Source organism: Muscardinus avellanarius (assembly GCF_963383645.1).
Source record: "Muscardinus avellanarius genome assembly, chromosome: 4".
NCBI classification, from domain to species: domain Eukaryota; kingdom Metazoa; phylum Chordata; class Mammalia; order Rodentia; family Gliridae; genus Muscardinus; species Muscardinus avellanarius.
This window is the reverse complement of record NC_137789.1, coordinates 18,130,295-18,202,383: the sequence shown is the minus strand read 5'-3', so window position 1 is coordinate 18,202,383 and position 72,089 is coordinate 18,130,295. Positions and strand designations below refer to the sequence as shown.

General features: G+C 39.9%; 1 protein-coding gene across 1 annotated transcript; it reads left to right on the top strand.

Moving 5' to 3' along the window:
• Positions 1-13,907: 13,907 nt before the first annotated feature.
• FAM91A1 (family with sequence similarity 91 member A1) lies at positions 13,908-52,034 on the top strand (the record flags this gene model as incomplete). The annotated part of the gene is made up of 24 exons (XM_080693829.1): positions 13,908-13,979; positions 18,656-18,740; positions 20,191-20,342; positions 22,132-22,189; positions 22,887-22,954; positions 23,498-23,611; positions 25,023-25,113; positions 25,508-25,570; positions 27,355-27,461; positions 28,573-28,611; positions 29,063-29,175; positions 29,592-29,707; positions 30,130-30,242; positions 30,707-30,793; positions 33,524-33,656; positions 38,788-38,936; positions 40,636-40,770; positions 40,923-41,036; positions 41,816-41,888; positions 44,181-44,330; positions 46,908-47,012; positions 47,686-47,809; positions 49,936-50,005; positions 51,849-52,034. The coding sequence occupies 24 exons, from the start codon at positions 13,908-13,910 to the stop codon at positions 52,032-52,034; spliced, it is 2,517 nt and encodes an 838-aa protein (XP_080549955.1).
• Positions 52,035-72,089: the final 20,055 nt, after the last annotated feature.

Here is a 72,089-nt window from a genome sequence, read left to right as displayed (position 1 = left end):
ATTAGCGTTGTTCTTTTGGTCTGAGGCATCTTTACTGACCTTTCATCTAGAAGATCTCTCTAATGGTGTGAGAGGGGTGTTGAAGTCTTACAGTATTTTTTTTATTGGCATTAATGTGTGACTTAACGTCACAAAGAGTTTATTAAAGTAGCTGCACCTGTGTTTGTAGCATAAATGTTGATTATCATTATTCTTGTTGGATTGTTCCTTTTTCTAGTTAAAAAATGACCCTCTTTGTCTCTTCTAATAAGCTTGGGCTTGAAGTCTAACTTGTCTGATATCATAGTTGCTACTCCTGCTTGTCTTCGAGTTCTGTTGGCATGGATTACCTTGCTCCAGCCCTTTACCTTGAGTTTGTTACTGTCTTTTTTTGTAAGGTGTTTTTCTTGTAGGCAGCAGATAGATGGATTTTGGTTTTTAATTCATTTTGCCACTTTATATCTTTTTATTGGGGAGTTGAGGCCATTTACATTCAGTGTGATTATTGAGAGATGATTTTTAGTTCCTAACATGTTGAGAATTTACTTCTGTTTGGAATACTGCTTATTCTTCTTTGCTTAGTTGTGAGCTCGATGGACATTCTTGTTTCTCTGGTTCTGGTGTGTGTTACTTATTTCTTCTTTGCAGTTAATTTCTTTGAGTATTTTCTTTAGTGCTGGTTTTGAAGACATAAATTTCTTTAGCTTCTGTTTGTCATGGAAGATTATTTTTCCATCCAGTTTGATAGATAGTTTTGCTGTGTAGGAAATTTTTGGCTGCAAGTTATTTTCTTTCAGAGTTTGGAATATGTTACTACAGGCCCCTCTGGCTTTCATGACTTGGTTTTGGAAGTGTGAAGTGATTCTAATTGGTTTGCCTCTGAATGTGGTTTTTGACCTTGGTCTTTTATTTTTGTTGCCTTTAAGATTCTCTCCTTGGCTTCCACATTGGTCATTTTGACAATTATGTGGCGTGGGAAACCTTTTCTCTGATCTTGTCTAAAGGGGGTTGTATAAGTTTTCTGTACCTGTGTATCGACCTCTTGCTCTACGTTTGGAAAATTTTCTGTCATTACTTCTTTGAAAAGATTTTTGATCCCTTCAGTTTCACCTTTTTTGTCCTCTATGCCAATTATTCTTAGGTTGCTTTTTAAAAATGGGCCCATATTCCTTCAATATCCAGTTTATACTGTCAAATTGTTTTTTGTAAGTTATACACTATGTGTTTGTTTTTGGAGTGATGATCTTTTAGGAGCAAGATTCTATTTTCCATGTGGTCTCATTGATTGATGCCTTCACTTCAATGATTGCATCCTTTATTTTTTTCAGACTCTCTCTAAATTCTTTTTGGAAGTCCTGTATTATTTCTACAGTTACATTCCTGATTTGACTTTCTGGAGATCTCTACAATTCTGTTTTATCAGGTTCTGTTATTGTGGGGTTGTGGGAGTTCATTGCTTATTTGTTATTCCTCCTTCTCATGATTTCAGAAGTTTGTATCTGTTTCTTTTGATAGATTTCTCTCAGTCTCTAGGTGTCAGCTGGTATATCCAAGGGCAAGTTGTATTGTATTCAACAGTGAAGGTTGAGTGAGAAGGGAAGTGAAGGCATACATGGGAGAATAGGGTAAAGCCTCATATAGGATCAAATAGAATGAGAGTATGAGTCTGGTAAGGTAGTATATACTAGAGATTCAAGATAGTAAAAATGTAGTAGTATTCTAATAACTAATGTAGAGTTTCTAGTATAGTGATATGAAGTGGATTTAATACAAGATAAGGGAGAGAGAAAAAGAAGAAACAAGATAGAAAAGGTATAGAGTGAAGAGAGTAGGTATGTTCAAGGTATGAAGCTTGGGATAGGGTTTGGGAAGAGGGTAAAAAAAAAGACATATATACTCTCACACAAAAATGAACAAAAGACCAAAGAACCCCAGCAACAAATTAATGCAACTCTACAAATAAATGACTAGTCAACAGACAGGGCCTCTGCAGTCTCTCTCTATGCAGATACCAAGTGCCACTGGCAGATACCGAGTGCCACTGGCACCTTTCCTACTGTGAGTCTGGTTCTCTGAACCTTTCTCAGTCTATGTAGATGGTCAGTATCAATGGGGCTAGATTTAGTGTTAAGCACAGGTCACCCTCCACACTTCCACAGATTTGGAGTCTTGGTTTCTTTATGCCTCCATTGTTGGCATATGGCTCTGAGACCAAACTCGATGTAGGGGTCTCTGTTTTCCACGTTTAGGACTGGGAAGGTCTAACTTCTTTCCATTCACCATGATTGGGAGGTATGCTGTGATCAAGGATATCCTATTAGTTGGGTCTAGTGTTAAGCATAGGTCTCTCTTTATACTTTCCATTGATCAGAGCCCGAGTCTTTCTGAGCCTCTACTATGTGAGTCCTTGAGGCGCCGGTTTTCAGTGTTTTCCCGCAGGAACCACGACTACACTTATGGTGTTACTGAGCGCCACTCTGGATCTCTGGAGGGTGTGGTAATCTCAGCCACCACTACTCCTTCACTGAGTTGAAGGACAAAAATCTCAGCCCCAAGGAGTTTATTGCAGCTGCGTGAGTCCCTGGGGGTGCAGCGCTGGGAGTTCTCCTGTGGGAACAGTAGTTTTACTTATGATTTTGGTGCATGCTGGTCTGGATCTCTGTGAGCTCAGTTTCCACTGGCAAGATGGTGTTGTCACAGTGCCTTTGGCTGCAAGGTGGGCGGGTTTCTTTTCTGGTGTTGAGCTCTGCTCTGGATCCCTGGAGGGCATGGTGAGCTCAGTTGCTTAAAGTTGTAGCAGGTGTCTGAGCAGGAAGAACTGATGGCTTACAACCAGTTGATCTCTAACTGCTCACTTCAGGTCCTCGTTTTCCTTTTCATCTCTGGAGTCCGGTGCTGTGAGGCAAGATGGCTCTGCTGCAGCTCACACCACCACAAGGTGGGTGAGTTTCTTTTCTGCTCTCTGGTTGTTCTTCTAATCTGTCCCTTGTATTTATCATTTTTATTCCTCTACTGATAGTATTTTCTGGCTTTGTAGAATGCTGTTTTTGAGTCAATGGAGATCGGGTGTCAGTAGAACTGGTAAGTGCTGCTTCCTTCGGTCACCATCTTCTCGGAAGCACACAGAGAATGCAACAATTTAAAGAAGAATCTTGAGTGACAGTTTTAATGATACTCAGAAAACCTATTATTATTAAAATTACTGAGGTTTTGGAAACTGGTCTAGACAAATGAAAAAATCTTTTCATTTACTTTTATGCCAAGTAATTGTAATAAAGATGGTGATGATAATAACACAACTTACATGTCTTGGTGCTGTGGATCAGACTCTACGTACTTTACATGAGTTTATTTAAACATGAACTTTTTCAGACAGTTATTATTATTTCTCCCATTTTACAGATGAGGAACCTGAGGCACAAGGTAGTTATCTAAGGTAGTTAAACAACCAGAAGCCAGTTGGGAAATAATAAAACGATGATTCAAATTCATCTCTTTAAGTTCTACCTGACAGCCATGTGATTAGGGTGCACATGAATTCCTCTACAAGATTGCCCCTGGTATCTTCAGGACTGATTTGGAATTACATCAGAGTAAGGGTGAATACTCTCAGATGATTATGCCACATGCCACATAGACATGCTCTGCTTTCTAGAGCAGGGTTCTCACTCACCGCTATTGACGTTTGGGGCCCGTGTGACGCAATGATGTGACTAATCAGCTCTGGCATGCTTCCTTGGGTATTCTCTCTCAGTATCATGTCATTATTTGTTAATCTCAGGTGTGTCTTCTCATATCAGCAACAAATAAATGGTACCAGCTTGTACCAGCTGCTGGTTTTTATGCAACATGTGGTAAACCTTTAACTTTGTGGCTTACTTATAAACCGAACAACCAGATCCTTATTTTTCTAGAATTCAGTGACCATGCTTGGAACAAGAATATCTGGCACTTACATCTTAGCAAACAAAAACTAAAAGGATCCTCCATTCTTTAAATATTTAAGCCAGTCCACATTTCTTCCTTGACTTGGTGTTTGGCAATATCAAGATTATTTGTTGTGCTGTTTGGTTGTTTTGGTGCTAGAGGTTGAATCAAGGGACATTCTATCTCTGAGCCACATTTCCAGTTCAATTTTATTTTGTACCTTGAAACAGGGTCTACTAAATTGTGAAGGGCCTTGCTAAGTTGCTGGGCTGGCCTTGAACCTATAATCCTATTGTCTGTGCCTTCTAAGTACTGGGATTACAGGTACATAGCACTGCACCTGGCTAAGAATATTTTCTTTCTTGGTGCTATGCAAAAATAGAACAGATTATAAACTATTTGAGTGTTTGTTAGGACTTTGAAGATAAAACTCAAGATTATGATCATGATATATTAACACATAAAGCACTGAAGAGCAGTAAAAAGGCCAAGTTATCTCTTGGAGGGGAGGTGTTTTGGTCCTTATGTCACTGACTCCAGAGGCTAACAGCAATATCACTCTGTTCTTTTTATTTTACTCTACCCTTATTCTTCACATCTTTCCCATATAATTTTCTGTCAGCCAAAATATCTTCTTCAGTATCTCCATATCTATCCTAGTGTTCAAGCTCAACAGGAAAGCTACCTCTTCTAAAACGGCCCCCCAAATCCTTAATGAGAAGGTCCATTTCCTCTCACCAACGTCTTGTACCCATCTCAGTGTTCTCCCATACCTCCCATTGGATTATGTGCCTGGATTCTCAATCCTACTGCATTGTCAATCATTAAGGGTAGAATCATGCCTCATTCAATGTGTTCCCAAATACTTAACATAGCGTGCCTGGTATATAGAAACCATTAGTCCATATTTGTTGAAAGAATGTATCTTTTCATTAAATCAGTCCTTCTCAGATTAGTTTCAGATTTCTAGAATCAGAAGTCGATCAGTTGCTAACACTATTTCTGTTGCTGGGCCTATGGATCAGGGTTGTGGTATGATTTTGGCATGGAGTTTTTCTATCCTCTTTTCCTAGTCATAGGATGACAGATTTTCCTCCATAATTCTCTTTGGCCCCAAGAATAAAAAATGTTTCTTTCATACTTGGGAATGAGGATTTAAATTCAGGCCACTAACCTCTATCTGACAGCCATGTGATTAGGGTGGACACAGATTTCTCTACAATGATTGCCCCTGATATCTTCAGGACTGATTTGAGATTACATCAGTGATGTCTTGGATTAATTACATTGATGAAAATCATAAAGCAGTCTTGATCCCTGACCTCCCTTTAGTCTGGGTCATAATTATGTGCTTTAAGGAATCCCACAGAATTTTGTAGCCTTTAGAATCTTGGCAGTTCCCATCAGAACAGGCTCATTGGGAAGTCACATGTACATCTTAGTTATTCCTTTTTCTGAGTTGTCCAGGGAAACCTGTCCTGTCCCCCTCTTGACAGGCCCTGATGATTCCCCTGGTGGATCCTGATGTGTCAACACTGATGCTGGCTCAGTTGGCAGATAGCAAGAATTGTCACTTTGGTTCTGTCTTACTCTTTATCTCTTGTGTGCAGAAAATAGGTCTTAGTTCAGATTACAGCTGGTGGTTATTTTGGGGTTGCAAATATTCCAATGTGACTATCCAGATAAACAAAGAAAATCTGTTGCTTTATTTCCTAAGGTGGACACAATCATTCTCACACTCTCAACCCACTGGATAGTGTGTGTGTGTGTGTGTGTGTGTGTGTGTGTGTGTGTGTGTAAGAGAGAGAGAATGTGTGTGTGCATTTAAATCTACCACACCCTGAAAAAGACTCTGTATTGGGCCTCTTCCTGTTTAATGCAGTCATCTCACTGGGGCAGTGGTTTCTACTGGGAAAGGTTCTCCCTTAAAGGTTTTATCTTCCCCCTTCTTCACCTCAATATCTGCCTACAGGAGTTAAGAGAATTCTGATAATTCCTTTAAAACCTGGCTCTCAAGACTATCTTGCTCAGGCTCAAAAATTCCATTTGGTATCTGAAAGCTGGACCTTGGCTTTCTTTTTGCCTTCCTTTGCAATAATCATTATCTTTTCAAAGGCAAATAGAAGTCTCTGACTTCTTGATTAATTTTTAATTTTTACCTGGCTTTTGCTCCCTCTGGTCCCCATTTTTACTAGGTACATGATCCAATTGGTTTTACACACACACACACACACACACACACACACACACACACACACACACACGTGTGTGTGTGTATGTCTGTTCCCCCCAAAGGAAGTAAGTGTGTGTGTATATATATATGTGTGTGTGTGTGTGTATGTATATGTGTGTTCTGAATCCAGCTATTTTTTAATTTTGAAATAGGGTCTCACTAGGTTGCAGAGATTCTTGCTATGTTGCTGAGGTTGTCTTCAAACCTGTCATCTTCCTCTCTCAGCCTCCCAAGTACTGGGATTACAGGTATGTGTCATCACACCTGGCTTGTACATAGGTATTTTAAAAAGGAAAGGGAAATGAAACATTGCTGAACACAAACGCTATAGAATTTCTTAAAAGATATAGTCATTAACTATATCTAAAAGAAAGAATTCCACATTACTGTAAACTGAGGAACCAAAGCTCCCCGAGACGTGAGCTAAGAAATCAACCAACTGACATTTTCCCAGAAGCAGCAAGAGTTACAGCCAAGAAAATATCCTATCTCTCACTCACATCTCATTTATAGAGGTTACAAAACTGTTCTACTGTAGGTAAACTTGATCCCCGATCACAGTTTACATTAGTACACAAACTTGTATTTCTTGTTAGACAGTTTGGAAATTACGTGTTGCTAAAGGTGTCAAGTTGGAATGACATAATGTAGAAGGAAATAAAAATCGTTTTATTCCAGCCAACTGCTAAGCCACTTGAACAACATACCCGAATAAGCCACCCGGATCTGAGGTGGAGCCATGCCATGTGCACAACATACGCTCAGATGGTTTCCACATGGCCCAGCAGGGTGAAGTTCTTTTGTCACGTGGCTCTCCTGATCATTATCAAGGGTGGAGAAATGATTTCCTTGGTTTAAAAGTCTGAATAGGTGCTGTTTATTTATTGCATTAAAAAACTTGGTTTGCAGGGAATTCTTTTGATTATGCCAAAAATTATTATATTTGGTAATGGAATTATTGACTCAGTTAGAATTGGACATTAGGAGTTATCTTCGTTCAGTCTCCTCACTTTACAAATTCATTTCAACAGATACTCACTGAGTACCTGACTCCATGATGCCTGATAAGTTATTGTCAACCCTTCTGGCACATTAGAATCGCTCGCAGATACTTATATGAAGTCCCTGGGTCCCAACCCCAGGAGGTTTGATATAATTGAGACTTAGAGTTAAAAAACTCCTCAAGTGATTCTAATGCTGCTAGGACTTTTTCCCCCATCCCAATTAAACAACAACAACTGGTATTATTTTTTTTTCTGTATCTTATCCCTGAAAGGTTATGTACATACTCTAATTTGGTAAAGAAGTGGGAAAAATTAAAGTTACTCTCTTGGCTTCTATCTTAATAGTCTTTAAGTCTTAATATATTTTCCAACTGGTTCAACCTCTTTTTCAAAATAAAATTGAAGCTAAGTGTAGGGGCACATGCAGTACTTGGGAGAATGAGACAGGAGGATCACAGGTTTTCAGCCAGCCTTGGTAACTTAATGAGGCTCTCAGTAACTTAGCAAGACCTTTTTCCAAATGAAAAATAAAATTGAGAAGCCAGGTGTGGTGGCTCACACTTAAAATCCCAGCGCTTGGGAGGCTCAGACAGGAGGATCGCACAGGTTCGAAGCCAGTCTCAGCTACTTAATGTGGCTCTCAGCAACTTAGTGAGACCCTGTTTCCAAATAAAGTATTAAATAGGTCTGAGAGTATAGCCCGGAGGTAGAAAAGTTCCTGAGTTCCACCCCCAGTACTACAAAAAATAATAATAAAATAAAATAATAATAAAATAAAATCCAGCTGGGGGTGTAGTTCTGGGGTAGAATGCTCTTGAGTTTATTTATTTATTTATTTATTTATTTATTTATTTATTTATTTGCGGGTCTGGGGATGGAATCCAGGAGCATTGCACCTTCGAGCTACACCCCCTGCCCTATTTTTTATTCTTTATTTTGAAACCGGGTCTCACTGAGTTGCAGAGGGCCTCACTAAGTAGCTGAGGCTGTCCGCGAACCATGATCCTCCAGGTATCAGCCTCCCAAATGCTGGGATTACAAGCGTGTGCTACCACGCCCGGCTGAATGCTCTTGAGTTTAAATCTTCAGTAACAGGCATGCTTGCATGTGTGTGTGTGTGCATATACATACATACATACACACACACAGTAATAATGAAATAAGTAAAAAATAAATTAAATTGGAATAAAATTGAGTACCAAATCGGGAATACTTTCTCAGTGATTTTACTCCTCATCATGGATACTGTGAAAAATTTCAATTAAGAAAAAATCCAGCTTTGTAGCTACCCAACTTATCCTATTGACTTGTGCTACCAAGAGACACAAATGGTGACTCTGAGGTTGTACAAAGCTCGGCTGGGCCACTGCCCAGAGGTAGTAAGAACAAACATTTTGAAGGAAGAATTGACAGTATTTTGTGCAATTTGCTCCTGGAAGAAAATTAGAGAAAGGGTTTCGAGAACTATAAAGCCTGAGAGAATGGTTTGGATAAAAGTCGATCATCAGAAATAGGAGAAGTGAAGACCTTGCAGATTTTTTAAGATTTATTTTTCTTTTTTATTAGTGCATTGATTTCATACATCGTAATGGGATGCAAAATGGTGGAGACATACATACACACATCACCCAGTTCCCACCCTATTCCCTCCCCCTCCCTCCTTCTCATGTTTGGCTTAGTGATTGACTTTGATATGTTTGTTAATGTACATCATGTGCATTAGAGATTTCCCCTCTTCCCCCCTCCCATTCCCTCAGTTAGGTCGCCTTATTTGCTCATCTATAGAATCTCCTTTGTCTACAGTTCCTCCTATGACCCATTTTCTGTTGTGTAAGATCAGCCCCTGGTGGTCACCTTCCCTACTACAGTTGTCCAGCGTGAAAGGGAACTGGCCTGATATTGGTTGGCATGTTCCTTCCCACATCAGACCATAAATGTCTAAACTCAAACTGAGTCCCCATGCCTGACATATACTCTTTGTATGAGACATGGATAGAATATTAATCTTCCTCTTAAATGGCCGTGCATTCAGTTGTATGTCACCACTTGCAGAAGAAAATCCTGAAACTTTTTAATGTAAGGAATAGTCATAGCCAAGCGTGGTGGTACATACGTGTAATCCCAATACTTGGGAGGCTGAGATAGGAGGATTGCAGGTTAGAGGACAGCCTCATCAGCATCACAAGACCCTGTTTTAAAACAGAAAATAAAAGGGGCAAAGGGTATAGCTCAGAGGTAGAGTGTTCCTGACTTTAATCCCCAGGACCACACAAAAATGTAAAGTTAAATAAGTAAATTAAAAAAGAATAGTTATGTTATAATAGAAATGTTATCTTGCCCCTTCCTACTGCTCCCGCCTCACATATGGACTCTCAGAATTCTAGCCCCAATGTCCGGATGCAAAGTGTTCCAGGTAGAGAAACAGGAATAGACGTCGCAAAGATGGGTATTTATATGCAAGGGGATTAAACAGGAGAGCAGATTGGGGGGGGGGTTGCAAGGGAGTTTGTATTTTGGACGCGTGGGAGGCAAGACAGGAGGGATGACTGAGCTTTCCTGTCTAACTTGTATGTTCTGTATTTTCAACGCAGACCAGGGTACAGAAATATTTCTCCACGCCACAGCAAACAAAGTCGAAGAGTACTGATCCTCACGGTGGGCAGCCTCCATAGCGGGGAGATGGGAGGCAGGCGTGGAGATGAGCCGTGAGCTGTCTCATCGAGGGAGACCCACTGACGGCTGTGAGAGAGGACGATCAGGGCTTTCCAGGTCCAGTGCTGCAGGGCTTTCCAATTTTTCAGGAAAATTCTCAAATCTAGATTTTTAATGAGAAATCCGCTCCCTGTAATGCATTTCCCCCGCACTCATTCAGTATTTGAGTGTCTACTGTGTGTCTGCCTAAGCCTAAGGACAAAAGAGACCAGGGTCCCTGCTTTTGGAGAGCTTCTGGTCTAAAGGGCTAGATAAAATTAAAACTCATTTGCTTATTAAATAGATGAGAACATGTGCTATATCCCTTTTTACAGAGAAAAATAATGCAGAGGAGGGCAAGGCAGAGGGCTGGAGATGGGCTATGATTTTGAATAAGGCAGTCATGGAAGGTTTACCCGAGAAGATGACATGTGTGAGCTCATGTGTCACCACACTAAGTCCATTCATCCAGTGTATCAAATATCGAGCACTTATTATGTATGGTGCGTGGTTCCAGGTTCTGGAGAGATGGATGGATGAATGAGACACAGTCCTTCCTTCCATGGAGACACAGACAACAAGAAACCAAATAGGACGATGCCAGACAGTGATTCCCGGCAATGAAAGGCATAAACTAAATGGGCTCAGTGTAACTATGAAGCCCTTCTAAGAGGGAGGCAGGAGGGTCAGAGTTAGAGAAGGGGAAATGGTAGTAGCAGCAGAGGTCAGAGTGATGGACGTAATAAAAGTCTGTAAGTCAAGACATGCACACAGCTTGTAGGAGCTGAAAAGGGAAATAGCTTCTGAATAATCTCCTCACTTTAAGATTCTTAATTTGATAATATTTGTAAAAACTTCTGCTACGAAGGTAGCATTCGCAGACTGTAGGGATGAGATATATCTTTGGGAGCCATTATTATTCCTTCCGTAGGTCATGACTTTCTGGAGTCCGTGAGTGGGATCCTTGGGGGATGGTTCCCTAGTTTCAGGTTACTTCTGTTCATCACTTCTGTTGTAAAGAGGGGAATTAAATAGTTCTGTAGCCTTACCAAGGTTGGGTTACCCAAGCTAGTTGGTAACCTTAATCTAACCTGATAGAGCCAGATAAGAAGGCATCTTATCACTGTTGTATTTTTTAACACATTGTTTGCCCACAAGGTTAATTTAGATGGCAGCTTCTGGGATGGGGCTTCTAACACTTGTTTCTGACCTCTCTAGAATTTGAAAGGCAAACTTGTAGTGAAGCAGAAATAGCAGCCTGGGCCAGAGACCTACGAGGAAGGACTTTACTGTTTACCAAAAGGTACGAAGATGTGATGATGTGTACCTGGAGTCCAATCAGCACTTTTTTGGAGGGGGCTTTTTAATGTTTGGGGAGCAACCTTGTTCCTGAATTTCTCAGCATAGGGAGTCATTGGGTCTGTGGGTTAACTTATAAACCATCTGAACTCTTCTGTTTCCAGCCTCTCAAAGACTGGTCACGTTGGAGGGAAAGGAGGCAGCTTAGTACTTTAATTAGCATTTTGTATTTTCATAAACCAAACTGTCACCTGTTCCTACTGTGAAGGAATGGTTATTTGTGTTCTTCCTGTCTACATGCCTTTGACCAATTACCATTTCCTTTTTCTGATTTTCTCATCCACTTCCTGAGGTAGTCTTTTCTATTCAGCATCGGTCACATTTTCAAAGGTCTGTCCCTAATTGATTCAGCAGTCATAAGTTCACTGCTATGATCCCCTGCTTACTTGTCAAAATTTAGATGTGTCTATGTTATATTAATATTTGTTGGTAAATAAAAAGGAAAAGTTTCATAGGCATGCTCCCTCTTGACTGCTATAATTAGATAAAATATGGTTTATAGATTATTTATATTTTGGTACTGGGGATGGAACCCAGAGACAGTATGTCTCTGAGCTACACCTCCAGCCCTATTTTATTTTTTATTTTAAAACAGAGTCTCACTAAGTTGCTGAGGATCCCCCTAAATTGCTGAGGCAGGCCTGAAATCTGTGATCCTCCTGTCTCAGCCTCCCAAGTTATGGAATTAATTGACATTACAGGTGTGTTCCACCACACCCAGCCATTTATAGAGAATCTTAAATCAAGTTGTCTTTAATTTTCATTGTTACTTACAATGCATTAGCATAGAGAAATTTAGACTTTGGACAAGTATGGGCTCTTCTACACTTAGAAACATAAAAGTGTTATATTGGGGGAGTTCATGTTATTGACTTCAAGTGAACATTATCTAAACTAGAACCAGAGGCAGAACAGTTCAGTGAAAACTAGGCTTGGGGAATGCAAAGGATGGCTTCATAGTAGGGCATTTGTGTGGTCATTACCTGAGTGATCTTGTGAGCAAGTCAGGTAAGCCTGCCAAGCCTTACTCTGCTTTTCTATTAAATCAGGATAGTATCCGAGGTGTTTATTCACAGGGTTGTGAGGAATGGCTATCTCTTGCAAGGCTTAATAAATAGTAGGCAGACAATCAGTGTTTGCTGAATAAATGTCTCATGATTGGAGTTCAGTTAACTTTTGCTATGCTGATGAGGTTCTGTAAACATAGGGTTCAAAGCTATGACAGCTGGGTGACATGAGACCAATATACCTGTGCAAAGGTAGTGGGTACCACATTTGCTTTAATTAATCAGATCTAATGGGGTATCTCCTATGCCTCAGATTTGGCAGTTGTTGAGGTGTGGGCTAGGCATTTTGTAGAAAAGGACTTATGAATCTGTCAGTGTATAATAAAGCGTTATTTATTTAAAACTATTGTTTGAAACCGACTAGTTCTAAAATACTTAACCTGACAGGTGTGGTGGCGCATGCTTGTAATCTCAGTACTTGGGAGACTGAGACAGGAGGATCACAGGTTCATGGCCAGCCTCAGCGACTATTAATGAGGCTCTTACAACTTAGTGAGAGCCTGTTTCAAATTAAAAAGTAAAAAAATACGGCTGGGGTGTAGCTTGGAGGTAGAATACCTCTGGGTTCAGTCCTTAGTACCACCAAACAAAACACAAAAAAAGACTTGTGGCAGTTGTAGTGATCAAATATTCATGGGATTGCTTAGGCAGAGTGACAAATTCTGGAAGAAACTATCTGTTCCTCCAAATCTTCTCACTAGATCGAAAATGAAGATATGCTGGATTTTACCTCTAAAAGATGACGTTGGAGACATTTGTGTGAAGAAAGCAGCAAACAGCCACAGACTGCGTGCCAAAGGTTGGTGAGAGTCATTGTCTTCTAGATTCTCTGGGGCCGCCCCAACGTGTTAGCACCTGCTATTGAAAATTTCTGCTTCCGGAATCCCTACCCTTAAAGAATTTGAATCTTCCCTGGAGCTCAAGGTTCTCCTTCCACAATTTGCAGCATCCACTTGGAAGGATGAAGGTTCACCAGAGTTTTGATCTACAACCTGCAGCTTCTCCCTCAGTTGGGGAAGGAGATGACTTATGCATTCCCTTTGCTCCTGAGCCTGGGCCCTGGCCCAGAGGCCTCAGCTGGGGATGGGCTTTGAAGCCAGGTAAGGTCCTTTCCCAGGTCGCTCCTTCTCAGGAAACCAACTCCAGTGCCTGTAACTGCCAGCTCTTGGACCATATTCACATTTTGGGGAAAGTGGATCATCCCAAACGGCAAGGCACACCAGGCGATTACCTTCAAGAAGAGTCTCAATGTGGAAGGCTCGGCGCTGAGGGCAGGGGGAGGCTTGGAGAGGGTTTGGGGCAGCGCCTCGTGGCCCCGCCCACCAGACTCTAGGGGGCGTGGCCTGCCCACCGGCGCCCGGCTCCTTAGTCCTAGCGCCAGCGGGCGGAAGTGACGTAAGCCCAGAGCCATTTCCGGTGGCCCGAAACTAGGAAGAAACTTGGAGCTGCCGAGGCGCCCAGCTCCCCATCGCCGCCGCGGCGCCCCGGGCCGGCGCGCGGAGCCGTCGGAGGCCTGGCCATGGGGCAGCCCAGGGCTTCCGCGGCGTGAGCGCGGGGCGGCCGCGGGCTCCGCTGACAGCCGGGGGCGGGCGGCCGGGAGGCGACGCTTCAGCCGCGGTCCCCGCCGCCGGCCCCGGCTCGGGCATCATGAACATAGACGTGGAGTTCCACATCCGGCACAACTACCCCTGGAGCAAGTTGCCGGCCAACGTGCGGCAGGTACGGCCGGCCCGAAGCGGGGACCAGGCCCCGCGGGCTCGGCCCCGCCCCGCCGCCACCTGCCCGGCCCTCCCGCGGGCCCGGCCGGCTGCCCTCTGCGGGCTCCGGCCCCGAGTCCCCAGCCTGGATCCCGGGATCCCGACCCAGCCGGGGCTGACGAGGGGCCGCAGGCTCCAGGCGGGGCCGTCGCCGAGGGGGATGGAATGGTGTCCCCAGCACTCGCCTGGCGCCTTCGCGCGAAGCCCCCAGTGATTCCCAGCTTTTCAACCCGGTCTTTGACCTCCAGAACTTTGGGTGGAGGAGAGAGTTGAAAAACAAGTGAATACGATCCAGGGACAGCAGCTCAGACCTACCTCCATTGTAGTATCGGTGGGAGTAAGAAATTGTCCCCCTGGAGAGTAGCGAGGTGTAGAGAAAGCATTTGAACTGGGTCCTGGAGGAGCAATCAGAGTAAGAAGAAGGAATAGAGATTTTTCCAGACAGAGGGAACGTCATTTTTAGAAGCTCAGACTAGCGAAAGAGTAAGTTTTGAGAATAGTAACTGTCACTGAAGTTTGGAGTTGATTATATGCCCATGTTTTTGAAGGTGGGGTTTGGTGAGTGTGTGGGGTTGGTAACAGATGACACAGACTGGAATACCAGGCAGGGACTGATTTTGAAAGATCTTGCATACTCTGTTTTGTTGGACTGTATCCGAGACAAGATGAGTTTATATGAGATGTGTCAACAAGAGGGTGACATGAGATTTTTAAGGATTAAAATGCTCAGTTTTACTCAGTTGTGTAACAGATGGACATTGAGCACCTGCTAAGTGCTACTGTAGTAGGTAAGGGTAATTTGCAGCAGTCAAGACAAAGACCCAGCTTTCATAGAGCTTACATTTTAGCAAAGGTAGACAGTAAACAAATGAGTAAACACATAACATGGCAAGTGCTGTTGAATCTTATGAAGGCAGTGATAATGTGTTACATATAAGGCACTTTTTCTGGTCACTTTCTCAGACCTTCAGTTCCTCTACTTTGTTGAGAGTGAAATTCATATTTTCCACTGGTGGTGATATTTTTGGAAAGTTTGGCATGGTGGTTTTGATGGTGTAAGGATTATTGTATTTTACTTTGCCTTTCTCCTCCCTTAGATCTAGGAAATGATGGATCCCTAGATCTAGGATCTGATGGATTATGTGGAAAAAAAAAAAAAAGCTTTTACTTTAAGACACCAAAACCCAAGGATAAATTTGGGTGACTTATAATTAATTCTTGGATATCAGTGGCTACCATATCTGAAGACAACTGGAAGAACCAACAATACTTCTTTATTTCCATTTTTTTCTCTACTTTTGTCTTTACCAAAATAAATATAATGAGGTAAATTGATTATGACCAGCAAGCATACTTGATTTTAATTAGTTTGGCAAAGGGTTTTCTAAATATTTACGATCTTTAAAATTATCACAGGACAGTTTTAAAATTAAGTCTACATATGAAATTAAATTCACTTTTTCCTTTTGGGGGATGAGTTCACTTACGACATCAGCTGTTTTAGCTTAGGATAAGCTTGGCCATTTGTGGATGTCACGAAGCCCATCAGTACACATTTGCTTTCATTGACTTACTCTAGCCTTACCTCTGTTTTCCTAGGTCAGTTTCCGTTTAGATTACTATACCAGTTTTTGCCTGGTCCCTTGCCTTCAGAGTAGCTATTTTTCACAGCACATTGGGGAGAGGTTTCTAAATACATCCAGTCCGATCATGACCTGGCTCTGTTGTTATTGCTTCTATTTGGATCTCACTTAGCTCTTTACTCCTCCCTGACCTGGAGCGGTTGCTCCTTGGATGCATTTCCATTGTGTTGTGTTTCTGCCCTGCCACAGCACTCACCACTGTGGATGCAATTTTGTTCACATTAGGCGGAACTTTTGTATCCTGAGTACCAATACAGAGCTGGCTATTAGTAATTATTTGTTGAGTGAAACGATGGTGTCAGTCTGAGGTTTCCCCACCCACCACAGGGGATAAGCTCAGTCATTTTAAAAGTGGGGAATAGTTTGTATGTGGAAAGAGTTTGTCTTTTGGTATTATAGTATACTGAATACTTTGATAGGATTTCCAGTAAATTTTGATGATCTTAATTTGGAAATGAGTCATACTTCCCTGTTCTGAAAGTTGGGGGAAGGAGATTCAGATTTTCAGAAAATGTATTTCAAGCCAGTTCTCTTTATTTAAGATTTTTTTTTAAAAAAATGTGGTATGGGTTATGCTAGACTTTAAAAATACATTAAAAAGTTGTGGCCAGGATCATTTTATTTATGATTGTCCTATAGTTTACCAGTAGCTTGTATTTATTGTTAAAAACAATTGATAGTCTTTTTAGTTTAGGGCAATCTTATAATGAGGTTCTGCATAATCCAGGAAGGGTCAGGTTTTTAAAAATGTGTGTGTGTATTTTTTGGGGGATGTAGGGGAATATACATGGGGGTGTACATTACACATTGATATTGCAGTTTGTAGGAGAAACAGATTTAGAAAGTCTGTGCATTTTGGAAAGTCTGCACAATGGATGCTTTATAGCTAACGCCTTGTTCCTATGTCCTCTTCATCTGCATAGTTCCTTTTCTATGCTGTTCAACTTCATTTGTCAGGCCTTGTCAGGATTTCTGTGGCCAGCATTGTCTAGGAATAAAGTGACACCCCTCCCCATCTGTAGTGGCAACAATGTATTCAAAAGTGAATAATGGGGGATTTGGGGTAGAATGGGAGGGATCTAAAGAATCTCAAACAATGACATTTTATATATTTGAATAAGGAAGAACAAAATTAACTTTTATTCTGGCTTTTAGGTTTTTGTGTACATATCTATATATTGATTCATTGGGACCAGTCAAAATTCTAGTGCAAAAGCTTATTATACGTTTGATAGATTTTATGTTCTCTAATGAGGCTTACAGATAATGGACCCTTATATTTTGTATGAGTGTTTTGATTTATACTTTTTATTCTGGATTTACTCGGAATAGAGTTTGACAGGGAGAAAATGATTGTTAAGTCAGGGAACTTAAAAGACTTAATTTTGAAACAGAAGAACAAAACCTCAAGTTTGGATCTTGATAAGATTTTAGCAAAATTGGGTGCTCCAAGTGTGTGTGTGTGTGTGTGTGTGTGTGTGTGTGTGTGTGTGTGTTACTCGTTTAGAAAGAGACTTAATTGGCAGTAGAGCTGTAGGAAACCTTTAAACATTTGACAGAAAGTCTCTCATCTCTAATCTAGCTGTCTTCACTACTGATCCTGGCTTTGGAACTCTTTAGAGGACGGTGGGGTAGCTTCTCAATAATGAACTCTACTAACCACTCGTAATGTGAAAACACTATAAGCTCATGATTGTGGCAGTAGTGTGGATTCTTTTTAACCTGTGACAAATTCATCTAGGTGCAGGAAGAAAGATACTTAGTTTTCTTACATTATGTCTCACCAGGATGTCCAGTTATAGGTCAGTTTTATAGTCATGAAACTTAGATCTGAGTTCTATCTGTCTCGTTATGAAGATTGCCGTAAGTGAAAGTATAGACAGACGTTTACTTTGGCTTTCAAAAACCTGTAAATAAGAAATGAGATGAACCAAATCCTCCAATCTTTCTGTCATTAAAGATAGCCAGTTTCACTTTATGTTAGAAAGACCATACCTAAAATTTAGAAGAGGGAGAGCAGGCACATATTAAGTTCATGCTCACTCATTGGATAGAATGTTGACTGTAATCAAGGAAACTTAGTCTTTGATTTTATGAGTAGTCCAGCTTTGAATGTATGACGCAAAGTGCATAGCTAGAAAATATTTTACTTATTAAAGTATACAGTTGGCCCTTTGTAGGATTTCCATCTGCAGGTTAAGCCAACTGCTGACCAAAAATACTGCAGAAAAATATGTCTGTGCTGAACATGTACTGACTTTCTTACCACTGTTCCCTAGGTGGTATATTATAAACGATTTACAGAGTATTTGTATTGTATAAACTAATATAAGTACTCTAGAAATGATGTAAAGAACCCAGGAGGATGCAAGATTATAGCAAATACTATGCCTTTTTAGGTAAGGGGCATGAACATGTGTGGATTTTGTTATCTTCAGAGTCTTGGAAGCAGTGCCCCAAAGATACCAAGAGATGACTGTATATTAGAATTCTGATGTCCACATGTTTTCTAATGGTGTTTTAAAGAAGAGACCTTATGTGCATTTGAAATGTACGTTCCCTAGAAATTTTAAATAATTGTGGCCCTCAGTTACAGATGACTTAGTTGACATCCTTAAGTTTAAATAAATACAGGTGCAAGAAGCCATTCATCCATCCATTTAGCATATACACATTGGGTGCATTTAGGAAGGAAGGCTTTGCAGTAGAACTTTGTTAACATGGGGAAATTTTGCTCGAACTCTTATTTAATATTAAATGGTTACTTTTAGCAATTCATTTTTAGAAGGGCACACTGAAAGGAAGCACTTTGAGCTTTTGCTCGAATACTACAGCAAGAAAGTTAATATAATAAAACTTAAGAAAGTACTTTTTATTCAGTTCTGGGAATTAGAGACTAGGATAAAATTAGGGGTCATGGTTTTGAAATTTTGTGGGAAAAAGGATTATTGTTCATTTTGGAAGCTGTTTAATATCTATCTGGAATTTCTTTTAGAGTCTTGGAAATTCACAGAGAGAGTATGAAAAGCAGGTTGTCCTATACAGTATTCGCAATCAGTTACGATACAGAAATAACTTAGGTAAGTAGAGGTGTGTTATGCTGCAGTCATTGTTTTCAGAAGTCTTTCCCACTTTTTTCTACTTCACGGTACCGAGATTTTCTATGTAAAGACTTTAAGAAACTATACTAACCAATTCCACTTAATAACAATTTGTATTAGTGAGTAGATTTTTAAAATTCTGATGGAAATGATCTTTTAGAGTGTTGTTTATACATTCATTATTTTCTGTAGAATCTTAAATGTTTTGCCTGAGAAATGTGCCAGAAAAGAAAGTAGAGTTCTAAATAATTTTCAACTTTGAGCTTTGTTGCTGCAAATTTCTAAGTACTGTCACTTTAATGAAAAACTTTCTATAATAATTGGAACAATTTTAAGCTTGGTTGGTTTCATAATTTTTTACTTCATTTAAAATATATTGACTTTTTCTTTGTCAAATTACTTTGGTTTTTCTCTTTTGCTGCCCTGCTATGTGTTACTCTTATTTTAAGCATAATATGTTAGAGAGTGAGGTTTTTGTGCAGTGCTGGGGGCCAAACCCAGGGCCTTTGTACATGCTAGGCAAGTGCTCTACCACTGAACTGTACCCCCAGGCCTGAGAGAGTTTTTTTGTGTAAACATTTTCTATGGGGAGTTAGAGGGCATTTTATATTAAAAACAAAAATAAAATTAGCACTTGGTTTTTAAAAATATACTTGATTCCATTGAAAACCAGCACGTGGCTTGGATATCTTGCAAAGTAATCTAGTGAGTTGGGTGCTGTGGCATGTGCATGTAATTCCAGTTTCAAGGCTGGATGGCTGGGAGATTGAGGCAGGAAGATTGCAAATTTGAGGCCAGTATGAGCACCATAGTGAGACCATGCCTCAAAGTAAATAAATAAATAAATAAACAAACAAACAAACAAATAAATGACAGAGCCAGGCATGCAGGTGTGGTGGCACAGGCCTATAATCTCAGTACTCGGGAGGCTAACACAGGAGGATTGGCTTCAAGATCAGCCTCAGAAACTTAGTGAGACCCTATTTCAAAACAAAAATATAAAAAAGGGGCTTTGAGTATTAGCTTGGAGGGAGAGAGATTGCAATCCCCAGTACCACAAAGAAAAAAAAAAAAAAAAAGAACAAAAGAAAGAAAAGTAATAGTATAGTAAGGGGTTTGTGACTTCTGGCCTATGTTCTGTGTTTTGGGGCATTGTAGTGGCGTGGGGGGGCTTGCTGGTGTTTCCATACTTGTCTTCTATTTATTTCTCCACGTATCTATCCTATTATACACTTTGCTTTTATACTCTGGTTTGTTTCTTATGATATAATTGTTCTTTGTTCAACTTAGATTTTTTTGGTTCTCTTCTGATGTACACACTTTAAAAAATTAGTATAAGTTTATAAAGTATGTTGCATTACTTTTCAAAGTGAATATGTTACTATATTTAAACCTGAGAACTCTGGAAAATTTTCCTCTTTCCCCGCAGTTAAACATGTCAAGAAAGATGAACGTAAATACTATGAGGAACTACTGAAGTACAGTCGAGATCACCTCATGCTCTACCCTTACCATTTATCAGATATCATGGTGAAGGGTTTGAGGATAACACCGTTTTCATATTATACTGGTATTATGGAGGTGAGTTTACAGTGGGAGTGAACCATTGGGAATAGGGTGAGACTTAGATACCAGGGACATTTTGCAGCTGGTGACCAGCTCTTCAGCTCCTGGCTACAGTGAATATTGTTTCTGAAATTATTGTTTAAGAAGGATGGCTGGTTACAAGTTAACTGAGCCACACTTGTCTAAGTAGTTGTCATTATTGATGTTTTCACATCAGAAAGGTACCTGTTTATATTCTTTGTTCTTGAAGGTATAGTTGACTCTTTGTGATATTTGGGCATTAATCAGTCATTTACATTAGCAGAATCTGTGTAAAACGTACTGCTTTTACTGTATAATTAAGGTTGAAAATGTGGGTGACAGAAGTGAGCATTAAGTTCAGGGAAACTTACTGTATTTACTCTTCACTAACTATAAATAAATAATGATGCAGATCAAATATTATGTAATACATTTGTTAAAAAAGAGAAATGTATTAGTTCTAGCTGTTTATGTAACTATTTTTTTTTACTATTTTTGTTTATGTAATTATCTCTATATAATTATTGACTTGTAATATTCAGCCTTTTTTCAAGACAGTTTGTGTTTGGCTTGTGTTGAATAACTAATACTAGTTATATACCCTGTGTAAGTGAGCTTATATAAAGATTGGCAGTATTGATCTAGTACCCATTTGCTATTTAATTATGTTTGGGTGGTTCTGCTTTGGGATGAAGACCAGGTTAGTACAGTGAATGCCCCTGGGTTCAATCACACACACACACACACACACACACACACACACACACACAAGAATACTTACTGCTGTCTCTCTGACTCCTTTTCTAGTATTGCCTGCAAGGTGTGGGTATAAAATCAATGGAGTTTTTGTCCATTAATCAGCTTTCATTCCACTTACATCCATGTACTTGCTGCTCCCTGGTTTCTGTTTCTATACCTTTGGGTATAGCTCCTGGGTGTAAGTGGATTTCATCCTGCAGTAAGCAGTTGATGTATTTTTTGAGAAACAGACGGGGGTTGGAAAAAGCTGTATACTGAGTTTAACTCTGCCCCTCATCAGGACTCACAGGAATAAAGCCTACTAAGCGTTCGACTCTTAGATTGTAGTGCATGCTTTGGGGTTTTAGCCAGCCTTTCTTTCAGTATGACCAGACTACCTGATAAGAACAACTTAGAGGAGGAAATACTTACTCAGGCTCACTGCTGTAGAGGTTAAGTCCATACTTCCTGGCTCCGAGGCAGAAACCGTGGTGGTGGGGCGCATGGTGGAACAAAAGCCACTCAGTCATAGCGGCCAGAAGCAGGAAGGGTGGTTGAGGCAGGGGGCGAGGACAGACAACAGTATTCAAGGCCATGCCCCAGTGTATCAACTCCAGCCATGTCCTGCCTCTGAATATGGCTGCGTAACACGTGAACGTTGGGGTACCATATCACCTGTGATACATGAATTGAACTGTGGCCTTCTCTCAGGAATGAAGTGTGGAGAGGCTAGAAGCCTGGGCTCGTAGCAGGCCCTCCTCGCTTAGCTTTCCAAGGGCAGAGGCTATAGGGCTCGGATGTGGTAGACATACAGAGAGAACATTGTGAGAAGCCCAGACCCACAGTCTGCTCTAGGTTACTAGGTGGGGATCATCGGGTAAGTACCACGGTGCAGTCTGCGTGCTTGAGGGCTCCAAGCTATGATCTCAGTGCTTCCTGTAATAATAACTGTTACTCTGTGTGGCCATATTGATTTATATTTATACACATGATTTCAACTAAGGAAATTTTGCCTTTAAAATAAAAAATCTTTTCTTTTTAAAAGGACATCATGAACAGTGAGAAAAGTTATGATTCATTGCCCAATTTTACTGCTGCTGATTGTAAGTGTTTAATTATGCTGAAGGAGATAATGTTTAGATTGTATCTTTGTGTGTGCATGCTGGTGTCTGTCAGTACTGTGATATGTTTTTAATCTGGTATATGTGGGAAGTGAGAACATTCCTAATGAGAATTGTATCATCAAGTATAAACCAAGTGTAAGATATAGTGTAAATATCTAAGAGAGGAATGTTTTAAAGTGATAGAATCAGAAAAGTAGGATAATCTGTGTATTTCTAGAGAATGAAGATCTTTCTGATATTTGGGCTGTAAGTATAGCATGCCTAATGAGGGAGAAGAACTTGAGCACAGTAGTTTAGCAGACTGATGTGAACAGTACCTACTAACATAATTTGCTGGCATTTTATTATACTTAGTGAGGTATATATTTGAAATGTGACATAGTTCTGTTTTATCAGAAGCTTTTGCTAAGGATACACTTTGACTTCTTTAAATTAGGGACAGTTCTGCTTTTTAAAGATGTTTTCATTTAGTGTTCAAATTGTCAGCTTGAATTCATCTCTCTCAGTTTAACTTTTTTAATTGCTTGAAGAATTCTTTTTAATTTGATATTGATAGACTCCTTCAGTCAGTAATCAAAGGATAAACATAAGTTGAAGGTTTTTCCTAAAATAACTTAAAAGTACACTGACCTTTCAAGCTGTATTAAATGTTTTTAAAGGAAAGACTTTTTTTCAGGTCTGAGGCTTCTCGGCATAGGAAGAAATCAGTATATTGATCTTATGAATCAGTGTAGATCATCTAAAGTAAGTCATCCCCCTTCATCTTGACCTCTTTCACATAGGTTTTTTTTTTAAGTGGTAGAAATAATGAATTGTTATTTCTTTGACCAAGTACAGTATACTTAGTACAGAAACAATACAAACACAACCCTTCAGTAATCTCTAGCTTATAGCTTACATGATGATTGAATTAAAAAATAATCAGCCTAAAATACTTGTTTTTAAAATTAGATTTGCTCTACTTGTTTTTTTTTTTTTTTTTTTTTGTTTGTTTTTGCTCATTCTAAACCCAGGGTTCACTTATTGGGTGAAATAAATACATATTTTATCTCTTGAGTTTCACTTGAGTTTCTGGATTTTGATTCAGTTTTAATTAGTGATTTAAAGGAATTTATTTTGAAACAATATAAGAATGGCTTTCTCCATTTGATATATCTAGAATAGTTAAGATGTTAAAAGATAAGCATATAAAAAAGTTTATTTTTGTCTGTTAGAAACAACCTTATTATATTACTGGTAAAAGAAGAAAGTGGTAATTTTAGGTTGACTATGTTTGTACCATTGCAGAAATTTTTCAGAAGGAAAACAGCCCGTGATCTTCTCCCAATAAAGCCAGTGGAAATCACCATAGAAGCATGGTGGGTAGTGCAGGCTGGATATATTACAGAAGATGACATCAAGGTAGACGTCTTTAAAAGTTAAACACAGAATTTTTAAAAACTTATTTTACAACTTTTAATTGTTATATAATATTTAATAAATTAATACTATTTGGTTTCTTGCAGAAAGTTAAACTAATTCAAAATGTAAAGTGATGTTAGTAGGTTAGAATACTGATGGAGTTTCCAAGATACTTTTTTTTTTTGCGGGTTTGGGGATGGAACCCAGGGGCATTCAACTTCCGAGCTACATCCTCTGCCCTATTTATTATTTTTTTTAATCTTTATTTTGAAACCGGTCTCACCGAGTTGCAGAGGGTCTCACTAAGTAGTTGAGGCTATCCGTGAACCGTGATCCTCTGGTCTCAGCCTCCCGGATGCTGGGATTACAAGCGTGCGCCACCACGTCCGGCTTCCAAGATACTTTTTGATGGTGAGGGAGACTTGACATAACTCTGAGGATGTTAGAGTTTTTATGTAAAGTGACATGAGATGTCACAGATATAAACCACAATGATATGGCCACCACATTCGAACACTTGCTGTATGCTAGGTATGCCAGGAACTATTGCAAGTGCTTCTTATGTTGTCCCATTTAATTTTCATAACAACCCCAGGGGAAAGTACTGTTTGTACCCCATTTCACAGAGAGGAAAGTGAACACAGAGCAGTTAATTAATGGCTCAAATACTAATGGTAGTAATGATCAAAGAATTCATATAGACATTTGGCTATGGAACCTGTATCTTAATGACTATGTTGAATGACTATTGATTAAGATTATGGGAAATGGTATTCCCAGTGGCCCAGCTACATCTGATAAGAAGCTTTATATATTTTGGAAGGGATATGGATTTAGAGGAACGGGGATGGCGGTGAGGGGCCTAGAGATCAGGCTACCTGATGTGTAGTTGAAGGAATATAAATGAGGATAGGGCTTTTTTAAAAATTTTGGCCTGTAATTTTTCTCTGGAGTGGATATTAAAGTCAGTGAGTAGAAGGCTTTGAACTTCTGTTTCAGGATGAGTACTTATTGAAAGAGATGTCAGACTATCATGAGCTAAAAAGCCTCTTGTCTTGGATAATATTCATGTGGAGTTTGACTCAACTTCTGACTGCAGAGATTCAGAAATCACCCAATGAATTTGACTTGAATTCATAGGCGAGGAGTAAATATTGGTATCTTTTAGTGGGCAGTGATTACTAGCCAGCAGATATTGGCATTTATAGTGACTTTGTTCTCTAAATTCTCTTGGTAGTGTAATTTGGCACCTTAAGTAATGGTCATGTGTAAAATCTGAAGTGATAAGTGAAAAAAAGCATCGATGATTCAGCCCATGGCAGACAATCGGTTTCAACGTAACTCGATTTCAGGAGACTTAGGATTAATGAACTTGAACAGAACTTAATTGAAAATATTTTGCTTTTCTTAGATCTGCACTTTGCCTGAGAAATGCGCTGTTGATAAGATCATCGATTCAGGCCCTCAGCTCTCTGGATCGCTAGATTACAATGTAGTCCATAGTAAGTGGTTAGTAGACACGGTCTTCGTAACATGAGAACTTGTTTCAAGCCATCAGTGTTGAATAGCCGTTACTTACAAACTAGGCACAGAGTGCTATTTCCTAAGACATGTTATTGTTTGAAATGTGACCTTAGTTTGTTGTTGGCTAGTATGACTATAATTAGTAATATACACTAGAAATCCATACAAATGAATGGTAAAAAATTTTGTAGTTCTGAATATATGTAGGAAACCAAGATTAAAAACTTTAATGCCTTTTCTCTTTTATTTTACTTTTTTCTTCACAAAACATTCAGTTGTAAGAATCTTTACAGAAAGGCAGGACTTTTTTTTTTTTTTAACTATTGCTGTTGTATAGTGTTCCATCTAAAACAAGATATTTTGTTTCTGTAGGTTTATATAACAAAGGATTTATTTATCTGGATGTACCAATATCTGATGACAGCTGTATAGCAGGTAAGTCTGGGCTCATGTTTTCCACTGGTGTTTGAATGGCTTCTGTGAGGGAGGCACTATATAGCAACCAAGTAACTTAGACATAGATCACCTAGGATCTTTGGTGTTAAGATTTTTCAGAGAAAAACATTTATTTTTTATTACATTGGAACCCATTGTGGTAGTTTGACCTAGATTCCTTTTCATTTTTCTGGTATTTTGGTATACACACAATATCAAGTACTAGGACTTGAAGATAAAATAATTGCAATCCCAAATTAAATCGATATTTTCATAAATCATGTCACCTTTTGGCCCTTGCTCAGTACATAGCAGTTCTTACATATAATCAGTAATATCTTGGAATTATATGTTCTTCATTTCTCTTAACATACCTTTTTGGTGTTTGTTACTCCAGTCTTTTATTTCTCCTCACTCCTCACCCACCTCTCCAAGTTAAGCCAGTACTTACAGCCTGTGTAATTTCCTCTTCTGCCTAACGAATGCATCAATTTATTAAACCATTTTCCTGTTGCTGGCTAGTTAGGTTATTTCCAGTTCTTTGCCATGATAATAGTGATAAGGTTACTAACATCCTTGAACACACAGTGGCCCTTTTTTTCCCTATGGTTTAGATTTCTTACCAGCTTGTAGAAGCACTAATAACATTCAGGTATATTACATATATACTTTCAGCATGTATTTCGTTATAGTTCTTGTTTGTGATTTTTTGATTGTGCTAAGATATTTAATATTTGTGTAATCATATATAAAGTACAAATACCAGGGAGTGACCATACTATTAACAAATGTATGGTGACGGGGCTTTATAGAAAACTCCCGATGTATAAAATATATAACCTATCCTGAAGTGTGCACTTTAGTTATTCAGTGTCTTAATTGTACTCACTTGAGTTTTGTCTTACTTTTCACTGCCAGGAACAATTAAAATTTTGAGTGCAATTAGTATTAGGGTTAGGGGACACAGGGATCCTAGACATTCCTTTTTGCCAGAATATTTTCACAGGAGCCATACACATCTGAGAAAGGCGAAGAAAAGCATAGTGTATCTAAAGATGTTGTTGTCTGGCAGAGCTCTCTGGCAAATTTCATTTGGAATATTTGTACCAAAGAGATAGAAATGAGAACCTGAGTGAATATTCAGGCGGAGAGTGATGGTTGGGCTGCCTGCTGTGTTGAAGGTCTTGACCTCTGGCCACTGAGGAAGGTAGAAAATGCAAAGTCCCAAAGAGCAAATTACGCTGGTGACTACTGGTAAGGGTGGCAGTCTTTAGATTGAATTTCCCTTCTCATGGTAGAGTGGGGGTCCCAGGGAGAAAGGCAGAGAGCCAGTGCTTTTCATCCACCTGGTTTCTTTCTTGCAGTCATTTGCCTTCCTGCATAGGCCCAGTCACTTCTGCTGCCCATGTGGCCTCAAACACATCAGAAAGCCTTTGCAGATGTCTCTACGAAGCAGCTCCCATATGGCTTTTGACCAAGTTCAGGTCTTCTAGCATTTTCTCTGCCTCAGTTAGCTCGAAGAGTGCTGTAGTGAATTATTCTTTGCAAATTTTGTGGTCTTCCTTTCTAGCTCTCTTTGTGGATATTGTTGTATATGGACTTTGCGAATTTTAGAAAACTATGGAATGGTTTCTGTGAAACATAGAAAGCTATGAAATGGATAAAATAAATCAAAAGCTGTATTTGGTTTTTTAAGTAAGAGGTTTCTCTTTTTGAATATATACTTGAATCATACTTTCTTGTTTTATAAAATATCACTCAGAAGTCTCTTTTGTTTATTTTAGTTCCTCCTCTTGAAGGTTTTGTAATGAATCGAGTACAAGGTGATTATTTTGAAACTCTGCTTTATAAAATATTTGTTTCAATAGATGAGCACACGAATGTTGCAGAGGTAAGTGTGGCAACATCTTATGAAAATATGATCTTATGGCTATAAAATAAGCTTGCATAAAGTAGGTAAATTATTTAATGTTATAGTTAGATGTTTTCAATATTTATTCATAGGGAGATTAGAGATCATTAATATACTTATATGTCAATATTTTTCTTCTTTAGTACTGGGGATGGAACCCAGGGACATTCTACCTTCAAGATACACTGCCTAGCCCTAATTTTTTTATTTTTTATTTTTTATTTATTTTTTGGTGGTACTGGGGGTGGAGCCCAGGGGCTTTCTACCTCTGGGCTATACTCCCAGACCTATTTTATATTTTATTTAGAAACAGGGTCTCACTAAGTTGCTGAGAGCCTCACCAAATAGCTGAGGCTGGCTTCGAACCTGTGCAATCCTCCTGTCGCAGCCTCTCAAGTGCTGGGATTACAGGCGTGCACCACCATGCCTGGATATTTTTTATTTTTGAAACAGGGTCTCATTAAGTTGCAGAGGGCCTCACTTAGTTGCTGAGTCTGTCCTCAAACTGGGATTCTACTGTCTCAGCTGCCCAGTACTGGGGTTACAAACATGCGCCACCACACCGGGTTTTAAATGTCAACATTTTAAGTTAATTCTTACAAACACACACACACACACACACACGTAACTTTTTTGGTCAATTTATAATTAGGTTAAATCACTTTATATGGCTCTTCATAGACTATATTAATATATTTAGGAATTTATTTTAAATGAAACAAAATTAAAAGAGTAAGGAATGTAAGTTGTCAAGGACACTACCTGGATGATGTATACTACTTTAAGCATCTTAGAGACATGGAACGAAGAAAGTTCTGAATTCAGAATTTATTCATTCTTTTAGCTATTGATATTTAAAAATTTGCTGATTCTGATTACATTTGTCTATTATAACTGTAGTGGCTGTTAGTGCTAGGAACGTTATGAATACCAATACTTTGCATGGTGAGGAGGAGGAAGCAGGGTGGGTGGGGCTGGGAGGGAAGCACATGAGCACTGTGTATATGCATGTTTCTATCACACTGAACCTCATTGTGATGTATGCCTACAGTGCACCAATTAAAAAAACATTTTTAATGTTACTTTACAGCTTGCAAATGTCCTTGAGATAGACTTATCCCTGGTTAAGGTATGTTATATTTATACTCCTTTTGAACTAAGTAGATGTTACTTGATATGCTGCTGTTGAAAAACAGATATTGAGATTCTTGTTAGCTGCTTGAGGGATTGTGCCCAGGAAAGAGGTGTTTACAGAGAGAGAAAAGGGTGTGGTGAGGGGCCCCGAGTCAGTCCTCAGCCAGATGGGGTGGCACGCACAGCATGTTCAGCTTGGGATCTTGTAGCCAGCTCAGGTCTCTATGGAGCAGGTCTAGTCAGGGAGGAGAGGAGGTGGGAGCATCTCTCCTGCTTTTGTGGAAGACCCAAGTGGCAGAACAGTTCTGCTGAAAAGCTTTCTCTTGCTTTCAGCACGAGCTGGTTTGAGAATCACTAGAGGCACATTCTCTTGCTATATTCTTGCTCTACAAATATCCTGATTTCTGGTTTGTTTTAAGTGATCATTTGCTTTGTTTTCCTTTTAGAATGCTGTTTCGATGTATTGCCGATTGGGCTTTGCCCATAAGAAGGGACAAGTAATAAATCTGGATCAACTTCATTTGTCGTGGAAGAATGTTCCATCTGTGAACAGATTAAAGTAACTCACTTATTCAGTATGGCATATTAGAGTTTCTTTTTGAAAAAATTTAATTTTACTTAATCTATTCAGTCTGTCAGTTGAGGTAAACCCTATCAGTGATTTTAAATTTTTTTGTGTGTGATGTGTCTTTTTTACAGTATGGTGAAACTAAGGACCCTCAATCTAGAAAAAAAAGAATATGTAATATTTTGCACATAATATTATATATTTAGACTGGATTTAGATTGACTTTTTACAGTCTGATGAAACTAAGGACCCTCAATCTAGAAAAAAAATATATGTATTTTTACATAATATTATATATTTAGACTGTATTTAGATTGACTTTTCATAATTTTAAGTACTGATTTCAGTAGCTATTTTTATTTTTATTTATATGATGTTTAAAAAGTGAATGCGTTCTTCCATAACAGGAGTACTTTAGATCCGCAGAAGATGCTGTTGTCTTGGGATGGCAGTGAAAGTAGAAGTCCTGTACAAGAAGCTTCTTCAGCTACGGACACGGATACAAATAGTCAAGAAGATCCAGGTGGGCAGTGACTCTCTTTACTTTAGGGTCTGTCTGTAGAAGAGCATCTGTCCAAACATACACTTCTGCAGCTATGAGGCTTTCTTGTTAACTTTTCTGTTTTAGATTTTTTTTTATTCAATTTTTTTTTTATTCAATGCTGGCTTTGAACCTGCGCGATCCTCCTGTCTCCACCTGCCAAGTGCTGGGATTACAAGAGTGTGCTACCACGCCTGGCAAAAGAAAGCACCTTTTAAAGTTTGTTTTAAATTTTTTTGTGATTTGAGCTAGGTATGAGTGGGACCTCTTATGACTCTAACACTGCTTATACTTATGTACTTTTGGGTATCTGATATAGCTAAAATAAAATACTTTCTTTAATTCTAAATGATAAGTAAAGATTAATTTTCATTTACATAATTTTAATTTATTTTTTTTTCCAGCTGACACAGCCAGTGTAAGCAGTTTGAGTCTTTCTACGGGATATACAAAGCGTATTGCATTTCTATTTGATTCGACTCTTACTGCCTTTTTAATGATGGGAAATCTTTCACCAGTAAGTCAGATGCGTATATAATTGCATAGTAGAAATAATGAACATTTACAAAATTGCCAGTTTTAATCTCAAAGATTTGCAGGCTGAGGGTGGTGGTGGGGGAGGGTCCCGGTTGGGGGAAAGAGTTACATGCATGTATTTTTCTAATACTCTCTAATCCAATATGATGTAAATTACAATGCATCCAGTGAAAAAAGTTTAAGTTAGATAGAAAATAATTCAGTGCTTTTCAATCTTCTTGAATGCTGAAAGTATTTCTAAAAACACAGCACTAGGTTTTATATTCCTTAGAGGAATATAATAACTTTTAGTGAGGGTTTGCTTTTGTAATTGGAAGAATCAGCTCCTCACTTCATCTACTTTTAAGTTTAAATATATTGAAAAGAAATACATAAATGTTAAGATCCTATGTTTAGCATAGAAAAGGAAAACTAGAACTTTATTATTTTGTTTCTTTCTTGCAGAACTTGAAAAGTCATGCAGTTACAATGTTTGAAGTAGGCAAACTTTCTGATGAGTCTCTGGACAGCTTTCTTGTAGAACTAGAAAAGGTAAGTTTATTTGCATTTTAGGGGATCGGCAGGGAGTTTGGAACCTTTTCTTGCTTGATAAAACACAAATTATGCTGATCTTTTGATTGTCATCCATTTTGGTATATTCTCACTCATTCCTACCTCATTCTCCACCTTAATACTGTGACAGTCATTTAGACTTAAACATATTGAATAATTTTGTTTTACTTAGCCATACAAAAGAACACAATTTATAGGAATTTTGTGATAATTTTAAGATGGTAATTCATCTGTATCATTTAACTCTTAACATATTTTGGTATAATGGAAAATGGGGTCTAGAAATCTTTGTAATTTTTTAAATCAAAATTTTTTTCTAATTTTTTTCTTTCTGGTATGACTCTTAAAAGTACTCTGTTAGCAGTTTTATTTGAATTTTTTGTTCCAGTTATATTTAATCAGTAGTGTTCTTAGGTATCATATTTATATCTACTCCCATGATTCCTTTAGCATCTTGAAGACTCCAGTCGTATTTGCTTATAACCATTTCTTTCTCAGTTTGCTCAGTCCTAAGTTTTCCTTAGCTCTATATTTTGATTACCCTTTACCTGGTGTTTTTTATTCCCTTGGTATTTTATTCTGTTCTCCTGGTCTTCTTTGTATGCAATAGTTTATATACAAAATCAATTCATAACTAATAATGTTGATACTTTTTGTGTTTTAGTAATGGACTCTAAATATTAAATGTGCTATTTAGAGAATTTGTGTTATTTCTATAATGGCTTTATATCTTTAAAAGAATGATGTTTTTTGCCGGGCGTGGTGGTGCATGCTTGTAATCCCCGCGCTTGGGAAGCGGAGACAGGAGGATCGCGCAGGTTCGAAGCCAGCTGTGCTGGCTTGGGAGACCCTGTTTTCAAATAAAAATATACAAAATAGGTGTCTGAGAGTGTAGCCCGGAGGTAGAAGGGTTTCCAGGAACCCTAGTACCACAAAAAAAAAAAAAAAAAAAAAAAGAATGGCATTTTTCACTGTTCCCTCTCCATAGGATTTTTATTTTCATTAATACAGAAATATATATGAGATAATCTTTATTATTAATTGGTTACTTTTTTTTTTTTTTTACGGTTCTGGGGATTGAACCCAGGGCATTCTACTTCTGAGCTACATCCACAGCCCTATTTTTAACTCTGTTTTGAAATAGGGTCTCAGTTGCAGAGGACCTCACTAAGTAGCTGAGGCTGGCTGCACATCTGTGATCCTCCTGTCTGAGCCTCCCAAGTACTGGGATTCCAAACCTGTGCCACCACGCCCTGCTGCTGATTGGTTTCTTTTACTTCTGTATACTTCAGTTCTTCCTTCAGACTTTTAAAAATCACCTGTTAACCAACCCCATTTCTTATCATCATCTTTTGCTAATTAATGTTTTACTTTGTTCCTGCCCATTTAGGTTCTGGTGTCCTGATTTTAATCTTACATTAGCTAGTCTTTTCATCAGTTACAGCAATTTTTAAAACCACTTCTAGTCTGGTACTCAATCATATATCTATATCGATATCTCTGTGTGTGTGTGTGTGTGTGTGTGTGTGTGTGTAAAATTTATTTATTTTTACCATATAGCCATTCTTGGGGAACCTTTTAGGCTGAAGTTTAGTTCTAAAAGTGATTTCTTAGTTTGTTTTTTTTAAGTGATTTCTTAGTTTTTTTTTTTCTTTTCAGTACTGGGGATGGAACCCAGGGAGGGGCATTCAACCTCTGAGCGACACCCCCAGCCTTATTTTTTATTCTTTATTTTGAAACAGGGGCTCACTGAGTTGCAAAGGGCCTCACTAAGTAGCTTAGGCTGTTTTGAACCACGATCCTTTCGTCTCAGCCTCCCAAATGCTAGGATTACAAGTGTTTGCACCATGCCAATCTCTTAGGTATTTTTAGTAACCTGCTTTCGATTGAGCTTAATTTAATTAGTTGATCTTGTTAATTCAATATAAAATTAATAATTGCCTCCCATAGTTCCGTCCTTTCAATTTCTGTGTTTACACCTGGGAGATAGATAGATAGATAGATAGATAGATAGATAGATACATACATACATACATACATACATATATATATATATATATATATTTTTTTTTTTTTTTTTTGGTGATACTGGGGTTCCTGGAACCCCTTCTGCCTCTGGGCTACACTCCCAGACCTATTTTTTACATTTTTAAAATTTGGAAACAGGGTCTTAAGCCAGTGAGGCTGGCTTCGAACCTGCGGGATCCTCCTGTCTCCGCCTCCCAAGCGCGGGGATTGCAAGCATGTGCCACCATGCCCGGCCGATATATATAATTTTATGTATTGAACAGATCACTGACTCAGTGTTCTAAAAGTATGCATTGTATATAAGACCAGTGAAGGCAGGGTTTCATTTGTTTAGTGCTTTGTTAACTCTTTCCTTCTCTCTGGAGGGGCCACAGTCTGTAGGAGGTACTCAGTAAACCCTTGTTGAGCAAATTTAAGCTGTTTGTTCAGCAGTGGTGAATATCTACATTTACAAATATACTCCAGTGTGCCTTGTAACTTGTCAGAGTAATTTCTGTCATCATATAGATGTAGTAAAATGGGAAACTCAATTGAGTTTGAGATTATTTGTTTCAGTATTACCTGGAACATTCTTTGATGTATTGCTTTTTAATAACATCTTAATATCTCGTAATGATTGTTTATTAGAGTGAATCACATGGAAGTGGTACTTGTTGCAATATCTGTTTTCTCTTGGTTTAGGTTCAAAGCACTGGTGAAGGAGAAGCACAGAGATATTTCGATCATGCGCTTACTCTGAGAAACACAATACTGTTCCTGCGTCATAATAAGGATCTCGTTGCAAATACTGCTCAGCCAGACCAACCCAATTATGGTACGATAAATATCCTGAAATTTGAAGACATAATCGTATGAGACTCCTTTCTAAACATTATGTCCACTTACTTAGTCATCACTTATTTAATATATTTTGTATAGATAATATATTGAATTCAGAACTAGAGGCCTGCTTTGTGTATTTCCTTGTCAACTGTTTCGTACTTTATCTCCTATCTTCTCATTTGCTACTAGCATTTCTTGTATTTAGATCTGTTTAGTACCTACCAAAAGAGTTGGATTATTTATATAAGTAGCTGGATGGAATGTAGAACCAGGTGTGAGCTCTTGAAGGGTAAAAATTGCCATGTAATGAAGGATAATGGTAGATTCCATTGTATGAAAATAATAAATAGGAATTTCCTACTCAAATGCTACTATAATATTCACTAAAATATTTTACTTTAAAAAAATACAGAAGTAGATCAACAGGAAGCAGTAGCAGTTTTAACATGCAGATGAACTCTACTACAGTTGTTGACTTAGTAGGCACTCAAATTGTGATAGCTGTGAGTTCCCAACCTTTAGTTGACTAATGGTAGCAAGATCTTTATCCTGAGTTTCTGATTCATTAGATCTTAGGGTTTAGAAGGACACCTGGGAATGTATGCTTTAAAATAGACGATTCCAGTGTCCAGCTAGGCTTGGGCACTCCTGAAACAGCATTCGACCCAAGTCCTTTGACACACAAGAGCTTTGATGCACAAGAGCTGCATCTTGGGAGTTTGTAAATCCTGACTACCACTGTAACTTTTAATTTTACTCATTCTTTCGTTTACCTAATGATGCTCTTTTTCTGGCCAAGAACCATGGTGACCATCTTAGTAATGTCTATTTTTATTTTATTTCTCTCAGCAGCATCTGGCTTTCTTTTTAGCTCAATTTTAAAAATTAAGGAAGGAATCAACTAGCACTTAACAAGAATTGTTGAATAGAGTGCACAAAGATGCTGGGTAGTTCAGCTGAGTGGGGCTGGACTCTCAGCCTTCAGTGACACACTTCGTAGCCTTAGTATACCTTAGCAGAGATCAGTCGAATAAATAGTTAAAACTGAGCATATTAAATCACCTGATGCCAAGATTCTGAAGCATTTATTGATAAGCATTTGTTGGTGAGTAGCCATTTTTTGCTACCAAATTTTAGATCATGTGATCAGTGAGTGGCACAACCTTGAAGATGTCTTCGGATGTAAAACTCCTGGAATTTCTGGGACTTTTTAGTGATGCGTAGAGATAATGGGTAAGATATATTCAAAATAATTGGTTATAGTTGTCTTTAAATGCATTGTTCTTTCCTACCTATCACTGAACTTGAGAATGTTAGAGAGCATTAGTGACCAATAGGCTGTATTCTTTTATAGAGCAATTGAAGTGTGTTGGATAAATCTGCCCATTTAGTCACCAGAGCCCTTAGGATTAGTGAATGGAAGAGCCAGGAACGGAGCACTTAAAGCCATGCCCCTTGAGTTTTTTCCCCCTTGCTTTGTCCCTATATTATATTTTCTTGAATATTAAGCTTTTGATTACTATATTCGTAAACAGTTTATCATTTTGTAGTCTGGACTAAACTTTTTAATCCTAAACCTATTCTATGTGAACGTAGTTAAGTATAATTTTAACCTTTTAAGGTAGGTTTATTTGTTCACTGTCCTGGCACCAGTTGGAGTTTTAATTGTTTAGACTGATTGAGAGTTAAATTGTGACTAACTCCTCCTTTTAAGACCAAACCTGCAATTGTGAATCTCATTTCTTCAACCAGCATTCTTAGCTGGGCTGCCTCTCTGAACCGTAGAACTCAGAAGAAGATTGGAATGATGGCACGTCACTTGGTGCACTGGGTCGGCCATTCACTCCACGTAGAGGGTGCCGCGGGCACAAGGCTTCAACACTCTGTTGAGAAATGTTGCTTTCTGTAGGTTCTTGACTTGATAGCTAAGTTTTACTCTTTTATTTTTTTTAGGAAAGAAATTATGTAATATGGGTGTTTTAAGCATCTTGTCTGAGTAGAAAGAATTTTCTTATGTCACTAATAATTTGCTGATGGATATGATTTGGTATTCACTACATAGTAAAGTTGTCATTATGACAGTTGTCATTAGAAGCAAACTCTGAAATAGATGAAAACTCTTGGTTTTAAATAGCATGCAGCCTCTCTTGAAAAAAAATAAAAACAATATGTGGCTTATGTTTTTCTTACTTTACAAACAAATCTTCCCACTGATTAGTATAGGACATAAAAAGCACTATTTGTAATTTGGCAGTCTAGTACTGTGGAAGTGTTTGGAAATTAAGCCACATTTGTATAAGAGCAATCACAGTTATAAAAATCTTAGACACTGCCTTCTAACCACCATGCCTTCTTGAGACGTCATACCCACTGTGTCTTAGTAAAAACTGTTAAGTGTCTTTTCTGCTTGACAATGACAATGTTGATTTTGCCTGAAAGTTAAGAAATCTCATTCTTACTGCAAGGACCCATCCTGTCCCCTCAAAACTTAGTCTCCCCCCATCCCCTGTGCTTACCTTTGACAAGGCCAAAACAGACCCTCCAAATTTCTTTCTTTGTGTCATAAATGATTGGCTGGACTGCCTTTCCCAACAAATTAATCAGAACAAAATACTGTTAACTAAATTATAGTTAGGCTTCTCTTCTTCCTTCAGGTTCAAATCAACCTGGACCTTATAATAAAACATTCTTTTTTCTTTTTTTGTGTGGTACTGGGGATAGAACCCAGGGGTATTCTACCTCCGAGGTGCATCCCCAGCCCTGTTTTTTATTCTTTATTTTGAAACAGAGTCTCACTGAGTATCAAAGGGCCTCACTAAATAGCTGAGGCTCGGCAAACCTCAAACCTCCTGTCTCAGCTTCTCAAATGCTGGGATAACAAGCATGCGCCACCATGCCCAGCAAACATTCTTAATGAAGGAAAAACTCTTTTTGTCCAGCTCTTGAGACACTTGTAGACTTTATGATCAGTGTTGTACTAGTATCCCCTCTAATGCAGAAATAGTTCTCAGCTCCTCAGTTTTTTTTTTAATGCACTTTTATTGGTGTATTATAGTCTCAGGTCATAATGAAGTTCAGGGTGATAGTTACATACTTGTGTTTAACACTTGGTGATCCTCAGTCCTTTTAAATCAAGTCTGTCAGATTGTATTGGACAGTTTTATACTTATGTCTGCTGTACATTTCTCGGTGTACTTAATTAAACAGAAGTATCTCTGGTCTTTACGGAGTTTTTGCCATTGTTTTCCTTCCCTCCCTTCCTCAACCCACTTGCTGACCTCTCTCATTTACCTCCGGCTACGTCCTCTGCGCCAGCAGGCTCGGCACTTAATAAAGGCCACTCCTGCTGAGGCTCTGGTCTCTTCCTCCACCTGTTCTTGAGGTGTGGATCTGTTGCTCTTCCTGCCATCTGTAGATGTATACGTCTTTATCTCCTCCATTAAATTGCAGACTCCTAATTCTTAACATTATACATTTAGAGAAACATTGCAAGAATAAGAATAATAACCTTAGCCAGGCGTGGTGGTGCATGCTTATAATCCTAGCATTTGGGAGGCTGAGATTAGGAGGATTGCAAGTTCACAGCTAGCCTCAGCTACTTAGTGAGGCCCTCCGCAACTTAGTGAGACTTTGTTTTACAATAAAGAATTAAAAATAGGACTGGAGGTGTATCTTGGAGGTAGAATACCTCTGGTACCAAAAAAAAAAAAAAAAAAAAAAAGAATAACTTTAGACCCTGAATTTGGGAGTAAGTTGCATATCATGGTCTTTCCTCCCTCAATTAGAATATTATTCCACTTTTGTTGGTTTTCTTAGAAAGTTCCTCATTTTGGGGGTGCCTCAATCCTTAAGATGAGGTTCAGGTTGCATAGTCCTGTCTGGAATACTAAATAAGTAATCCTAGGTGTTTCTAAGGGTATGCTACTTGAAGGTACATGATGCTGTTTTGCTTTTTATTAGTGATGTTCATGTTAATCACCTAGTTAATGTGTTACCTGATTTCTGTATGGTATAGTCAACTATTTTTCCCCCACAACTAATAAGCAGTCCGAGGGAAGAAGGAGTTTTCTACTCCTTGTCAATGGTTTCCCTTGGACCTAGTGTCTAGTGATGGTTTTTGCTTGAGCTATGGTGGTGACATACTGGTAATCTTTCAACTCGAGCACTTCCTCCTTAACAGCTGAGGGTATGCATTCTCTTGATTCTCAGTATGCATATATGAATGTCTGTTTTTCAGTGGTCTGTAATTAGTTATCACTGTCTTAATTTTTTGTGTTTCCCTTATCTCAGTTCTTGCCAATACAACTCCCTTCAGAGTGGCTTCTGTCTCCTTATGAGACATCTCCAAATTTTTTTTTTTTTATAATTCCTTACATTCTGGCAAAACAGTAAGATCTGACCTCATCTTGTACTCATTCTGCCTAACCTTGGAGTTTGCCAGTTCTCCTAAAAGGCTCATTCCTTCCTGGATAATAATATGAGAGTCCAAGATCCTGGTGCTGGGCGGGCTTAGTGGCCCCTTTCAGTAGGCCGCATATCTTTAGATGCATTCTTGCTGGAAGGGGGAGATGGTACACTGACTTTCAGTTTCTATCCTAAATATCGGGTTTTTAGGGAGCAATAGGAATTGGTCTTTTCCTGAAGGATTAAGGAATGCTCATACCATATGCCGAGTCCATGCTTTATAGACCAGAACAATTGCCCCTGTGCTAAAATCAGAACTCGGCTTCGATTGATTCTCTTTGTAGAGAATGGAACCTGGGGGAGAGGACATGTGCTTCCCGGGACAGCCTAGCTGTCCTGGGAACTAGGACACCTAGTGTGCCTCGTGCGGCGGGGGATGGAGAGTGGAATTAAGGTTAAACAATCAGGTTTTCTTAAAGTAAAAAATGGCCCGAGGAAGCACCGTAGGCAACTGTGATAAAAGATGAGAGAATAAAAACTTTTAGCTTTAAATATAAAGGAGGCTTAGTGGTCTCCTAGAAAGTTTGGTACTTCTTAGTAGAGTTATTCTACCTTAAAGTTTTCTTAGATCTCAAGGTATTTATCAACAGTTTATCTTCAGCAGTTTAGTTACACATGGTCGATCTGTTGTTTTCTGTGTGTGCTTAACCCTAACCCAGGGTTTCCCTTGGATCTCTTACGCTGTGAGAGCCTTCTTGGTTTGGACCCCGCAACTTGCAGCAGAGTTCTAAACAAAAATTACACGCTGCTTGTTTCCATGGCTCCTCTCACCAATGAAATCCGGCCCATCAGCAGCTGTACCCCTCAGGTAAAGATGCACCCGGACGAGCCACTTGGGAGGGTCATCATGCCATTAAGAAAGGAAGTCTCAAGTATTCATACTCAGTAGTTAAAAGTATGCTAAATTAGCTGAAAAGAAAAGATGGAAGCCAGGTGTGGTGGTGCACGCTTGTCATCCCAGCATTTGGAAGTCTGAGGCTGGAGGATTGTGGTTCGAGGACAGTCTCAGCTAGTTAGTGAGACCCTCCGCAACTTAGTGAGACCCTGTTTCAAAATAAAGATTGAAAAATAGGGCAGGGGATGTAGCTCAGAGGTCAAATGTCCCTGGGTTCCATTTCCAGACCCACCAAAAAAAAAAAAAAAAAAAAAAAAAAGAAAGAAAAGAAAAGAAGAGAAAAGAAAAGAAAAGATGGTGCTTGCAAGCTGAAGCTCTAGTATGTGAAAATCACCTCTGGTCTTTTATTTTTTTAAAAAATAATTGCACCTATTTGTATGTTTAGCAAGGAAATTGTGACCTGTACCTTTTTCAACAAGCCGAGATATGTTGCTATTCTTCAGTGTTATATCCCACTTGGTTCCTTAGACATGCAGGGTTTAATTGAATAGAAGCAAGGGTGAGGTTCTTGTACTAAGTGGTTTTGCTGCCTATGTTCTTTTTTTTTTTTTTTTTTTTTTTTGATGGTACTGGGTTTCCTGGAAACCCTTCTACCTCGGGCTACACTCCCAGACCTATTTTTTAATATATTTTTATTTGGAAACAGGGTCTCTTAAGCCAGCACGGCTGGCTTTGAACCTGCGTGATCTTCCTGTCTCCGCCTCCCAAGTGCGGGGATTACAAGCGTGTGCCACCACACCTGGCAACTGCCTATGTTCTTGAACACCTGTCACCACACCAAATTTTTGTCTATATTGAACAGGAGTGGTTCTAAGTTTTGTGTTTAACTAATCATTTTTATATTTCCTTTACCCCTCCCCCATTTTTTTTTTTTTTTTGTGTGTGTGTGTGTGGGTCTGGGGATGGAACCCAGGGGCATTCAACCTCCGAGCTACACCCTATTTTTTATTCTTTATTTTGAAACTGGGTCTCACTGAGTTGCAGAGGGCCTCACTAAGTAGCTGAGGCTGTCCACGAACCGCGATCCTCTGGTCTCAGCCTCCCGAATGCTGGGATTACAAGCGTGTGCCACCACGCCCGGCTCCCCCATTCATTTTACTCTTTAACACACTCTGTAGGCAGAGTAGAAGTTTATTACTACCTGGATAAATGGTAAACTGGATGGAGAGGAGGTAGTTCCTTTTTTGAAAAATTGCATGTAATAAATGATGATAATGACTAATACTTGAACATAAAGCTTATTCTATGCCAGACACTATTTTAAGCCTTTTCAAACAACCTTATAACATATTCTAAGGTAGATATGAAATACAGAAATGAAACACAGAAAGCTTTGGTAACATTCTTAAGATGATACGACTGAAGAGATGAGGCCAAGATTTAAACCTAGGTCATCCATGCCAAGTTCATTCTCTTAACTGTAGCGATAGAATGGGCCTTCTTGATTCCAGTTGAAGCTGGGTCACTTAACATTTAGTTTTGTAAGAATAATGGTAATTAAAATGTGCATGGGGCATTTGCTGTGTATAAGACTATTATACTTGGTCACTTATGAAATTTGGCTTCCTTTGATAAGTATTACAATTTTGTCTTACCTCTTTTATGATTGTAGCATATTGGACCAGCTATCCCAGAAGTCAGTTCTGTTTGGTTTAAGCTATACATTTACTTTATCACTGGGCAAGGACCACCATCCCTCTTACTGTCGAAAGGTACAAGACTTCGAAAACTGCCAGAGATATTCCAGGTATGTGTGTGAGGATTTTTTTTTTAATTAAAAAACTATTTTTTAAATTTTAAGGCAAGTAGAAATTAGTGAGCAGTATTATAAATAGGTAACTTTATTGGTTTTTTCTTATTAATAAACGCCATTCTGTCTTATCTGTTTCTTTCCAATAGGGTTATGACCGGTTACTCATAACATCTTGGGGTCACGATCCTGGGGTAGTTCCTACGTCAAATGTGCTCACAATGTTGAATGATGCTTTAACGCATTCTGCGGTTCTAATTCAGGTATGCGTATCTCATTAACGACAGTCAACTTTGGAGTTTTATCCAGAAGATTGCAGTTTGTCTAGTTTTCTGCTAAGCTGCAATTAGACATCTGTACTTTAATTTTCTAAAGTTGAAGTGTGGGGAGACAGAGGTCTGAGCTCCAGCCCTGGCCCTTTGGCAGGGTGGCGGTGGGAGAAACAGTGTGGACTTTGAAGAGGTTAGACCCAGATTTGAATTTCAACCTCACCTCTTACTAGCTGTGTGACCAGTATTTTTTTTAAATGATAACTTTGTGAGATATAATTCAGACACTGTACAGTTCCCCCATGTAAATGATCAATTCAGGGGTTGTTTCTAAGTGTATGTAAAGACAGTGTGTCTTTGGGTTTATGCCATTCCAGTGCAGGTTTGAATTTTGTATTCCTAGTCCGTGGCGTGCCAGGTGACTGTGGGGACCCCTCCGCCTCCTTTCTCTCTCAGAACGATAGTTAACCCAGTTGACCCTCGTAAGCATGCATTTGACCTGTCAGTCATCACGTGGCTACCACCCACCTGATATACCTGTTAGATCCTTTTTTTTTTCCATATGCTTAATTTGGGAAACATTGACCAATAGGTTAATACACATATAACATTGTCATTGCTTGTGTCAAAAAATAAAAAATTGTGGAAATTATTTCGATGGAGTCTAATGTAGAACATACCATCACAGGCAACAGTCTTATTTAATGTGTGCATATCCATATTGGAAATACGGTTTCTTGTGTACATTTCAACTTTTGTTTCTTTATGTTTAGGGACATGGCTTGCATGGGATAGGAGAAACTGTCCATATACCATTTCCATTTGATGAGACAGAACTGCAAGGAGGTACTTTTTGAACTGTATTGTTTTGTCTTTATCATCAATCATGTCAACAATTGGGTGGAAGACAATTCTTAAAATTTTTGGCGGAAAAATTCTTAAAATTTCTTAAGTCCCAGGCTCGTACCATCCTGCTATTAAAGCATACTGGCAACAGGTAGTTCTTTGTCATGTGCATTTTCCCCAAGGAAATGGTAGACCTACTTGTGACCTTTGAAGGAATGTTGATTGGAAGTGAAGAGAATAAATAGGTGTTTACCTAGATGGAAGGTTTTCAGTATGCTAAGACTCCTAGTTTCCTTTGATTGTTTATTTGAAAGTTGGGGAAGAAGACAGGTAGTAGGGAAAATGGATGCTTAGAAACTTTAAACTTTCTCCCCTCTGTTAGATACATTCTTTTTCAGAGACTTTTCAAAGTGTCCAAAGCAAAGTTTTTTGTTTTGTTTTGTTTCTATTTGTGTGGTACTGGGGATTGAACCCAAGGTGTGGGGGGGTGTTCTACCACTAAGCTATACCCCCAGCCCTATTTTATTTTACTTTTTATTTGGAAACAGGGTCTCACTAAGTTGTGGAGGGCCTCACCAAATTGCTGAGTCTGGCCTTGAACCTGTGATCCTCCCATCTCGGCCTCCACAGTAGCAGGATTACAAACATGTGCCACATGCCCAGCCATAGCGAAGTTTTCAGTGCTGTTTTGCAGATTGATTGCTCTGTATGTGTGCACAGTGTGCACATATGGAGTGTTGCTAGAGTTTTAATGGTTTTGTGTTTTAATTTCTACTCAATTATATAGAGAAATCTAAAAATTTAAAGAGATTTAAAAAAATTTTATTGGTGCATTATATTCATACATCATATTGGGGTAAAAAACTTGTCTGTACATACATGTACACATCACTGATTTAACCCCTACCCAATTCTCACCCCCTTCCCTCCCCGTCCCTCCTTCTCTTGCTTGGCTTAGTGATTGACTTTGATATGTTTAAGTACATTGTGTGTTTTAGAGATTTTCCTCTTCCCCCCTCCTTTCTCCTCCTTTAGGTTGCCTTGTTTGCTCCTCTAAAGGATTTTCTTTTTCATCTAGAGTTCCTCCTATGACCCATTTCTCCCTAGCTCTCACATATTAGGGAAAGCATCTGATTTCTTATTTTTTGTGACTGACTAATCTCACTTAGCATAATGTCCTCCAGTTCCATCCATTTCCCTGAAAATGATGTAATTGAGTTTTTTTTTTTTTAATGGCTGAGTAAAATTCCATTGTGTACATATCCCACAGTTTTGTAATCCATTCATCTGTTGATGGACATCTTGGTTGGTGAACATGTGTTTACTATTTTATACTACTCAGAAAACATGCATATATTTTTTGTTTCAGCCTTTGATTTTGCTTTTAGGTTTGTTTGTTTCTTTGGTGGTACTGGGGTTCCTGGAAACCCTTCTACCTCTGGGCTACACTCCCAGACCTATTTTTATACTTTTTTTATTTGGAAGCAGAGTCTCTTAAGCCAACATGGCTGGCTTCAAACTTGTGCGATCCTCCTGTCTCCACTTCCCAAGCGTGGGGATTACAAGCATGCACCACCATGCCCGGCAACAGTAATGAAATGGGATTTTAAGTTTTATAAATTTTAAACACTGATTAATGCTCAGCAACTTAATAAGACCCTATTTTAAAATAAAAAAATAAAATGGGTTGGGGATTGTAGCTCAGAGGTAGAATGCCTCTGGGTTCAATCCCCAGGACCAGAACAAACCACAACTGATTAACAGGAAAATATTGTGTGAATATATCTTCATATGAAGAGACATCTTCATATTGGGACATAAAACATCTTTCTCTTTTATATATTCACATATTTATGAAAACTCAAGCTAATAAGTAAAACTCAAGTAAATATTAGTCATGTGATTTTAAGTAACATTATTAGTGTCAACTTAATAGGAGTAACTACTCAAATTTAAAAATGTATATAATCTGTACTTAATGCATTTCCTGATAGAAGCCTATCAGGTAAGTATTTGAGGCAGATAGAACTGCAAAGAGAAGACTAGAGAATTTGTTACTGATTGGCCTGGTTTCCTTCTTAGCAGGTAGTTTGTTTTGCTAAAGCAGATTCCTCAGAAGACTGAATATGTGTATGTGAACAGCTTTTTTTCTTTTTCATTCTTATATACGTTTTCATTGGACTCAACATTGATTAGTTTAAGTACAAAGAATTGTTTAGTAGAGTATATGTGAGTGTTCGGTGTATTGTTTTAAAATAGTTCACTGATGTGGTGTCCTCTCTCTGTATTTAGAGTTTACCCGTGTCAGCATGGGTGTTCATAAAGCATTGCAAACACTAAGAGACAAAGTGGACCTGCGGCATTTCTGTGGCTACATCACCATGCTGAACGCTTCCAGCCAGCTTGCAAGTAGAAAGCTCAGCGACGCCTCTGATGAGAGAGGTGAGTTAACGATTTGGTTCTTTGAGTGAAAATGATTGGCTCAATACAGTCTTATATATAAAAGCAGCAAGCCTTTATGGGAATGGTGAATTATTTAATACTTAATGTTTCTTTTCACTGATGTTTAAGACAATATTCTGTAACATCATTTGAACAAGTGTCAGTTGTTCGCGTTGAGAAAATACCAGTATGTAAAAAAGTGATGACCTAGGTTGGAATGCAGAGGGGCTCTTGGACTTTAGTGTTGCATCTATGTTTATAGGCTTTGAATTAAGTTAGCCTTAGGGGATGATGGTGTCAAACTCAAGTCATTTTGTAAAAATGTCTCTCATAGTCACTTTTTCCTCACTTCTTTTTTAGTCTCTATAATAGCCAGTCGTGTCTGGACTTTTTTTTTGGTGGTACTGGGGTTCCTGGAAGCTCTTCTACCTCCAGACACACTTCCAGACCTATTTTTATATATTTTTATTTGGAAACAGGGTCTCTAAAGCCAGTGAGGCTGGCTCCGAACCAGCGCGCTCCTCATGTCTCCGCCTCCCAAGTGCGGGGATTTCAAGCGTGTGCCATCACTCCCGGCCGAGTCTGGATCTTGATACCTTAAACAGTTATTATTGTAATAATTTCTTGTTTAGCCTTCTCTCTTCTTTTGATATTTAATCTCTCACATATTAAGCTTTGTTCTTTTAATTTTTTTTTTTTTTTCCGGTACTGGGGATGGAACCCAGGGGCTCCGAGCTACACTCCCAGCCCTATTTTTTTTTTTTTTAATTCTTTATTTTGAAACTGGGCCTCACTGAGTTGCAAGGGCCTAAGTAGTTGAGTCTATCTGAGAACCACAATCCTGTCTCAGCCTCCCATATGCTGGGATTACAAGCATGTGGCACCACACCCGGTGTATGTTCTTTTAAATTTAAAAAGCCATTTCCAGCCGGGCGTGGTGGCGCACGCTTGTAATCCCCGCGCTTGGGAGGCTGAGACAGGAGGATCACGCTGGTTTGGAGCCAGCCTTGCTGGCTTAAGAGGCCCTGTTTCCAAATTAAAAAATAGGTCTGGGAGTGTAGCCCGGAGGTAGAAGGGCTTCCAGGAACACCAGTACCACCAAAAAAAAAAAAGCCATTTCCAAATCACCTCTTTCTGCTTACTAATTGTTTCTGTGCTGACAAAAAATATTGGCTTGTATGTGGCTTTGGTTGCCATGGTGCCAGCTCTAGACCGCTGAATCTGGGAGACCTTTCAGTTCAAGCATCTGTTACTGGTTGACTGCATTTCTTGAGCCTCTTGGTTTGAAATCCTGAGAAACTGTGATTTAGCCATCCAGTGGACTGGATTATCTCTCTCTGAGTAAGATACCTACTTCTGGCTTACTATCTGGCTAGAGCAGTTGGATATCTTTCATCAGCTGACTGCCAAAATATTGGAGGGATATTTTCCAGAGTTGAGGCCTTATCTATCCATCCACTCCCTCCCTTCCTTCCTTCCTTCCTTCCTTCCTTCCTTCCTTCCTTCCTTCCTTCCTTGTACTGGGGATAGAACCCAGGGGATTTCTACCTCCAGGCTGTACTCCCAGACCTATTTATATTTTATTTGGACACAGGGTCTCACTAAGTTGCTGAGAGCCTCACTCAGTAGCTGAGGCTGGCTTTGAACCTGTGTGATCCTCCTGTCTCAGTCTTCCAAGCGCTGGGATTACAAGTGTGCGCCACCATGCTGGCAGGGCTTATTTCAAAGCATGTCTACTATAGCTATCATGTTGGCTTGAGATACTTAGACCTACCTGGTTTTGTTCCAAGGAGTAAAACCCAAGTAGGGGAGACAAACAAGTAAGTCAGCCCACAGTGGGGAGTTAAAAGACTGATGGGAGCTGTTGGAGTACAGTGGAGATCAGAGGAGGCGTATCTTACCCAACTTGAGCTGCCAGGGAAGGTCTCATAGAGAAGGTGCAGTTTGAATGTTGGAAAACATGGTCATTGATTTTTCATGGAGGGTGGCAGCTTTTCAGACAGAGTAACTCATCAGAGCCAGAAGAAAGGATTTGTTAGTAGTAGAAGATAAGAGTAGAGAAGCAGACAAAATCTAGATCTTGGAGGATCTTATGTGATAAAGATTCAGAGTCAAAAAATGATTTTGAAGAGGAATAATTAATCAAACTGTACATTTCCACACCGATGAAAATGGCTTTTGTAGTGACCTGAGTAGAAAGTGTAAACTTGTGTTCTGCTTTTTGAATTTTTGATTCTTTTTAAATTTGACATCCTTTCTGCACTTGGTACTCTTTGTATTTTGAACTGGATAATTCTTTGTGGTCGGGGATTGTACAGGGTAGTATCTTTAACATCTATGGACATCAATAGCTTCCTATTCCTATTTACAACAACCAAACTTCTCTCCATACATTGGTAAATATCCCTCAGGGAACGAAATTCTTCGCTTGGTTTAGAACCACTACTTTAAACTAGTGACTAATCACTTTTTCCCACTGTCATTACCCCTTGCCTGAGTTTTAATTATGTTAGGACTGATTTATTGACAACTGCTGACCACAGAATCCTAATGTTGTATATTTCCTGTAATTATAAGGAGAACCTGATTTGGCTTCTGGCTCAGATGTAAATGGGAGTACAGAGTCATTTGAAATGGTGATTGAGGAAGCACCTGTAGATTCAGCAACAAAACAAAACTCTGGTAAGATGTTAGATGTTCTTTGTAATTTTATAGATTACGTTTTTAGAGATTACAATTTTATAGACTCATTTCTGAGGCTCAGCTTTTCTAGTAAGCCATTTGCATGTTATTTGTTCTTATCCATAATGGACTTTTAATATGAATTTTCTAAGAATTAGTTTATATACTTAGGATAATAATTCAAGTACTTTAAAATTGTGACCTGAGAATAATGACTTAATTTTATTATTCCTACGGTAAATACTTTGACTCATTCTTTCATCTTGCGCATGTCTGTCAACATTCTTCTTTGGGGACATGACTGTTTTAAACACTTGATGAAGCTGTGTGCCTTTCCCCTCCCGACACATGCACATACTCAGAGACTGCTCTTCTGTTCTGGAGATTAATTGATCCTCTTTGAGTTCACCTCCCTTGCTTAGCCTATTGGGGTCTATCCCTGATGTGAGAGGAACCTTACATCAGGGATTTTGCTGTGTTTCTCAAAACTATAAGTAGTTCAGAAATTAGTTGCAGGCAAACCTTTCAGGCACATGTTTTGGTTAATTATTTTTACTTAGTTGCCTGCTTTTTATTTATTTTTGAGGGTCTGGGGATGGAACCCAGGGGAATGTGCTCAAACAGTATATATCAATATGTGTGGTTTTAAAGATAAGTTTTCTCTCTCTTTTAGGTGCCACAACAGAAGCAGATTGGGTTCCTCTGGAGCTGTGCTTTGGCATCCCACTGTTTAGTTCTGAGTTAAACCAGAAAGTCTGTAGGAAAATTGCTACGCATGGTCTTTGTAGGAAAGAGAGGTGAGGGTATACATCCGCTGTCATCTTTTCATCTGCTCCATTTTAAATGTCCTTTTCCTCTACACATGAGCATTGTAATTGCCTTGTATACATTTGTTGATTGAATAAAGATTGCTCGTTTAGGGTTTTTGCTATGTTTCTTAAAACTATAAGTAGTTCAGAAATTAGTCACAGGCAAACCTTTTGGGCACATGTTTCGGTTAATTATATTTACTTAGTTGCCTGCTTTTTATTTATTTATTTTTGTGGGTCTGGTGATGGAACCCAGGGGAATTTGACCTCTGAGCTACACCCCCTGCCCTATTTTGTATTTTTATTTTGAAACAAAGTCTCACTGAGTTGCGGAGGGCCTCACTTAGTAGCTGAGGCAGTCTTTGAACCATGATCCTCAGGTCTTAGCCTCTCAAATGCTGGGATTACAAGCGTGCGCCACCACGCTGGGCAAGTTGCCTGGTTTTGGTGAGGGTGTGGTGAAATGAACATGCTCATAATGGAAGGGAGCTCAACTTTTTAAATATATAAATATCTATGGAAAATTTATATTTGCACATCTCCCCACCCCCCTTGGTATATACACACCCAAGGTATATTAATGGTTGTTTCTTGTGGTGGAATTATGACTTTCCAAGTTTTTTCCACTTTCTACATTTTCTGAAATGAGATCTTTTTCCAGAAATGACACATAGGTGTTATCTCCTATGCTGATTCAGGTGCAGTGTTGGGCAGGGTCGGTGGGAAAGGTCACTCAGCCAGTGGATGACTTGTAGGAGTGATAGCTGTGGATCTTGTAGGAGTGATAGCTGTGGATCTCTCTGCCCCCCCCCCCCCCGCACTAGAGATTGAACCCAGGGACATTCTACCTCCAAGCTACACCCCTAGTCCTATTTTTTATTTATTTTGAAACAGGGTCTCTCTCACTAAGTAGCTGAGGCTGGCTGCAAACCTGTGATCCTCCTGTCTCAGCCTCCCAAGTACAAGGATTACAAGTTAGGCCACCACACCTGGCTCTCTCCATGGCTTTTTTATGTAGGAAAATAAAATCGGATAGCAAGTTTTTAAATAATTGGTTTAATATAGCTTATACCAGAAAATTAAGTGTTCAGCTAGTAATTTCAACAAATCCTGTGAAAATAAAATCGGCATGCTTGAATAAAAAGTGGAAATACTATAAAACTTTAAGGATTTTTAATTTTTACCAGTTTGTAGATTTGAAGAATATTTCATGCCTAGTAGTTTGATATGGTTAGTGTATTCAGCTTTTCCTAGATTGTTTTTTAAAATTATTTTGGAAATTTGAAATTAATATCAGAATTTCTGTCATAGCACCTGAATCCTTATTTTAAGAATTTCTTTCACATAACATTTATATTTATTAACAGTTTAAATATTATTTATTTATTTATTTATTTATTTTTTGTGATACTGGGGATGGAACCAGGGGTATTCTACCTCTGAGCTAGACCCCATAGCCCTATTTTTTTTTAGTATGTATGTATGTATTTATTTATTTATTTATTTATTTAATGTGTGGTGCTAGGGATAGAATCCAGAGGCTTTCTACCTTCGGGCTACACTCCCAGACCTATTTTCTATTTTATTTGGAAATAGGGTCTCACTAAGTTGCTGAGTACCTCAGTAAGTAGTTGAGGCTGGCTTTGAACCTGTGCTATCCTCCTGTCTCAGCCTCCCAAGTACTGGGATTACAAGCGTGCGCCACCATGTCTTGCTCAGTATTTTTTATTTTTTGAAATGGTCTCACTGAGTTTTGAAGGGCCTTGCTAAGTAGCTGAGGCTGTCCGCGAACCATGATCCTCCAGTCTCAGCCTCCCGAATGCTGGGATTACTAGTGTGTGCCACCACACCAGGCTTAAATATCCTTTTAAATAATAACTTCAGTTTTGGTTACACATTATGTTGTATTTTAAAATGACCTAGTTATATACTATTTTGTTATTAAAATAGGCAACAATCTTACGATGAAAAGCATTGGAATTACTTTTTAAATTTTTATGTGATTAATTAGAATGTATATGCATCCATAAATGCATTAAATTGCTAAAACGGTTGATTTAGTTGTTGTATTATATTTGTTTCAACCATTTCCTTTCTCTTTTCTTTTTTTTCAGCCTTCAAAACCTATTACATTCCAGTCGAAAACTCTCTCTCCAAGTCCTTAACTTTGTTCACTCATTCCAGGTAACAAAGCCCACAGCATCTGCATGTTACTTGTCTAGAGCTTTCTCGTATTTGAAGTACTTCCACTTTTGAGTCTCTGCAGCAGCAGCATATGACCTGAGCACTCCTTACATTTTTTTAAATGAAGAGTCTTGCGATTCAAGAAGTTAATTTAATTGACGTGCACATTTCACTGTCCAGGTCTTCATAAACTGAATTGTGGGTTCCTGTGTGCCAGTGCTCCATTCAGGAGAACTGTGCGCTCCTGCTGCGTACCACACTAGGTGCTGGCTTCTGGGTGTGCTCTGTCTTCATCTGTGGTGTAGTGAGGGCCAGTGCTGCGGGCTTGTCTTACCCCTAAGGAAGGAAAGGACTTTCTAGACTTGGTTTATAAGTAAACTTTTAGAGTTGATAGTTGAGAATATTTGATCCAACTTAAGAGATCTCACTATTTTAGAGTTGTATTCATTCATTTAATCAGTATTCTAGGCTACCCTATCTCAGACCCACCTCCAGGTAGTAGCGAAACAGTGATGGGGAAGACTCGAATAGTGTTGTATGAGACAAGTCAAATAAACATTAGAATATGGAAGTAATTATGGATTCCAGTAAGTACTTTGGAGGAGCCGGACTCTGGTGGGCTCTGAAGGTAGACGTAATTTAAAAGGTGAGAGATAATTTATAAGCAGAACCCTGCAGGATGGGCAAGAATATTCCAGACCGGGCTTAGGAAGTACACAGGTCCTGAGTCAGGAAGCACTCAGTGCCAAGGAGCAGAAGGCCAGGTGGCAGAAAGCCCATGAAAGGGGAGGGCCAGGCGGAATTGGAGGGCAAGGCCTTCTGGGGTATGCTAAAGGAGTTGTGTTTTATGCTAAGTGCAAAGAGAAAGAAAACTTTAACTGGGGGAGGGACATTACTTCTGATTGACTACTTTAAAACTCGAGTTACCATTGGAAAGGCGGAGGTAGAGGCAGGATTAGTTCAGAAACTAATTGTAATCACCTGAGTGAGAGCTGCTTATAGCTGAGCACCCTTTTCCTACAACAACAAAAAACCAAAACAGATTTTGCACATCTCCCTAATAAAGATTTGTTCATTATACAAATATACTATTGGAACAATAAATTAAGTATATTCTAAAAATACGCAAAAGAGAAATTTTATAGGGATGCAATTGTGGAGTAATTGTAAAATTATGGAGTAATTGTAAAATTATGGAGTAATGTAAAGCTCTCTTGGCTATGGTGAATGAGGTAAGTTTATTTGGGATGTGTTCTGGAGAAAGATGGGTAAATCTTGATTAGTTAAGTATGGGGAAAGACTGAGTTGTGAGGGAAGGGAGGAATCACCGATTCTTATACTCCTTGACTAGCCAGGTGTGTGGAGCGGGGACCCTGGGGAGGAAGAGGGGGAAACATTTGGAGGGTTCAGTTCTGATGTGGTCGACGTGGAACGCATGGGAGGAGCTGAGAACAGGTCGGGTACACTTGAGCCTAGAGTTTGGGAGAAGGTGGCTGTTGAATGTAGAAATATTAGGAGATCAGAGTGCATGGCTTCGTGTTGTGACAGATTTTGTGGAGGCGGTCTCTGGTTAGGGACACTTTGAGGTAGACCCAGTCCTCTTAAAAATTAATCTGTTTTTAATTCCATAGACTCAGCCCATTATTTCTGTTTGTTTCAAAGCACTAACTAGCATTATTTGGGGCTTGCAAGGTAAATCATTTTGTCTCTTATAGTGCTTTGTATTCCATAAACAGCTCTCAAGATTCTTATTTCTCATTCGTTTTAATTAAGGGGTTTTGGTTTGGTTAAGTAGCTTTGGTAAAATTGAGTCTGGAATGTGTCTCGTTTCTTGATCTTTCAGGAAGGTGCTTCAACACTGGATATTCACACGGAGCCCAGCTTCTCAAGTTTGCTTTCCCAGTCATCTTCTGCGGATATGGGAGTTCCTCTTCCTGCAAAAAACTTAATATTTAAAGATGGCATCTTATCTGAATGGAGCGGGCGGTCGCCCTCCTCGCTTCTCATTGCTAATCTTCATTTGCAATAATTTGATTACTCAATGTGTTGCTCACACTTTCTGCCTTTTTTCTTTCTTGACATTAGCTTTATAGTGTCAGCCACTAAAAAGCATCCTGCTGCTGCCGTGCAATCCTTGTTTAACTGATACTAAAAGTTGGGGGACGTGTTGCGTTTTCTGAAGTATTGTTCCTTACTGCACACTGTATTGCAACAAAGTGCTTTTTAGCAGCCAGCACTGTATTTTTTACCTTGAGACAATCTGCGTTTCTTTTATAATACTAAGGATATTCTTTATAGGCTTTATTATGACTGTTAGGTTTATTAGCAGTCACTATGAATATGGCAGTGGTAATTTTATATGTTAGTTTATTGCACATAAATCTTGTTTCATTTTATATTTTGTTACCTATACTTTAGGGGATCAAGGGAAGAAATGGAACTCTTCCTCTGAAAAGGCTTCTTGGTATTTAAAATAGTGAACTGTAAAACAGTAAACATCTAGTATTGAGAGGTGATGTGATGGGCATTAAGAATTACCGTGGATGTCTGTAAATTATGTATATCAATTGAACATTGTTGAAGGTATATAAATCCGCAGTTATATATAACTTAACTTTGATTTATAAGGTCTTAACTCAGACTATGACTATTCATTGACATCTCATGAGAAGCTTTGGAAAACATTCTATTTTTAAATGTTTATACGTAGACTTACGTTGTCACTCTCTTTGGGCTTTATATTTTCATAGAGTCTTTATGGAAAAGCAGATTTTATTTCTCACTCATAGCTGAGGCTATTGCACGTTTTCACCCTGGTTTATTTTTTTGTTATGTAGCTTTACCAATGAATTTCATGGAAATTTAATTTAATTTGGTGTTTTCAAACCAAGGATTGTGATTTTAGAGTTACATATTTGAAACATTAAGCCTGTATATTTGGCTTTAAACCCTTCAGTGATAAACTTTTTTTGAAGTCATATTCTTAAGCAATCTAAATACTAAATTTATATTAATGGTTTTGGAGGAAATGATAAGGAAAAATTGAACAGTTTCAAAGCGTTTCTTGCCATTGATCCTTTTAGTATCTCAAATGTTAATTAGAGTAATTGGAATCACTTTTTAGACTTTGCAAGTTACCTTCCTTGGAAATTGGTGCAGTGTTATAGTTTAGCTCCTCTTGTAGGGTAATGGTTTGCTAATATAAAACTGTAACCAAACTAAACTGGTCATCAAACGAGATATATGTAAAATGCAGCATTAGAAAAATTGGGAATGTTACAACCTAACTTTTTTTCTGATGACTTTTGTTACATATAGAATTGATATTTGTGTATTTAACATACTTCTGGAAGTATATCCCTTTCTTAAAACCGTTATAACCATGCATTTAATACCATGGTCTGTCTGTAGAACTGAGAATTTTGGACCAGGTTACCTGTGGTGCACAGTCATGTTGTGTTGGGGTAAATATGGTAATGTTTAGTTTCTTACTCTGTCTTATATAAGATAGAAACCATGTGTATGTTATGTTTGTCTATAAAAGGAAAATACATACTAATATCAAAATAATTTCTTATGACTGTGAATTACTCATTTATTTTTCCAAAAATTAATATTGTACATTCCTAATGTTGTTAGTTATATATGTATGTAACTTTCATAGTTTTCACCTGAAAGTTGTAACTATTTCTTTTGATCAGGGCTCTTTAATCTCTTTTTAATATGCTTCGTTTGAATTAACTGTAATTATTTATTCTTGTATTAACCATCTAAGCCAACTGTAATGACATGTACACTAATAAAGAATATTTGTAGTTGTTAACAGTGAAGCAGGTTTTTGCTGAATTTGAACCGTAAAATTGGGAGTGCTTTGCTGCTATATTTCCTTTGAGAGATAAGGAGGAAGAAATAGAACCATAAATGATCATGAACTTTGGGGAGTTTTGAGAAGATGTGGGGTGCACTCTGGCTTCTGCTGTTGGATGAGGAAAGAGTAACTGCCTGATTCTCAGCCGAAGACCCCTCAGACTCCTGCAGAGGGAGAACTTGCATTTTTAGAGCTGTTAGCAAAATGTGAAATGTTGATGTTTGTGCTCTGATTTATGAGTGTAGCTTTGTTTCATTCATTCATGTAAAATTTTGTCTTTTTAGTGTTGATCCACTTCAACATAAAAGTGATTTTAAAACAGACTTTATTTGCCAAAGAAGATTCTTTAAAATTTTGTATTCAGTTTTTTCTTTTTTGCAGATGTTTAAAGTAATTTCATTTGGCTGTGTGCCACCTCCCCTTCTTTTGTCCCTTACCCCGTAATATATCTTAAACCATGGTAGATATTCCTTAGAAACCAAGAAAATAGCAAATATCAAAAAGAGCATAGAATTTAGTTGGGGTACAATTTCACCTTTCAAGTGAATCTAAAGAAGTTTGACTTTCTGTCATTTTAAAAATAAGATCATCTGATTTCCTTCTTTTCTTCTTGAAATATATAACTGGATGGTTTGTGTTTGTTTTTTGGGGAGAATGCTGGTTTCTTGATGTTTTGTTTTTTCTGCCATTCATATTTCTCTTTTATGTTCAGTGTTTCAAATACAGTTTGTATTAAAAGATTTTAAATTACCAAAACTGTAACAGTACAGTGGATTGTTCTCTGTATGATGTTAATATTATACAATGAAATGTATAAAGTGTTGTCAACTTGATTATTGACAACACATATAACATGTTTACAAATAAACTGTGGTGTTGATCAAGTTTCTGTAAAGATGTGTATAATCTTCCATAGGCTCCTTTTCTAATTTTAAATATTGCTGTGCTTTAAGTGCTGTGCCTATTTTATGCTTTTTAAAAACAACTTGTTTTTACCAATTTCAGATTTGTAGGAAAGTTGCGAAGACAGTCCAGAGCTTTTCCTAGTACTTGTTACTGACCTTTTCTACTGTTAACATCTTTTGTAAGCAGCGAGAGATTGTCACGGGCATAGTGTCATTTAGTAAACTGCAGGCTTTGCTGGGCTTTCGTGTTTCTCCACTAACGCCCATCTTCCGTTCCAGGATCCAGGCCAGGATGCCACGTGGATGGCACTTTCTTAGCCGTCAGTGCCTTGGGTCTCCTCTAATACGTGGCAGTTTCCCATACTTCCGTGACCTCAACACTATACACTATACGAGTACTGATGAGTTACTCTGTGGGATGATCATCAGCTGCGGGTTTCTCTGGAGGTGTTTTATGATCGACTAAGGCTGTGTTTCCTCAGGAAGGATGCATGGGAATCATGCATACTTCTCAGTGTGCCATATCCTGGGGGCATCATGTTAATGTGTTACTGGGGATAGTCTTTCCTTGGTTAGGATGGTGTCGGCTTGGTTTTTCCACTGTAAGTTACCATGCCTTCTTTATTCTTTGAAAGAAAGTCATGCTCAAGAGGAGGAAAATTTGGCTTCCCTTCCCAGAACAGGGAGTATTTACATATACTGCATAGAATACTTTAAAGAAAAATTATTTCTCCCATTTTTAAATTTATTTGATCATTTATATTAGTATGAGTTTATGATTGTTCTTTGGGGTAAAATGCAATGGTACTGCCATTTAACTTGTTAGGTAAATTGTTTATGTTGTTTTTAAACATATTGGCTCTGTTTTTAAATATGTTCCCATTTTTTCTTTGAAGACCAATTTTCTTTGTTCTGATACTAATGGAAGAATCAACCATTTCTCCAAGGAACTTTGGTTCTTTTTATTGGAGAATGGTATTTATAAATTTAAATCTGGGTGTGGTGGTGCATACTTGTAATCCCTGCGCTTGGGAGGCAGAGACAGGATCATGCAGGTTTGAAGCCAGCCTCACTGGCTAGCTTAAGCGACCCTGTTTCCAAATGAAAATATAAAAATAGGTTTGGGAGTGTAACCCGGAGGCAGAAGGGTTTCCAGGAACCCCAGTACCACAATATAATAATAATAATAATAATAATAATAATAATAATAAATGTAATATTTGGGTGTGCTTAGTGATATTGGAGTGTTAGTGCTGGGGCTTCTCAATGAAATGAGCTAGGAGATAAATATATGTATATATATAATATATATATGTATATATATATATATATAGCCAATATATTGGTATAGATTATAATTATTTAAAAATGAATCTATATACAAGTTAAACATGAGATTATACTGAACATACATAATTTAACACCTCAAGGTTCATTCTAGCTTTACTCTTATTTGTAGCTTTCTTTGACAATGCATATCCTATAATTTTATAATCCATTCACCTGTTGATGGACACCTAGGCTGATACCATATTTTGGCTATTATGGATTGTGCTGCTGTGAATGTAGATATGCATATATTATTGTAGTTCTCTGATTTCAGTCCTTTTGGAAAGAATCTCAGGAGTGGTATAGCTGGATCATATGATGGATCCATTCTCAGTTTTTTGAGGAATCTCTACAATGGCTAAACTAATTTGAGTTCTACCAACAGTATAGAAGAGTTCCAATTTCCCCACATCCTCACCAACATGTATTGTTTCTTGACTTCTTGATGATTGCCATTCTGATTGGGGTCAGGTGGATGTGCCGTTTTGATTTGCATCTCCCTGATTGCCAGTGATGTTGAACATTTTTTCATGTATTGGTCATTTGTATCTTTTGTGCAGCGTCTGTTCAATTGCTCATTTATTGATTGGATTTTTTAGTATGTGTGTCTAAAGTCTTTTAAGTTCTTTGTATATTCTAGATATTAATTCTCTATCAGAGGGATATCATCTTCCATTCTGTAGCCTTTCTTTTTAGACTCATGATGGTTTCCTTTGATGAACAGAAACTTTTTAGTTTAGTGCCATCTCGTTTATTATTCTTGTTTTAATTTCCTGAGCTATGGGGATCTTGTTAAGGTAGTGTCTATCTGTGCCTATATGTTGGACCTATTCTCCCTCTAGTAGCTTCAGAGTCTCTTGTTTAATTTCCAAGTCTTTGATCCATCTTGAGTTGACTTCTGTGCAGGGTAAGAGGTAAGGATTTAACTCTATTTTTCTACAACTGAATAACCAGTTTTCCCAACATCATTTGTTGAAAAGGCTGTCTTTTCTCCAATGTATGTGTTTGAGACTTTTATTGAAAATCAATTGGTTATAAGTGTGTGGATTTTATTTTGATCTTCTATTCCATTGGTCCATGTGTCCTTTTTTGCCAATCCCAGGCTTTATTATTATTATTATTATTATTATTATTATTATTATTATTTCTACTACTACTACTACTACTACTACTACTACTACTACTACTATAGCTCTGTAGTAAAATTTGAAGTGAGGAAGTGTGATACTTACTGCATAGTTCTTATTGCTGAGAATTTATTTGGCTATTCTGGGTTTTTTGTTTCTCCATATGAAAATTAGGACTATGAAGAATTGGTTAGGTTTATTTCTAGGCATTTTATTGGTTTTGAGGTTATTTTGAATAGTATTGTCTTCTGGATTTTTTTTAGTGGATTCATGGTTAGCATATAGAAAAGCCACTGATTTTTTTTATATATATACTGCTACATTACTGAATTTGTTAATCAGTTCCTAGTAGTCTTTTGGTAGTAAAATTATCCTTAGAGATAATTTTAGATCTTTTCTTATTGGAGTTCTTTTGATATCCTTCTCTTGCCTTATCATTCTGGCAAGAGTCTTGAGGATTATATTAAAGAGGGTGGTGATAGTGTGCATCTTTGTCTTGTTCCTGATTTTAAAAGGAATTCCCAGTTTTTCCTTGTTTAATATGATGTTGGCTTTGGGCTTATTGTATATTGCTTAATAATGTTGAGGTAAGTTTTTCTATTCTGATTTTCTGAAGTGTTATTGGGTGCTAGATTTTGTCAAATGCTTTTTCAGCATCTATTGAGATTATCTTGTGATTTTTGTTATTCTCCAGGGAAGTATCCTGGGCTCCCTGACCAGGCATCGTAAGCACAGCTATCAGTTGTGGGGGTCGGGAAGGGAGACCGAGTCTCTACGATGGGTGGGCAGACTTGTCCTTGGGCACCTTGTTTCCTTCCACTTTGGCCACTTTGCTTCCTTTTCCCTTCGTATCTTGGCCAGATGAGGAAGAGGTGGGATTTGTGGAGTAAATGCTCTATAAATGAACTCTTTATTTCTGCTAAACTCCGCTCCCCTGCCCTGCAAAGCCATCATCAGTCCCAGATATCTGCTCTCCATCTTCCTGTGCTGTGGTTTGGGTTACAAAGCTCTAGTCTTAGTTTTATTAGTGATCTTTTCTGTCTCTTGTTCTCGTGATTTTAGTGGGTGATTGCCAAAAAGAACGAAAAGTTATTTTTTTTAACATTTTTAAATCAGAAGTTCTCCAGCCTTGTGTTTGATATGCTTTTATTAAGGAGAATACACAAAAGGAGAGTAGAATAGTGAGGCTTCATATACCCAACACCCTCCTTCAGCAATTATCAATATTTAGCCCTGTTGTTTCATGGCTGCAGAACATCTGTTTGTTGCATAGTGAACGTGCAATGGTATAGCAGAAAGGAATAACAATTATCTGAAAAGGCAATTGGATTACTCCTCCCTTTCCCCCCATATATATTTGTGGTGAAGCCAGGTATTCAATCAACCCAAATAATGAGTCACAACAAATGGATCACAGATGCAGATCAGAATCCAGTGGTCAAATATTACAAACATCTGCACAAGCTGGGCATTGTCATTGCACCCTTGTGATCCCAGTACTTGGGAGGCTGAGATAGGAAGACCACAGGTTCGTGGCTAGCCTCTGTAATTTACGGAGATCCTGTTTCAAACCAAAAGAATAAAATAGGCCAGGGGGTGAAGCTCAGAGGTAGAATGCCTCTGGGTTCCATTTCCAGTACCATAAACAAACACCTTGCAAAGACTGAAAGCAATGCTGTTTTTCTAAGTTATCTTACTTTGGGAAATAAATTCATTTTTTCATAAAATATGTTACTATGTAATGAGTTTATTTCAAATTTTAACTGAATAAGTGAACATTTAGGTTTTCCTCAATTTTAATTCTTCATGCAGTAAATATCAAAAGATCTAAAAACTCTTTGAGGTCTTCAGTGATTTTTAAGCTTAGAAAGAAGTCTTGAGACCAGAAAGTTTGAGAACTAATAACCTACACTCTTTGGAGCATTTCAGTATTTAGGGATATACAAATATTTAAAAACTGCTGCCAGCCAAGGCCTATATAGTCATCTAAAATTTTAAAGTTTTATTTTTAGAAAGCTTTTTAAATTACAGTTTCTTTTCTGATTGAAAGTAATTCATATTCAGTTTAAAGATTGGAAAATGTAAAAAAGAAACTGAGGAAAATGTCCAGTTTCTCTGCTCAGATGTAAACAGGGGTGTTTCTTTGCAACCCTTTCTCCCACTTACTTCCAACCATATCCTTAAAAAAAAAAAAACACCATGTGGGGCCATAAATGGTGTGAGGTTTGGTCTCTTGCTTTTTTAACTTCACAGAATTAAAGTTAGAATTTAAATAGAAAAATTAAGAATTTTTTTACATATCAGATGTCTTCTGCAAATGTACGTTTAATAACAGTGCACAATTTCATCAACATGCTATGTGCTTTGTGAGCTCCAGTCAAATAAATGGTCTCAGAAGATCCTGAAGCTTAAACCTTCAGTGGCATGTTAATGCCAACTGAGTGAAATGAACAGGATTTCATTCCAAAGTTCCTGGGTGGGGTGAATGGCTAATTTTCTCAGTCTAAAAACTTCCAGATGAAAGTATAGTAAACTTTTACTGAAGACCTCTTAAGAGGCTCATATCTGGGCTTATGTTTTTAATTGTATGTTTTTTTTTTCTTTCTCTCAGTGTATCAAAAAAAAGGCAAAGCTTTCTAAAGTTATAAGTCTCCTTTAAAATAATTTGTTTTCATTTTGCACTTGAGAAAAAAATTGAATAGCTTTCATTTTTTGAACAGGCATCTACTTAATCCCAAGCAGAATTGTCCAGCAGAAATTTCTCTTTATGCCATTCGTGCTCTGTGGCCTTTGAACACCATTGTACGATAAGTCCAGAATACCAAGAGTATGGTTGCCAATGAAACATTTCTCTTCATGTTTTCTTCTAGCTTTATCCCCCAATGTTTTTGTTGATGGTTTTAAAGTAATTATCCATGCCCCTGCTGGTGTCAGGACGGGGAGCCTCAGGCTCAGCCTGAAGCTGTGGTGGGCCTGCTGGGGCCTTCGCAGCTTGGTGAGCCCATGCTTCATTTCCTTTGCAGGCTCCTCTCTTCCCGTGGGTGGCAGCATTTCACTTTCGAATCCTCGTTTCTACTAGAGACTTCTCAGCTTGCGTGAGGATGGCGTAGATTTTCTTCTCAAAAGAGTAGAGTTCATTTATTCCCTGCTTCACTCCCCACCCCTAGTCTTGTGAACTTTTTGGTCGTGTTCATTTGGAAAATTACTTTGAGAATATTGGGACTTACTAGTGTGGGTCAATTTTTTAAAATTCTTTTTTTGTTGTTGTTCTTTTGTTGGTGCATTATAATTATACATCCTACCGAGGGCCAGAGCGATGGGAAGGTACAGACACACACTTGTGGAGCGTCTTCCTCCAGGTCCCGACACCCTCCATCCCCTTCCCCACACGTGTCTTTTGAGATTGGCACTGGAGGTTTAATATAATAGAAAACGGTGGTATGTATATACACAATGGAATTTTACTCAGTTACATAGAGGAACAAAATTATGTCATTTGCAGGAAAATGTATGGTGCTGGAGAATATTATGCTAAGCGTGATAGCCAGTCTCAAGAAGCAAATAGTTGTGTGTTTTCTCTCGTATGTGGAAGCTGGATAGAAATTGAGAAAGAAGAGTAACCTCCGATGGAGGAGCGGGGGCTCCGTGGAGTGGTGGAGGGGCACCAGAGACGGAGGAGGTGGATGGAGACGTGCGGATTGATTATGAATGTATGTCTAGGGGAAAGGTCTCGTCCATTGGGAAGTGCTGGGTGGAGGCTGACACAACATTCTCAGAATGTACTTGACTGTATTCAGGAGGCAGTGACTGAGGCGGCTGTAACGTTGGCCTGCCCAGCACCCCTCATCCTGCCTGACTTTAGGGTCACTCCTCTCCCCTGCCTGGCTGGAGGAGCCTTTGACTCAGCGCTGGCTTCATTAAGTAAGTGTGGAGGTGGACTTGGGGGGAGATAGGAGCTCCGGTCAGTGTGGCACTGTGCAGGTAGAACACTGAGCCTTAACAGTTAATGATTATTATTCTTTTCATCACTTAATGAAAATGCTCCAGATGAATTAGATTCCATTGCTATGTAATAAATTTCTGCACTTAGTGAATCAAAACTGCCTGTCTTCATTTGCAGTTCTGTGAGTCTAAAGTGTGGGCATGGCTTGGCTGGGTTCTCTGCTCTGGACCCCATCTGCTAACCTCAAGGCGTCCTTGGGGTCTTGGGGACCTCTTCTAAGCTCACAAGATGTGGCAGAACCCCCTTCCTTGTGGTTTGGGGACTGAAGTTCCTGTTTCTTTGTTGTCCACCAGTCAGGGGTTGCTGTTAACTCCTAGATGCCACCTGTATCCTTGACACATGTCTCCCTCAATTACCAAAGCAAGAGAGACCCTCCTCTGTGTTGAATCCCTCACACATTGACTTCTTTATGTCTGGCTTCCAGGCCTCGCACACCATCTGATCTGGGGGTTCATCTTCATCTGTTCATTCCCTTCAGAGTGGCACCTACGCTGAATAACCAAGAGAATACAGGCACACAAACAGGGGCTGGGCATCAGGGACTGATACAGATGGACTTTGTGTTTACCCCCAAATTCCTATGTTGAAGCCTAGTTCCCAGAGTGATGGTAGTAGCAGGTGGGGCCTTTGGGAGATAATTTTGGCCTTGAGTTCTCCTAAGTGGGACTTACCCTATCATGCCAGGTCCCAGTGAATCTGGAAGCAGGCCTTCACCAGACACTGGACCTGCCAGACTTTGATCTAGGACTTCTCAGCTTCCAGAAGTGCAAGATAGAGATTTTTGTTCATAATCCACCCAGTCCATGGTATTTTGTTAAGTGTAGCCTGAATAAATGAAGACAAAGCCGGCTGTAGGATTCCACCGCAAGATGGCTGAGCTCCCTGCTCTTACAGAGTTACATTGTGTGTGTGTGTGTGTGTGTGTGTGTGTGTGTGTGTGTGTATAAGGGGAGAAGTAGGAACTGGGGATTGAAGCCAGAGGCATTCTACCTCTGAGCTATACACCAGTCCTTTTTACATTTTTTATTTTGAAACAGGGCCACACTAAGTTGTTGGGGATCTTGCTAAGTTGCTGAGACTGTTGTTGAATCTGCAGCCCTCCTGTTTCAGCCTCCCAGGTACTGAGATTTGAGACATATGCCACCATGCCCGGCTTAAAGGTACATTCTCAAGGGGGAAGTTGGGTTGGGCGACATACAATAAATGAAGAAATGAAGAAAGAAGACACTTAGAGCTCGAGATAAGTGAAGAAATAAACCGAGTAGTATTGAATGGTGATGGCAGCCGCCTTCCATGGGGTCTCTGGGAAGGTCTCTCTGGAGAGGTGATACTGAGTGGAGAATTAAAAGGTGAATCAGGCCAACAATGGGAGGAGCTGGAGAAAACACTGCCTGGGAAGATGGAAGAGTTGGACTTGTGGAGGAATAGGAAGGCAGACAGGTGAGCACGCGCATTGCGTCTTCTCTCCAGTTCTCTGCAGGTGGGCAGGGCCGGCCTCCAGAGGACAGGTGGGCCTCCTCTTCTCCCACTCCAGCACTGTTATTGTGAAATCGATGGCCGGTGTGGAACAGGAGGTAGGTTTAGTTTTGTGGATGAAGAAGCAGAAGATCCCCGGAAGGCTCTCACTCATCTTGTAAGAACCTCCAACTCATCTTGTCTGAGAACCTTGTGCCCAGGGAGGGGAGAGGGAGATGGAGAAATAATGTGCTCCCTGTAGGTCAGCAGATGGGTGAACAGTAAGCTTCATTTGTTCTAAATTACTTTTATTTTATTTCCTCAAGAGGAGCCTTGGGCATTTTTGAGAGTTTTGGAAGTCAGAAATAATGCATAAAAATAATGGAGAAGAGAGACCCACCTGCATCAAGTGTTGAAAGCGACCCCTTGGTTTAGTATTTAATCCATTTATTTGTGTAAGGTGAAGCAGCGCTGACCTCTCTCTCTCTGGTTTTGCAGGTCCAACTAAAAGATGTTATTTTGGGGGGAGAATGAGGGGTGATGTTAAAAGGAGACAGAGATGCCAAAGATTTGGTACAAATAGCTCATTTGGAAATGGACTCTAAGAAGCTCAGTTGGGTTGGGGAAGAGAGAGGGGAAGGGAAGCCATTAAAGGATTAGGGAGAGGACTAATGCTGTGAGCAATTAGGGGCTGCTCTCTAAAAGGACCCTCTGGGAGACTACCTGGACCACCTGAGTGTTGCTGACCCACTCAGGCGCAGGAGGCAGGAGAGTCGCTTCTCTAGCCCCTGCCCTCACTGCTGTGGGCTCCCTCGGTGGGTCCAGCCCTTGGACCTGCCCTGCTGGTAGGCTGAACATACTTCCTGGGCAGAGGACACTGTGAGGCAGAGTCACAGGTACTGCGGGCATGAGGGGACCAGCACCCACAGGAACAGAAGCTGCAGGTGGCCTTTGGGATGGACCAAGGGGAAAAGAGCAGGGTTGGTGACACAGGTATTGGCTGGAGGTATTGCATGCTGTGACTTTCAGTGTAGGCAAAAGCAAAACAAAACATGCATCCACTGTCATTTCCTGTCACACAGTGCTTGAAGACATGGGGTTCCTGAGAGAGTCTATGACACCTGATGAGAAGCCCAGACTCGTGGGGGCGGGCAGAGATAAACAGATGTCACCACAGGAGGAGGTTTACAGGAGTGAGGCAGGAGACTCAGGAGACTGGGAAGCTGTGGGAAGGAATAGGAACTGCTTTTCTGCAGACATAGGATCGTGGCTCGCTGCTGTGGTTCCCCTGTGAAGTAGCCCCTGGAGTTCAGCCGGAGATGGTCGGAATATCTATGCCATCCTGGATCCTGATAAAGGCAGCAAAGCTTCCTGCAGAGCTCTCCAGAGAGGCCAATGGCTGCTTATCTTTAGGGCTGACCCTCATCCCAGCCGTACAGCTTCCTCTGCCACAGCGTACTGCCAAGATCCTGGCCTGGTGGCAGCCAGTGGTCCATAGGTAGAGGTGGAGGAGAAGGCAGCTCCTCAGTCATCCACAGGCCTTCCCTGGGGTGAGCAGAGGGGGCTGCCTGTCCTGCTTTCACTCTCTTCTACCATCTTGCATTTTTCTCCATTCAAGGCTTCTCTTGATGATGGTTTAATTTGATTTCTCCTGGATAGCCACAGAACGCTAGCAAGCAATGACCAGTATTCAATCAGATATTAGCATGGGCCACGGGCTGCTCTAACCACCTTACACATATGACCTTGTTGATAATAGAGCGTTTGTGGGAGACAGAAAGGGCCACACTGGGATCTGTCCCTGCTAGGGGTGATTTTGGCAGGAGCAATTCTACAAAAGGCTCAGAAAAGTAAGTCATGTTACAGAGAGGGAGGGAGGGAAGGAGAGAGAGAGAGAACGAATTAAAGGGAGATCGATTCAGTCTTCATTCAGACAGTTCAATATTCTTTGTCCCCTAGAGCTGCCTTCCTAGTGACTGCTGAGGAGATGACTCAAAGGAAATTTCACAGTGCTTTTAGGGCGTTAAGGAAAGAAGGCTGTGCTGTGCAGATAGAGTAATCCAGGATGATCCCACAAGTGCGGGAGGCTTTGAAGGTGGAGACTAACAGCCTCCAGTTGCCATCCCTGCCTAGGTATGCTCAGCCATGCAGGTTGCCACGAGGCTGGGAGACAGTTCTGGGCTTTGTGGCCTTGGGTACCAACTGGCCCTCTTTTAGCTTCAATCTACATATATTCAAAGTGGGCAATATTACTTAGCTCGTGGATGGATATAACCTGTCAAGGATTTTTAGTGGCATTTAAAAAGTGAAGCCAATCCCTCACTCTCCCTGCCCCCAGGGTTTAGACACCGATACTGGAGTAGCAAGTCTTCTCAAGAGCAGGTAAGACCAATACCAAGTCCCCTCTTCTGAGTTACCAGAGGCTGTTTTCTATGTCTTTATGCCAGTTGAATTTTCTCTGAATATCTTGGCTCCTCAATGTATTGGTCTTTGTGTTTTGTGGGATCATGTAAATACAGGTTAGGTCTAGAGCTGTGCTGAGGGTCATTGCAAGCTCCTGGGCCACCATCCCTGCAGATCTGGGCTGCTCTTGCCTCAGGTCTGCAGGGGGTTCTGCGAGAGCTTATGGTAGAAGTAGGGTGACTGCAAGTTCTGGAGATGCTCTGAGGCCTTCTGGTTACAGAGGAAGTTACCTCCTGCTGTTGAAGAGCTTATAGCTTAGTGAAGATATTTTCAATGAATGGGATAAGGAGGGAGAAGGTCCTATAAGAGCAGCATCAGTAATAATAAACTAAATAATAAAGTAAATTTTGTTGAGCAGGTACAGCAGGCCAAGTCCTTTGCAAATAGTATCTTAGTGAAGATTTGGGGCATGATTTTAAATGACAGTAACTTTAGGGCTCAGGCTGCTCAAATTTTACTGGGCTCCAGAGCCGCTCTCCTACAGGGTCTTTGTGGGAAGGATCCCTAATAAGAAACAGCAATAAAAACTGGGGGAAAAAAAGACCCAGTTTGAGCTGCAGAGGAGCCCCTTCCCCTGGGCTGGAGGACAGAGATTAGGTGAGAGGTCTAAGTGGGGTCCCTAAACCAAATCTTTCTATAAAGCCCATAAGGAAGAGATGAGGAGAGTCAAGATAGAAGAACATGGCGATGCCAATTCTGGGGAAGTAGGTCAGGGAGAAGTTCACCAGCATGGAAGATGGTTGCCAGAAGAGGCAGAGGTTCAGAGAAAAAGAAACTAGGTAGGGGAGCCTCTGACACCAGTCAGTAGTGTGGTCATTTCTCCACCTTGGAGAATGACGGAGGGGGTTGGTGTTAAGTATTCCTTCTCCCTCGAACCTCCTCAACAGTTCTGCCTGGTGTTTCCTAGAGGAGTCTACGTGGTTAGCTCCCTTTGCAGGGACACACACACACACACACCCAGCCTTTGCACTCCTCTTTTATCTGCCTGGAGCACTCTCCTCCAGCTGATGCCCTGCTTGTTTTCTTTCTTAAAGTCTTTACTAAATGAAGTATTGTTTGAGTTGGGTAGCGTCACTCCCCACTCGCAGTTCACGTCCCTCTGGAACTTCAGCATATGACTCGACTTGGCAATAGGGTCACTGCAGGTGCGATTCTCTACGATGAGGTCAGAGTGAAGTAGAGTCTTCAAGGTCAGGTGGCAACAGGTGGAGAGCAAAGTCATGTTGCCACAAGGCAAAGGACACCAAAGATTTCTAGCAACACGAAGAGACCGGAGAGAGGCATGGAGCTGATTCCCCTTTAAAGCTTCCCAAAAGAGCCGACGTTACTCACAGCTGACTTTGGGCTTTTGGTGCTCCTACAGAATAATCTTTTCTTGTTTTCAGTCAGTTGATTTGTGTTGCTTTGTAGCAGCAGCCCTAGGAGACTAAGAGTTAGCTGCTGCTAGCCAGAGCCATCCTTGACATCAAATTGCAGTGGCCCTGCGGCTCCCCCTTTGCTTTACGTCTTTGTCTTCTTTATTGTTTATTTCCCCCTTGCAGAGCAACCCCAGGAAGCCAGGGATTTGTATCTGCTCTGTTTATGGCTGCATCTCCATCTTCAAGAATAGCATGTGGAGAATAGAAGACACTCAGTAATCACTTGTGAGCAAATGAATGAATGGTCTACACTTCTAATTTATCCCTTTTCACTAGGATGAAGTGGAGTCACCTATTCTTTGGGGATTATCAGAAGCAAAAGAAACAATGGCATGTCCCTTGCACTCAAGCAGGAACCCCTCTTCTTCCAGTGGCTTTGGCAGACCACCAAGGTTGTGCCCTTTGCTGCCATTGCACACAGTGTGGTCTCAGTCTCCCAAATTCAGCCCAGAAAGGCAGCTCAGAGGCGAGTTCTGTAGTGGTGGACCCATGGGTGCTGGTCCCCTGAGTCTTACCTTCTGTGTTTAAATTGCTCTATGGCTTCTGCTGAGTTGCATAATGGTCACTAAAAATGGCCCCAGTTACTTATTCACTGGAGAAGCACATGATACACAATTGCTGTTACCAAGTGCTGGCGATGGAGAAAGGGATAGTAATGCCAGCTGTTATCTGGGCTTCAGGGAAGCTGGGGCCAGCAGCTGGTGTTGAGACAATTACTGGCATCACACATGGGGATGGAGGCCGAAAGATAAGGAGCGCTGGGGAGGGAACTAGGCTGACAGGGAGGGCATGTTGGGTGTCCTGAGATCATGCCAGGGCAAAGGACCACTGACTGGAAGCCATGCTCTAATCTTAGAGTTGAGGAGCATGAAGTCCAGAGAGTGAGCAGGGAGATGGCAGAGTGGACACGGGACACAGAGAGGAGAGAAAGGAGGGAAGAGGAGGAGCAGGGGAAAGGTAGTGTGTTCTGATTACCAAACAAGACTTTTTGTTACTGATTCCTGTCCCTAAGGTTGCTGGAGTGCCCTCTTGGTTTCTGGAGCTCTTATTCAAGTCTCTGAGATACTCTAGCATCCTTCCAATGAAGCTCTGCTTTTGGCTTAAGCTTTTGAATTGGGTCTAAGTCTCTTGTAACTGAGAAGATCCTGATGAGTACCCAGCAGGTGTGCAAGAGGAAAAAGAGAAAAGAGGCTCCTCTAGGCCCTAAGCTCCCTTTCCTTAGACCATCTGTCCTCTCTGATGTAGTGTCTAACTTAGGATACCAAGGATAGCCTTGGAAGTAGCCCTATGAAGGTGTCACCCTCATTCCACCAAGGGGAAAACTGATGTCAAAGCGAGTCTGTAGCTTATCTAAGGTGACACGGCTGGCACATGCTCCAAGCCAGGCTGGTCCTGCAACGTCCCTGGAGACATGTGAAGTGTCGGAGGGCCAGGGTTTGAGCTAGGACTTTGAAGCTATGACCCTGATAGATCATCATGTGACCTTGAAAAAGTACATACCGTCTCATTTGTTGGTTCCTCCCTTTGAAAGTGTCCTGGGTGGTGGAGTCAGGATGCCTGGGTACAGACTGTGAGGATCTTGGCGCCTCTAGATTGTTTACGGAGTGAAATGGGAAAATATACAGGAAAAGTGTGCCTGGCATGCAGCAAGTGCTCAATAAAGGTCAGCTTTTACTATTTTACATGGAGACAGGTAGAATGAATTTGCTCCATTTCCATCTCAGTGAGAGAAGTTACCCCGAGGGAATATGGTTGGTGCTGGAATGGCAAAGGTCTCAAAAGTTCCAATCTGAACTTGGCTGAGAAAGGGATTGGCCCACAAGAAGGACATGTATGATAAAAACCATAGTCACAAATGTAATCTGTCTACCTGAAAATTTCTCTGTCTGGATAAGAGCGTTATTAAAGAATTTTCAGTTCCCTACATGCACACAGTGAGATGCATGTGAGATATATATATATCCTGAAGTTGTTTATCTCATATATCTTTAACTCTATTTGTCTGTTTTTGTTGTTAAATTAAGTTGTTCTTTTTTCTTCCCACCAAATAAAACTACCCTGTAAGGATTTAAACAGATGATCACATTTTGCATGGAAAATGCAATTGTGCAAAATATTTGTATTCTAAGCAGCCATGATTTCCTTTAAAAATCTAATGAAATCCAAGCTAACCAATAGCTTCAAAGTAAAAATGACCTAGAAGCATTTCACATGTTTTGAAAGATTTTTTGGGGGGAGAAGAGGATCACTTTATAAAATCTGATACAACATATCCCTGAGCCACTGGAAAATCACTCCAACAGATCCAGCATTTCAGTGATGATTAGGTGTTTTCAGCCATATATTAATGATCTGCACATCAGTCTAAGAACAAATTTGCAAGTCTTTTAGTTGGGAAAGTTTGTATGTAGTCTAGCATGAAGGACCTAGGGATAGAATCCTTTCTTTTCTATTTCTTTGGTCTCCAAAGGGTTATATGACAAAGAGGAGGCTTATGAGATAGAGACAGGAAAGTGTCCTGGGTGGTGGAGTCAGGCTGTCTGGGTACAGACTGCAGCTGGACCAAAGTGGAGCCAAAAGGGCAGCCCATCAAGTGCCCATCCGCTTCCTAGCAGTCAGACCTGGCCACATGACTAGCATTGGCCAATGAGATGTGAAGAGCAGTGGTGACATCATTTCCAGGGCAAAGCCTCTGAAAACCAGTGCAGTTTGCTCATTCCCTTCCCTGTGACTCTCACAGGTGGCGTTGCTATGGTAGAGGATACATTAGCCGGGGTTCCCTGGAGAGGACTCTGGAGCAGAGCAAGCCTCCTGTCAACACATGATGGATGAAAGGTAGCAGGAGGGAGAAGCCTTTGTTGTTTTAACCACTCTGAGTTTGGGAATGTTTGTTTTTAATGCGTATGCTAACCTACCCTGACTATTCATCATGTGACTTTGGAAGAGTACTTCACCTCTCATTTGCCAGTTTCTTCTTTTGGCACATGGGGATCTTGACACCTCTAGATTGCTTTCAGAATAAAATGGGATAATACATGGGAAGGGTGTGCTTGGCAGACAGCAAGGGCTCAATAAATGTCAGCTGTTAGGATTCTACATGTACACAGGTAGAGGGAATATTTTTCTAGGTATAGTTGTTTCCTTTTGTAGAATTGTGCAGGTGTTTGTGTTTATGCATTATTGTCTGCCCCCAGCCTAAGTCATGATTGAAACTTAAAATGTTGTGGGAAGGGAGAGAGACCTCCATGACTCTTATTTGCTTTTTAGAGGTAGTTTTGGTAAGGGTGGAGGTCCCAAGAACATGGTGCAGAAAATAGCACAGTCGGGCCTGAGTTTGTGGAGCCCTGAATCTAGACCACCCATGTATTCATGGCCTTGTTGCCCCAACCTCATCTCCTACTGCTGGGGTTTTCTGCATCTGTTGCCATGGAAACTCATTGGGGTTGATGTTGTGGATCTATCTGGAATTTTATCTGAAAGGAGCAGAAACCAAGACTGGCTAAATTAAGCAGCAAGGGGACTTAGAAAAAGAAAAAGAAAAACCTAAAACATTGAAAAGTTTACTGAAATCCCAGAAGGGGCAGAGTCAGGCTTGGAGGCTGCAGGGTCAAGAACCCCTCTTGAGATTCATGCTGTGGATTGTTCCCAGTGAAATCACACACACTTCAGACTGACCCATGACTGATGCCTTCAGGGCCACTGGCAGGACCACTGTCATGTCACTACTGAGCTTGGTACAACTCCTGCCTCTGTCACCACCATCATCAGATGGACTCCATGTGGTCCCTGATTTTTCCCGTCATCTGGTTCTAGATAGAGAGGAGACCCTGCCTCACATTGTGGGGGAATTCCTTCTCTTCCTTCCAAAAACTCTTTAATCCAATTTCCAAGTCTCCTGCCTTCCTTGGGACTAGATCCAGCCCCTGGGATTCTACCACCTGTAAATGCTGTCAAACGGCACACTGAACACGCGGTGGCTGCCTGCGTGTACTGGGGCAGCTTGTTTCTTTTTGTGACTTTGCAGGCATCTGGAGCTTGTCCTCCTTTCCGTTTCCACACCTGTTGGGACATATTCTGTAGTTTTGGCACCTGCCTTGCTCCTCCAAGCAGTGCTCTTGATCGCCAATGACTGGGGCAGGAGCTTAGGTCCCCTTCTCATAACCTTTTCTGTGCTGCAGTGTGCTCCCCTGTGTCCCCATCTGTCCTCAGCATACCACAAGTTCCTAGATAGCAGGCCCTGTTCTAGTTCACTCGTGCCCCAGGCATCTTACAGCTCAGCAATCCAACAATCGGGGAATTGATGAATGATAGTGAGAGGGCCAGGCTGCAGGTGGTTCCCCACGCTCCTGGGAAAGCCATTCTGGCCACTCTACCATGCTTCCAGCAGGAGCACACGGGATGCTTTGCAGCTGAGAAGCCTCCTGTGGCCCCTTGATGTCCCTGTCACAGGTCTGGGCCACCTTCACACTCATAGCATTTCCTTTCTTCACTGTCTTTGGGTGTGTGATGCCTCTTGACATAATCAGAAGTTTTCCTGGAAACTAGCATTTCATTGCAAATTGCCTCCTGGTGTAGCATGGTCCTCATATTTATGTCCTGGGGTACTATGTCTAATGAGCATAAACTAGGTGGCTCAAAATAGCAGAAACTGATTTGTGGCTCTGGAGCCTGGAATTCTGCAGTGAAAGTTGCAGGGCCTTGCTCCTCTGAGGTGCTGGGGGAGAAGCTGTCCTCGCCTCTGCTAGCTGCTGGACTGGGCCTTCTATGGCTGTGGCCACATCGTTTGGCCTCTGCTTCTGTCCTTGTGTTATCTTCTCCCTTTCTCTCCTCTTCTTTTCTTTTCTCTTTTACTTTTTTCATTTATTTTCTCTCTCTCCTCTCCTCTCTTTTCCTCTCCTCTCCTCTCCTCTCCTGTTCTTTCTTTTACACTTATTAGATTTAGGGCCCAGTCCAAGAGGATTTCATCTTGAGATTCTTTGCTTTTTTGGCATTGGAGATTGAACCCAGGGGAGTTCTACCTCTAGGCCACAGCCCTGGCCCTATCCTTTTTTTTTTTTTTTCTCACTAGGTTTCTGAGTCTTGCTACGTTGTTGAGGCTGTTCTCCAACCTGTGATCCTCCTGTCTCAGCCTCCCATGTACTGGGATCATAAGCAGGTACCACAACACCCAGTTGAGATTCTTAATTACATCTGTAAAAACCTTTTATCCAAATCAGGCTACATTCACAGGTTTTAAATGGGAGGCACCATTTATCCCACCAGCACTTGTCTTCAGGGTCAACAGATGATCCAGGCAGACTGGAGTCATGTCCCCAAACCCTCTCTCAAGCAATGTGGGAGGAAGGTCTATCAGAGGTAGCCTTGTCCCCCCCATCACTGGGACCCTGGGGAGTTGAGCACACCATCTTCCACCCTCCAGGTGTGTGTGTGGGTTGAGCAAGCTCACTCACCCTGCTAGACTGTCACCAGGTGGCGTCTCTGCTCCCAGGGCAACTTTAGAACCTCTCTGGCCTGTC